The sequence below is a fragment of the Nicotiana sylvestris genome, chromosome 12 (assembly GCF_000393655.2).
Source record: "Nicotiana sylvestris chromosome 12, ASM39365v2, whole genome shotgun sequence".
Classification (NCBI taxonomy): domain Eukaryota; kingdom Viridiplantae; phylum Streptophyta; class Magnoliopsida; order Solanales; family Solanaceae; genus Nicotiana; species Nicotiana sylvestris.
Genome location: NC_091068.1, coordinates 144,666,761 through 144,735,825, shown reverse-complemented (window position 1 = coordinate 144,735,825; position 69,065 = coordinate 144,666,761). Strand labels below are relative to the sequence as shown.

At 41.1% G+C, this 69,065-nt stretch overlaps 2 protein-coding genes across 2 annotated transcripts; both read left to right on the top strand.

Moving 5' to 3' along the window:
• The first annotated feature begins 11,946 nt into the window (after positions 1–11,946).
• On the top strand, positions 11,947–13,033 carry LOC104213182 (uncharacterized). Its single transcript, XM_009762624.2, has 2 exons — positions 11,947–12,275; positions 12,726–13,033. Exons 1-2 carry the CDS (start codon positions 12,010–12,012, stop codon positions 12,862–12,864), a joined length of 405 nt encoding a protein of 134 aa, XP_009760926.1. The 5' UTR covers positions 11,947–12,009; the 3' UTR covers positions 12,865–13,033.
• A 42,268-nt stretch (positions 13,034–55,301) lies between these two features.
• LOC104244326 (protein FAR-RED-ELONGATED HYPOCOTYL 1-LIKE-like) lies at positions 55,302–58,648 on the top strand. The gene is made up of 3 exons (XM_009799732.2): positions 55,302–55,518; positions 57,222–57,889; positions 58,370–58,648. Exons 1-3 carry the CDS (start codon positions 55,481–55,483, stop codon positions 58,441–58,443), a joined length of 780 nt encoding a protein of 259 aa, XP_009798034.1. The 5' UTR covers positions 55,302–55,480; the 3' UTR covers positions 58,444–58,648.
• The last annotated feature ends 10,417 nt before the right edge of the window (positions 58,649–69,065 follow it).

Below are 69,065 nucleotides of genomic sequence, written 5' to 3'. Positions count from 1 at the left end.
GTTTGTCCCTTATATATAGTTGGAAAACAACCTTGTAAGGGTTTTTTTTTTGCTTTTTTTAGCTAAGAACACTGACTGTAATACTTTTCTACATAAATGATTGTCATACTTAACGTTCGATCACTCATCTGGGCAAGATCAAGAAATATTGTCCACTGTGTTCATCTTTTATACCTTTTGTTTTAGCATTTATTATACTTAGCTAACATTTACCCCTTCATTTTCTTTAATTGATTTATTCAAATAGGTTCTAATATCTTTTGAATCAAACAATTTGACGCCATCTGTGGGGATTTCTATAGCTGAGATTTTAGTTTTGTCTAGATCCTTGAAAGGGATAATCACCTCTTCTTAGCCTCGAAAGACCAACAATGACAGGAAAGGGGGAAGCAAGATTAAAGGCAATAGTAGGTGTCACGAACAACCTTCTAGATTCCATCAACTAAGCCGGGAGGGAAGACAATGAAAACACAACGCCAAGCGCTACACCTGAGGGAGATACCTTACCCCCTCCCCCCACACGAAAGCCTGACTGTCTCGCGTGAGAGGGAAACCTCAACATCCGCAGCAGGAGAAGCACCACCGGCTATGAAAAGGATATTAGAAGAGTGGTTGACAAACACCTTGAGCAACATACTCGACAAACCCGTTCAAAGGGATATCGGAGGCACAATACACGCAGAAACCGCAACTGTCGCCGATGAGCCGGAAACTCCATGCACAGGTAACACTCATACTGTCATTGATACAGGTAACGATGCACTTGTATCCATCATAAAGAAAATAGAAGAAATGTAAAACGAGAACAAAACGCTCCGTGATCAGATGAAGGAGCATCAGGAAAGGGTCGATAAAATATCGCGTGCTCCGAAGTTGCTGCCAAAACGTGACGTAGGCCGATTCATCGAGCAACCATACAGTGAAGGGGAAGCTCCCCACTCTATTCCAAAAACCTTCAAAATGCCGCCACACTTGAAATTATATGATGGCACCACGGACTCGGAAGATCACATAATCCACTACGTCATGGCAGTAAAAGGCAATGATCTGTCAAAAGAACAGGTGTCATCGGTGCTACTAAAAAAGTTCGGCGAAACCCTAATAGGGGGAGCGCTGACGTGGTATTCCCAACTGCTGGCACGGTCAATATCAATGTTTGAAGAAATGGCAGATAAATTCTTCACCGCTCGCGCGGGAGCGAAAAAGGCAGAAGTCAGGGTAAATAACATCTTCGCCGTTAGGTAGACGACAGGCGAGGGACTTCGAGATTAACTAGCCCGATTCAACAGGGTAAGAATGAGCCTACCAAACATATCAGAAGGGATAGCGGTAACAGCCTTCCAAAATGGGTTAAATAGAACGGGTCGAAAGCAACCAAAAAGCTACTAAGTAGACTCATGAAGTACCCTTCCACCACGTAGGAAGAAATACATAATGCCTATTGTGCCGAAGTAAGGGCAGACGAGGACGACCTAAATGGTCTGATCCAACGGCTAACATCGTTCTAAATCAAAACAAGGAGAGATCACTGCAATGATGGTCGAAGGGATCAACTATCCCATTTCAATCGAGAAAGGCATCAGCCCTATATCCGGGCATCCATCCTGCCTCCTCTACGACATGCAGACGTCACGCCTCGACACCCCGCACCACACCGAAACGAAAGAGGTATGCCTCAACTGTTATCTGCTCATAACTTTTGCGTCTCCTTCAGAAATAGTGTATGCACTAGAGAAGCTCGGCACAAAGGTGCAGTGGCCACAAAAGATGAAGTCATATCCGAGCACCCGGAGATCGGATGTTCTATGTGAATTCCACCAGGAAAGGGGACACAAGACTGAAGACTACATAGGTCTGCGACAGGAAGTGGTAAGAATGCTAAACCAGGGACACATGAAAGAACTGCTGAGCGATCGAGAACGGGTTAACTTTGCTCGTGGACACGATCAACCTTAAAGACTCCCAAAACCACCTTCACCATCTCGTACCATACAAATGATCATTGGCAGCGGCGATGATACGGTAATCAATCATGTGAAATTCACCAACACACACAAACTTAAGCGGACAGTCGCTCATGAACGGTACGACGACCTCGAAGATAGTATCATCTTCGATAAATCAGATACCAACGGGTTGTATTTCCCTTACTATGATGCTTTGGTTATAACTTTACATATCGAGGATATCGATATAAAAAGAATAATGGTGAATGACGGAAGCGGCATGTGTATTATTCATCCACGAGTTCTCATACAGATGAGACTCGAGGATAAGATAGTATAGCGTTGCATAACACTAATTGGTTTTAATAATGCAGTGGAACGAACCTCTGGAGAGATAGTGCTACCCGTTCTGGCAGGAGGAGTCACTCTGGAAACAACGTTTCACGTCATGAACCAGGAAACAACCTACAACGCTATCATAGGGCGTCCATGGATACACATCATGTGAGCCGTCCCGTCAAGTTTCTATCAAGTAATCAAATTTTCTACCCCATGGGGAATATTCAGCATCTGGGCGAGCCACGCACCGCCCAAGAATGGTACTGAATCGCCCAAAATTGCACACACACCCAACAATTAAAGGGGGCAAGTGCGGAAGCATAGCAATCAGCCATATCGGGAACGAAACCCGACATACAAATAGAGGCCATCAAAGACCCGGATGTCGTAGAATCCTGCAAGGCAACCGTAGAAGACCACGACCCCGTTCAATTGGACAACATTGACAGCACGAAAAAGCTTATATCAGACACAACCTCTCAGAACCAGGTAAGTTCCATGAGTTCTTAACTAACAGTGCCGATTTGTTTGACTTTTCCCATTCAGATATGTCGAGAATCCCAAGGGACATCGCCACACAGGATGAATGTCGACCCTCTTTACCGGCCAGTACGGCAAATGAGAAGAAATTTTAATGCCACAATCAACTAGGCAGTCAACGAAGAAGTTGATAAGTTGCTCGCTAATGGTTTTGTCCGGGAATCAAAGTATCCTCAGTGGGTCGCCAATGTGGTCATGGTAAAAAAGAAGAACGAGAAGTGGCGAATGTGTGTCAACTTCACCGACCTGAACAAAGCATGCCCAAAAGATTCCTTTTCGTTACCACATATCGACCAGCTCATCGATGCAACGGCTGGGTACGAACTATTAAGCTTCTTAGATGCCTATTCTGGTTACAACCGAATTCTAATGGCAGAAGAAGACCAAAAAAAGACCACTTTCATCATTCACCAAGGAATGTACTGCTACAGAGTCATGTCGTTCGGAGTCAAGAACGCAGGGGTGACATATCAAAGGCTAGTCACCAAGATGTTCAAAGAATAACTCAGAAAGACTATGAAGGTCTACATCGACGACAGGCTAGTGAAGTTGAAAAGGAAGGAGGATCACATTGGTCATCTGAAGGAAGCCTTCAAAATATTGAGGCGATACGGAATGAAACTGAATCCTAATAAATGCACCTTTGGTGTAACCTCAGAAAAGTTCCTCGGTTTTTTGGTGTCACAAAGGGGTATCTAGGTCAACCCAGATCAGATCAGGGCCATCAAAGGAATATCGAAGACATTAACAAGCAAAAAGTAGGTACAGAAATTGACAAGATGAATAGCCGCTCTGTCGAGGTTCATCTCACGATCATCAGACAGATGCCATAAATTTTTCAATGTACTAAGGAAGGATCACGGGCTACAGTGGAATTCAGAATGCGTTGACGCCTTAAGAAAACTGAAAGTGTATATGTCCTCACCGCCAATACTCGTCAAAGCAAACCTGGCAAATGCCTCCTGGTGTACCTAGCAGTCTCCAAAGTCGCAGTAAGTGTAGTTTTGGTCCGCAAAAACAAAGGTACACAATCTCCAATTTATTATATCAGCAAAACCTTAATTGATTATGAAACAAGGTACCCACACCTTGAGAAACTAGCTCTGTCATTAGTCGTACCTTCACGAATGCTTAGATCATATTTTCAATGTCACCCCATAAAGGTGGTAACAACCTTTCCCCTCAGGGGCATCCCACACAAACCCGAACTATCGGGTAGGTTAGCCAAATGGGCCATAGAATTAAGCGAGCACGACATAACAAACCAACAGCGAACTGCTATAAAGTCATAAGTGCTCGCCGATTTCCACGCGGAAGTATTGCCTAAAATAGAGCAGGAGGCGCTACGCGCTTCCGCACATTTCGACATCTAGGTCCTCTACACGATGGTGCATCTAATGCATCAGGATCGAGACTGGGACTCGTCCTCGAAGTCCCTACAGGCGAAGTAATTCGCTAGTTCATATAGTGCCCCGAGATGACTAACAACGAGGCCGAGTATGAAGTTGTGATTGCAGGATTGAAATTAGCCCTCTAATATGGCGCTCGACTACTCGTCCTCCATCGCGACTTTCTACTCGTGGTGAACCAAGTCATTGGGACTTTCAAAGAATGAAGACTACAAAAGTACCAGTCAGAAAATCACAAACTGCTACCAGAATTTGACGAATGTCGTCTCGACCAGATACCTAGGGCACAGAACATCGAAGCGGACAGTCTTGCCAAGTTAGTGGCAGCCACCAAAAATATCAACAAGGAAAACGTGGTCACCCTTCTCCATTCCTCAATAGACCAGGTCGAGGTACATTCTATAAACCTAACTTGGGACTGGCGCAACCGTATCGTAACATATTTGTAAGAAGGAACGCTCCCACAAGATAAGAAAGAAGCCAAAAAGCTCTGAATATAGGCGGCCAGATACAGCCTCGTAAACTATGATCTTTACAAAAGGACGTTTGGCGGCCCCCTAGCCAAGTGTCTTAGGCTAAATCAAACAAGGCGGGTACTAGAAGAAGTACACGAGGGGCACTGAGGCGCCCATATAGGAAACCATGCCCTCGTTAGATGCCTCATCCGCGCAGGATACTACTGGCCTACCATGAAAAAAGAAGCCGCAGATTACGTTAGGAAATGTGAACAGTGCCAAAAATACGCCCCTATGATGCACCAAGCAGGAGAACTCCTGCATTCCGTCACTTCGCCATGGGCATTCATAAAGTGGGGGAAGGATATTGTCGGACCACTCCCGGCAGGATGAGGTAAGGTACGCTTCCTTTTGGTTTTAACTGACTATTTTTCTAAATGGGTGGAAGCAGGTGCATACACTCAAATACGTGAACAAGAAGTTATCGCATTCATATGGAAAAATATAATATGCCGCTTCGGCATTCCCAAAGAAATCAGCTACGACAACGGACCTCAGTTCGTCTGAAAGAAAACAACAGAGTTTTTTGAAAAATGGCACATCAAGCGAATATTCTCCACACCGTACCATCCCACCGACAACGGCCAAGCTGAATCCTCCAATAAAATGATATTGAATATATTAAAAAAGAAGCTCGAGGACTCCAAGGGGATATGGCTTGAACTGCTGCCAAAAGTACTATGGTCATACCGCACCACGCCAAAAACTAGCACAAGCGAGATGCCATATTCACTAGTCTACGGGACAGACGCGGTTATACCCGTCAAAGTCGGAGAACCTAGCCTGAGATACTCCAACAAAAGCGGACCAAGTAACGACAAAAGTAGGCTATAAGACCTAGATGAAGTCGAAGAAAGAAGAGATAAGGTTCACGTAAGAATGGTAGCCCAAAAGCAACAAGCAGAAATGTACTATAACAAGAAGGCCAAAGTACGACCACTCAAGGTCGGAGACTACGTCCTCAAAGCTAAAACACAAGTAGCGAAAAACCCTAACGAGGGAAAACTGGGAACAAACTGGGATGGGCCATATAAAATCACGGCGGCAGCAAACAAAGGAGCATTCCAGTTAGAGACAATAGAAGGAAAAGTTCTCCAAAACAATTGGAATGTCACCCATCTCAAATACTTCCACTTCTGAAAAGAGGCACCGCCTAAGTCGTACTCTTTTTCCCTCATCCGGTTTTTGTCCCAATCGGGTTTTCTCGGTGAGGTTTTTAATGAGGTGGCAAGGGAGACGTCTCGAGGTCCGAAGTGTTGTTCATTACCCTGCCCATCGATGTGATCTCCAGGTCGAGTAATAAAGGGAATAGGTATAGATAGCCAAATCTCCATTATATGTATAAAGTCAACATGTATTTCCTACAGGAATATAATCAAATCTCCAACGTATGAATGAAACTCCCAATGGCTAAGGCCATCGACAAAGATACAAGTTCGACTTCATTCGAACTACGACATGATACTATTTCGATGCCAGCTCGAAAGTAACATCCCAATGGCCAAGGCCATCAACAAAAATATGAGTTTGACCTCATTCGAACTACGACGAGATACTATTTCGACACCAGCTCAGTAGTAACATCCCAATGGCCAAGGTCATCGATAAAAATATGAGTTCGACCTCATTCGAACTACGACAAGATACTACTTCGATGCCAGCTCGAAAGTAAAATCCCAGTGGCCAATGTCATCGACAAAAATATGAGTTCGACCTCATTCGAACTACGACGGGATAATATTTCGATGCCATCTCGAAAGTAACATCCCAATGGCGAAGGCCATCGACAAAAATATGAGTTCGACCTCATTCGAACTACGACGGGATACTATTTGATGCCAGCTTGAAAGTAACATCCCAATGGCAAAGGCTATCGACAAAAATATGAGTTTCAACCTCATTCGAACTACAACGGGATACTACTTCGACGCCAACTCGAAAGTAACATCCCAATGGCCAAGGCCATCGACAAAAATATGAGTTTGACCTCATTCAAACTATGGCGGGATATTACTTCGACGCTAGCTCGAAAGTAACATCCCAATGGCCAAGTACATTGATAAAAATATGAGTTCGACCTCATTCGAACCTTGATCGGATATTACTTCGATTCCAGCTCGAAAGTAACATCCCAATGGCCAAGGCCATTGACAAAAATATGAGTTCGACTTCATTCGAACCACGACGGCATATTACTTTGACGCCAGCCCGAAATTAACATCCCAATGTCCAAGGCCATTGACAAAAATATGAGTTCGACCTCATTCGAACTATGACGGGATACAATTTCGACGCCAGCTCGAAAGTAACATCCCAATGGCCAAGACCATCGACAAAAATATGAGTTCGACCTCATTTAAACCATGATGGGATACTATTTCGATGCCATCTCGAAAGTAACATCCCAATGGCCAAGGCTATCGACAAAAATATGACTTCGACCTCATTCGAACTATGACGGGATAGTACTTCGACGCCAACTCAAAAGTAACATCCAAATGGCTAAGGCCATCGACAAAAATATGAGTTCGACCTCATTCGAACCATGACGGGATATTACTTCGGCGCCAACTCGAAAGTAACATCCCAATGGCCAAGGTCGTCGACAAAAATATAAGTTCGACCTCATTCGAACCATGACGGGATATTACTTCGACACCAGCTCAAAAGTATCCTCCCAATGGCCAAGGCCACCGACAAAAATATGAGTTCGACCTCATTCGAACAATGTTGGGATATTATTTCGACGCCAGCTCGAAAGTAACATCCTAATTTCTAAGGCCATCGACAAAGATACAAGTTCGACTTCACTCGAACTACGCCAGGATATTACTTCGATATCGGCTCGAAGGTAACATCCTAAAGGCTAAGGCCGTCACTAAAGAAAAGGGTCTGACATCACTCAAATCGACAAAAATATAGCAAAAAGTGCCATTGAATCAACAAAACAATTTTTTCATTACGATAAAATATTACCGGCACCTATCTTTACATTGGGCTCAAAGATGCCCTTACAAAAATCCTACAGCAAAAGTAAGTACAAACCAAAAATTACACATCATCCATAGTAGCATACACATCCTCGTACCAAGAGTCAGACGCAAGACGGTTCGCATCATCAAAGTTTATATCATCTCCGTCAGGCGTAAGTGGGTCATATCTGCATGCCTCACGAGATGCCCGAGCTTTGGCACGCATATCCTGAAGTTCTACTTCAGATGTCCTCCCGTCGGCATGAAGAGCCTTGTACACATCAAGCTGTGCCTCGGCGTGAACCCACAAATCATACAACTGACGAGGCACGATGGGATCGGCCAAAGCATGGGACGTAGAAGGTTGTGAGTGTCGACGCGTGTCCTTCGTTATCAGTGATGCCACTTGTCCAATCAACGTGGGTAACTCCGCCTCTAACCCCTTAGCACGCCCCTCAAGCCCCGCTACCTTAAGCATGGATGCCTCCTTCTCTTTGGTCAGCTCCGACCTACAGATACAGAGTGTATTTATCAAGACCGCCACTTCAAAAATAGCAGTCGCCAGTTTATCAGCACTTACACTAAACTCACCGATGATCTCGTTAATCTCTGCCCGTCTTCATACCCAATTTTTTAGTAAAACAAGCTATCTTTGCTTGTAGGTCAGCATTCTCGGCCATCACCCCTCTATTTAACTCGAGCTCATCTTCCTTCACCTTAAGGGACGCCTCGAGTTCACTGTTGCGGGCGATGGCCTTCATAAGGTCCTCGTCTCGCTTCCTCAACTCCTCGACCTTGCGCGCTAGCTGATCCTCCCTCTATTTAAGCCTTTCGCGAAACAGTTGGAAATCAAGGTCCTGATGGTAGACGTCGGCTATCGCACGATACTTGTTTCGATATTCTTGGTATTTAGAAGACATCTTCCCATAGATAGCCGCCCTCTTCCTTTCCCAACGCTCGTGCTCGATCTCCATGATAAGGGTCTGGCACAACAAGAAAAAAGTTAAAGCAAAAAGATAGGTCGACAATATCAATGCAAACCTAATGACGAAAAGGAAGACAAAGATATCTACCCGCAAGGCCATGCCGGCGACATTCGAGACAACTCCATGTCGCTCATCACTCTAAGCGCCTTGCTCTCGGGGGCGCCACATAAATGGGCTAAATCAGACGGCACCTGATCATAGTTCGACAACAAGTTGTAGTCCCCAAGGACAACTATATGTCAATCAGAACCCTCCACTCTAACCTTCACATGAGTATGGCATTCTAAAAACTCTCGAACATCCTCCGGGTCGACATTTGAACCCGAGCCTTCGCCCTCGACGTGCATGACCCCTCCAACATTAGATGATGCGCCAGCCTCAGCGGAGCACACGGAGCCGCCTCCTAGGTAAACCCCTTCCATTAGGGGAGACCTCCCCGCCAAGATGGCGTCGGCCATAAACGTGGGCACAGGTGTAGTCTACGATGCACCCATCCTGCTTTTACCGGTGTCCACAACCATATCCTTCCCTAGCTCCACTCTCCTCCTTTTCCTCAGTAACAACTCATCCCCATTAGAGGATTCGTCCACGAGGTGAGGGGTCGGTACGGAAGAGGCATCTTCCTTCACGACCATATCCCGAGAAGGATCTTCCATTTGTATCGGCTGAGCACGACCCCCTCGGACGGATTCATTCAAAGTAAACTGCATTCTTGCAACGATAGCCTGTCAAAATGCAGGGACTGGGGCCCTCCGCCTAGAAGCTCCTCGACCTGTCATCTTGAAGATTCAAATCAATAGACATCGGTATATAACCAACGAAGTGATACAGGGGAAGACATTTACCATATGAAACTCTTGGCCCAAAACGTTTCACAAAAGCGGGCCAATCTCGGGTCTCCGATGCATGAGGCAACAAACGGGTTACCCAATCCCTTATGTCTGCAATAGGGTGGGGTGGTCACCCCATAGTTGCGAACGAGAAGCAAATAAACACTATAATGAATGAAGAAGAAAAGAAAGAGTAAAACAAGTAGCGACACTTACGATTCTCGTTCCAGCGCTCCGGGAACCTAGCGGGGTCAGATACAATATGTTCGGTTTTGACAAAGAAGTACTTATGCCAAAATTTGAGACTTGCTCGGTTGTCGGTCCCAACTACCAGCCCTTTTGTCCCACGGTGCCTCAAATGCACCATAGTGCCCCTATGAAATCTAGGTGCGAACAGGTGCAGAAGGTGGTGAACGGTAACCTCGCACCCCGCCAACTCCGCATACTTTGTCAACAGCAGAAGTATTTTAAGCGTATATGGGGAAAGTTGCACCAGGAAAACCTGATAGAATCGACAGAACTCCTCCGCTAATGGGAGAAGAGGGAAGGAATGACCTATCACGAAAGGGTACTCATACAAAGCACAGTACCCAGGCCTATGGACTTCCACAAAGTCCCTTCCCGCTGGAACCATATCAACATGAGCGGGGATGCTATATTTTGTACGGAGAGCATCGATATGAACTTGTTCAGTTTTAGAGACCACGGGGGTAGGAGGAGGAGGAGGATCTTTGAGAAAGTCACTTCGAGACATGGGGTGTCTCGGCAGCAACTCCTCTATGGTGGGAAAGTTGTCTCCCTCTTCCACTGTCATGTCCCCACCGCCAGAGGGGAGCGCCATGGACAACAGGGTGGCGTCAGAGACCCCCTCATGAGATCGATGTGTTCTAGGCATATTTTCAACGGAAAAGGTGTTAAATTAACAAAGAAAGCTATGAACGAAGAATGGGAGAAGAGGAAGCAGAAAAATCGTTGGAGCAAACACGGGAGGGATGAGAAAGGATAACCAGAAATGAAATGGCCAAGAGTTTTTGAAAAAATAAACCCTCCACATATTTATAGGATTGGGTGGCACCAAAATCAAAGTGAAAGGCTGCAGAGTGGCATCGAAATCGAAGCGACAAGCCCTCAACCCCTATCTCGAAAAAACGCATAATGATGACGCACGTGAAGATGATGTCATTTCCCGATAAGATACACTATCCAGTGTCTTGTTGAGCACGCTAACCTCCCATTGTTGGCCAAGCCACAACGCTTCGTAAAATCAAATTTCTCCACAAGAGTGGGTGGTGTCCGCTTATCAAGGACACATCAAGTTGCAACCTCGACAAGCGGAGGGACTAACTGTATGGGTCAAAATTTGGACGACCACGACCATTGACGAATACGACAAACAACGAGATCCTTGTAACTCGACGTCCTGTGGAGGACGACAGACAAGCGAACAGAGACTGCATGACTTTTACAGTAGTGTAGGCCCAACAGAGGGCCCTAGGAATATTCTTTCGAATATTCCCTATGATATGTCTTTTAGGGTTCAGAAGGGGTTTGTCCCTTATATATAGCGGGAAAACAACCTTGTAAGAGGACTTTTTTGCTTTTTTAGCTAAGAACACTGACTGTAATACTTTTCTACATAAACGATTGGCATACTTAATGTTCGATCACTCATCTGGGCAAGATCAAGAAATATTGTCCACTGTGTTCATCTTTTATACCTTTTATTCTAGCGTTTATTATACTTAGCTAAGATTTACCCTTTTATTTTCTTTAATTGATTTATTCAAAAAGGTTCCAATATCTTTTGAATCAAACAATGTGTACGTTGTAGCTTTCTTTTCTCATTAACTATCAATATGAAACTTTGTCAGCACACCCGTTTCGTTTTCCGTTCACCAAGTCACATTTTCGCACTAATTTGTTACCATGAATTTACATTGTTTTCTAGCCAGTCGGATTCACTTTTTACTTTTTCTAACCAATTTACATAAATTATACACATGTTACACATGAGTTACACATATATTATATATTTGCCAGCTATTTTTAGTTTAAACAATTGGGGAACGCCTATTTAAGTTAATTCTTCTTTAATATAATTTTAAACTGAAGAGGCTTTAGTATAATTGTACAGACTTCTTTGGAAGAATGCTCAAGAAGATGGATAAAGGAGAAAATTATATGATAGTAATAGTTCAAAAGTATACAGGAATAAACTCACACCCAAACAACAGTAAACAGAGAAAAACTGAGTGGACTGAGGAAATTTGGATCATGGGTCCCCACTTATCCATATTAGTCACTCCAAAATCTTGATTCTGATGTGGATTCCTTATCCAATTTACTCACACGTGGCAGCAACTGCAACTGCATCAATAATATCTCTATGGATAATACATGATTTATACTACTCCATATCATATCATTTCACATCCAAGAAAACAAATCAAAACATATAAGACGATTTTCAGAATGGCCTCATCTATAGCTAATTGTATGCAAATTATCTCAGCTAATCCAGCCAAGAAATCCATTGCAATTCCATCAAACTTTTTGGGTACAAAGATTTTACCTTTGAATATTAGTACTGCTCACAAGAACAAGAAACATAGATCTTTGAAAGTGGTAGCTGCAGTTGGAGATGTGTCTTCTGAGGGAACAACTTATTTGATTGCTGGTGCTGCTGCTGTCGCATTGCTTGGAACTGCTTTTCCTATACTCTTTTCCCGCAAAGACACGTATTTTCCCATTCTTCTCTGTTATTTTAATTGTCGATTTAACCATATGGTATTTGAAACGCGCTAGCCTAATTAATTCGAATTCGCACCGAATAGGCCACCAAGTGGAGTGAAAAACTGTGTAAAAAAACTCTCTATTCTCATGAAAAATCGTGACCTGTTAATTGGCCACATTTAGAGCTGTCCCTTTTATTGATTTTTCTCGATGAAGGAGAGCAACGGTCAAGTTGTCTTGCGTGACCTATAAGTCACGGTTCGAACCGTGAAATTAGCCTTGCATCAGAGTAGGTTGCCTACATTACACTCTTTTGGGGAGCCCTTCCCCGAATCCTGCATGAACACGGAATACGTTATGCACTGAATTGTCTTTTTATTAGTATTATTTTTCTTGGTGATGTTTTAGTAATTGGGGAGTAAAACACATTGTTTTGAATTTGGTTGTTTGAATAGGTGTCCAGAATGTGATGGAGCAGGATTTGTGAGGAAAGGAGGGGCAACTTTGAGAGCAAATGCAGCTAGAAAGGATCAAGTTCAGATTGTATGTGCAAACTGCAATGGTCTTGGCAAGCTCAACCAAGTTGACAAGTAAAGAGCAGCAGATTAGACAATAGTATAATACTACTTACTATATAATTACTTCTTACTTTGTACCTGTCGAACTTCTTTTTTATTTTCTTTCGTTGGGTATATTTATAGCTGTAGAACTTGTAATCATGTATACAGGAATTTCTCCTTCAATACATTTGCAAGTTCTAATATTCTTTATATTCTCAAAATGCCCATAATTTCTCTTGTTTAGAAACTCCAATTAGTTCCTAACTGAGTTTATACAAGATCTTAGTCCAATTGAAAGGTTTAATTATTATATGTGGTATGATGAAGCCTTTGAGCAATGGTAAAGTTGTCTACTTGTGATCTATAGATCAGTTCGAGCCGTGAAAGTAGCTATAAATGTTTGCATTAGGGTAGACTGTCTACATCACACCCTTTAAAGTGCAGGGGGTCCCCGACCAATTCTGTGGCCTAAAGCCAAACTTTACGAGGGGGCCTTAACTTTTTAATTTATTTATTTAAAATCTATTTTTTAGCTTTTCTTAGATATAAAGTTATAAATAATTTTCTTACACAATCAATAACTCCAAAAAAGTATTTCTCAATCGACAATATAAATAATCCATTTAACGTTTCTTGTGACATTGTTGTTCTTAGGTAAGATTTTTATCAATTTTAATTTTGAAAACTTCTTTCCGCTGAAGCAACGGTAACGTGAGTTATTAACATTACTCCATAAGCAATTTAGGCATTTGGAAAAAAATTAAATCTTTTTATTTGATTAAGTGTATCAATTAAATTGTTATTTTCTAATTGTACTATTTTTCTTAATACCTTTAATTCAGAAAATAAATCTAAACCATCAATATTGAATTGATTATTATGCTTTAAGGAACATCCAAAATTAAGGAAATGTTTTTTCAAATTTCCAACATTTAGTGATCTTAGTTTTTACTGCCAAATAGAAAACCAAGAATATTTTCATATGCTTCAAATTGTTCAAATCTATTTTGAAGTGAAAAAATAGCCTTGTCTATTATGTATAAAAATAATTAACTCTAAAGGACTCTTCGAAAGATTTTGAGATTTCATTATCAATATTGCATCGAATTGTTACTTCCTATACATCACATATTTTTTATAAATTGGGGTTCGATATTCATTTCAAGTGCAATTTCCTTGGTAGAAATCATTGCAATTGCAAATACTTCTTCTCTATATTTGTTAAAGATTTTCACTTTACAAAACTCTTTTTTAAACTTATACATAATCTATTAGGTGTAACAACAAATGGGGCTCCCACAAATATGGGGCCTAAAGCGATTGCTTTACTTGTTTTATGGAAGGGCCGTCTCAATAAGGTATTGCCCTTCCCCAGACCATGCATGAATGCGAAATACTTTGTGCATCGTATTGCCCTATGTGGTATGATCAGACCGGGGGGCGCAGGAACAAGAAACTCCATGCACATATTGCATGGTCTAGGTTAACTTTCATTCGCCGATTACGTTAAGAAATGCATATCGTGTACCATATTATGATTAACCAATACAAATACTCATAAAAAAAAAATACAAATAATCATCTCAATTTATCACTCAACTGTATAAGTTACTATAATTTGGTTTAATATCTGTTAGTAGACTATATTTGTAAAATAATTCTAGAGAATATAAAATAACGTATAAAGAGAAATGAAAAACAAAAACAGAATTTAATCCGAGCCCACTGAATTCACAGTGTTTTCTTAAGGAATTTAATCCCCTCCTAGTACCCAAGGTTATGAATTATTTCCTCTTAGTATAGAACGAATTACACACTGGTGTAGTGGTACTTCAAACCCCAGTGTTTCAACGAACACAAAGTTCGGTAGCAAATCACACTTATTGTTGCTTTCTTTGAAGTTAAAACAATGCAGAAGGAGGAGAAAGTCAAAAGTTCGTATGGAAATTCTGAGCAGAATAGACTTGTATTTATAGCCAAAGTTGGGCTGAAATTTGAAGAGGTGCAACTCTTCAGAATGGCTGTTTATGCAAAACGGCCATAGCATAAATGCCATAACATAAATGGCTATTTACTTAACAATAAAGAGGGAAAATTAAAGAGGGTAGTTTAATTTTCAGTTACACAACTAAAAAACGGATTGAATTTAATATTAATATTTATTTTAATATTAATATTCTGTTATTAAAACGAATATTTAATAACATTTCTGTTAATATTTTACTATTAACAAATAAATTTGGTCCAAAAAATTAATCAATCAATCGTTTGACCAAATCTGAAGTCGAAGCCAAAGCCGAGCCGAGTGAGCGACGACAGTGCGAGGCTTGCCTTCTTCTCAACTCTTTAAGAACTAGAAGAAGAGCAATTGCTTATATACCCATAAAAACCTCTTCCTCTTCCAATATGGGACAATGTCCCTTTGCCAAGGGGAAAAACTTAAATTTTCATTTAAAAAATTCATTTCCCTCCATTTCCATTCACTCTCTTTTAAGCGTTTAATATACTTAAAACCCCAACAATCCCCCACATGAATGGGAATGGCTATATCACAGAAATATGCATGAAAAACTATGTGATTCGCAAGCAAGGATTAATTGCATCTGGATAAGTAGGTTTCCCTTTGAACTTTCCACAGTAAACTTATGTCGGATATACTCGATCAATCGGTAGATTTGATATCTTTGAACCGTCGAACTTTGGTGTATACCTTGACAACCATAAGTCACACAACCAACCCTTAACCGTCTTTGGTTCTTATTGTTGTGTTCGTTTCAGCCATGAATACCGCCTGGTTTCATAAGTGCGTAGAGAACTGGCCTTACAAAGTTCTCCTTGAAGCGACTAACACTTCACACTTACATAGGTGATTCCTAAACATGTCATCCCGTAGATACACTATTTGATATACCCTGTATCAAATTTAGAAATTATTAAAAAGCCTTAATGCTTTATCCTTAGTACTGAACATTGTCTCATCATGAGAATGGACCAAAAGTTTAGCTGACAATGTTGAACCGTCAATAATGACTTTGTTTGATCTCCTTGAACCTAGATCTTGGGATCTCTGGTTTTCTAGGTATATTACCGCCACTATGACTTGTTCTCGGCCATAGTCTCAATCCCCTTGATGATTTCTCAACTACCTCTCTAGTTAAGACTTTTGTAAGTGGATCCGACACATTATCACTTGACTTTACATAGTCAATCGTGATAATTCCTCTAGAGAGTAATTGCCTAACGATTTTATGTCTTCGTCGTATATGACGAGATTTACCATTATACATAACGCTCTCAGCCCTTCCAATTGCCGCTTGACTATCACAATGTATGCATATTGGTGCCAACGGTTTGGGCCAAAATAGAATGTCATCCAAGAAATTTCGGAGTCATTCAGCTTCTTCACTGGCTTTATCTAAGGTTATGAATTCAGCCTCCATTGTAGAGCGGGCAATACAAGTTTGTTTTGACGACTTCCAAGATACCGCTCCTCCACCAATAGTGAATACATATCCACTTGTGGACTTAGAATCAGTTGAACCGGTGATCCAATTCACATCACAGTATCCCTCAATCACTGCAGGATATTTACTGTTGTGTAAAGCAAAGCCCTAGGTATGTTCTAGATATCCCAAAACGCGTTTCATTGTCATCCAATGAGATTGACCTAGATTGCTCGTATATCGACTCAATTTACTTATAACACAAGCTATATCTGGTTGTGTACAATTTATGATGTACATTAAGCATCCCAACACAAGAGCATAATTCAATTGTGATATGATTTGGCCTTTGTTCTTTGCTAATGCAAGATTTACATCAATTGGAGTCTTTGCAACTTTAAAACCCAAGTGCTTGAATGTTTCAAGTACTTTCTTAATATGATGAGATTGTGACAATGTCAGACCTTGAGAAGTCTTATATGGATCTTAATTCCCAGAATTAAATCAGCAACTCCCAAGGTTTTCATATCAAACTTTCCAATTAGCATACGCTTAGTCGCATTTATGTTGGCAATGTCATTACTCATTATCAGCATATCATCCACATATAAGCAAACAATGACTATGTGATTTGGAACATTTTTAATGTACATACATTTATCACATTCATTTATAAATCATTTGACAACATTGTTTGGTCAAATTTCGCATGCCATTATTTGGGTGCTTGTTTTAGTCCGTAAAGGGACTTAACAAGTCTACATACTTTCTTTTCTTTACCTGGAACCACAAACCCTTTAGGTTGTTCCATGTAGATTTCTTCCTCCAACTCTCCATTTAAGAAGGCCGCCTTAACATACATTTGATGAATTTCAAGACCATAAACTGCAGCTAATGCTACTAACGCTCGTATGGATGTAATTCTTGTAACTGGAGAGTATGTATCAAAATAGTCAAAATCTTCTCGTTGTCTATATCATTTGATCACAAGTCTTGCCTTATATTTGTCAATAGTTCCATCATCTTTTATTTTTCTCTTAAAGATCCATTTAAAGCCCAACGGTTTATTTCCAGGAGGAAGATCAACCAATTCACATGTATGGTTGTTCAATATGGATTCTATTTCACTATTGACTGCCTCTTTCCAAAACAATGATTCTGAAGAAGACATGGCTTCTTTAAATGTTCGAGACTCATTTTCCAATAAGAAAGTCACAAAATCTTGTCCAAATGAAGTAGACGTTCTTTGACGTTTACTACATCTTGGATCCTCCTAATTAAATATACTTTCTTTTATTACTTCCCCAGGTCGTTTAGATCTTTCACCAATCGACTCACATTCCTTTTTATACAGATATATATTTTCAAAGAACTCAGCATTATCTGATTCTATAACTGTATTATTATGAATGTCAGGATTTTCTGATTTATGAACCAAAAATCGATATGCTTTACTATTGGTCACATATCCTATGAAAACAAAATCAACAGTTTTCGGTCCTATTTTTATCCTTTTGGGTTTAGGAACTTGCAATTTTGCCAAACATCCCCACACTTTAAAATAATTCAAGTTGGGCTTCCTTCCTTTCTATTTTTCATATGGAATGGATTGTGTTTTGCTATGGAGTACTCGATTTAGTATTTGGTTAGCCGTAAGAACAACTTCCCCCTTCCCCCCGCCATAAGTTCTGTGGCAAACCAGAACTTATCAATAATGTGTTCATCATCACCTTTAATGAACTTAAGGTTTAAGTCTTCCAAGAAATTCCAGAGCTATTCAGCTTCTTCACCGGCTTTATCTAAGGCTATAAATTCAGCCTCCATTGTAGAGCGGGCAATACAAGTTTGTTTGGACGACTTCCAAGATACCGCTCCTCCACCAATAGTGAATACATATCCACTTGTGGACTTAGAATCAGTTGAACCGGTGATCCAATTCGCATCACAGTATCCCTCAATCACTGTAGGATATTTACTGTAGTGCAAAGCAAAGCCCTGGGTATGTTCTAAATATCCCAAAACTCGTTTCATTGCCATCCAATGAGATTGACTTGGATTGCTCGTATATCGACTCAATTTACTTATAGCACAAGTTATATCTGGTCATGTACAATTCGTGATGTACATTAAGCATCCCAACACACGAGCATAATCCAATTGTGATATGATTTGGCCTTTGCTCTTTGCTAATGCAAGATTCACGTCAATTGGAGTCTTTGCAACTTTAAACCCTAAGTGCTTGAATTTTTCAAGTACTGTCTTAATAGAATGAGATTGTGACAATGTCATACCTTGAGGAGTCTTATGGATTGAAATCAAATTCCTTAAGCTTGTTAGTAGACTATATTTGTAAAATAATTCTGGAGAATATAAAATAATGTATAAACATAAACATAATTTAATTCGAGCCTACTTAATTCACAGTATTTCCTTAAGGAATTTAATCTCCTCCTAGTACCCAAGATTATGGATTATTTCCTCCTAGGATAGAACGAATTATACACTGGTGTAGTGGTACTTCAAACCCCGGTGTTTTAGTGAAGACAAAGTTCGGTAGCAAATCACACTTACTGTTGCTTTCTTTGAAGTTAAAACAATGCAGAAGAAGGAGGAGAAAGGCAAAAATTCGTATGGAAATTCTGAGCAAAATAGACTTGCATTTATAGCCAAAGTTGGGCTGAAATCTGAAGAGGTGCAACTCTTCAAAATGGCTGTTTATGCAAAACAGCCATATCATAAATGCCATATGCTATTTACTCAACAATAAAGAGGGAAAATTGAAGAGTGTAGTTTAATTTTCAGTTACACAACTGAAAAACGGATTGGATTTAAATTAATATTTATATTAATATTAATATTCTGTTATTAAAATGAATATTTAATAACATTTCTGTTAATATTTACTATTAACGAATAAATTTGGTCCAAAAAATTAATCAATCAATCGTTTGACCAAATTCGAAGCCGAAGCCGAGCCGAGCGAGCGACAACGACGCGAGGATTGCCTTCTTTTCAACTCTTTAAGAGCTAGAAGAAGAGCAATTGCTTATATACCCATAAAAACCTCTTCCTCTTCCAATATGGGACAATGTCCCTTTGCCAATGGGGGAAACTTAAAATTTCACTTAAAATTTTTATTTTCCTCCATTTCCCATTCACCCTCTTTTAAGAATTTAATATACTTAAACCCCAACAATATCGTGTGTGGATAGTAAAATGCTCCTTATCCATTAATACTACAATGAAGTTTCCATCACTTTTGGTTATCGTTCATACTCCATCTAGTTAAATAAACTAATACTATTTCATTTATCCTTTATTGAATTGATAAGATACTTGTATTGGTCAAAATCTAACCGTCGCGACCGAGCTGACCAATGTCCCGCCTAAGTAACCGGGAAACAAAAGATAATATAGTCCGCTCCATATCTCCTCCCCGACATCCGACGAGTCGGCAAGAGCAATGATCGCTACCAACTCAATGCTACACTAAGGTAGGAAGAGCGGGTCGCAATAGCTTATACCCGATATGAAGGTCGGGATCGAATTCCTTAGGGAGCTAGTAGTGGAGTTGGATTGTCTGTCTATCCTAGAGATGTGTTTGTACTCCTAATGTCACTTCAAACATTTTTGGGTTTTCAAATTATAACTATTTTTGTAAAACTATTGATTAACACTAAATTATGCTACGAGAATATTGCTAAGTTGTATCTAATGGGAAGAAGGGCACTAGGGTCGTGACACTACCTAGGTGGCTAATTGACGGGTAGATGTTACTAAGGTTCGATTGACATAATTGGGGCTTATGCTATAACCGTTGCACAATTTTACCCACTCTCACACCTCTCGGTAGAGAAAGTGACTTTGCCCAATTGACTCTCTCGAGACCAAATGGGTAGGCAAATTAGACCAAGCAACTAGGGTTCAAGTAGGGTAATTACTCTTTCGAGGTTTAACCCGTTAATTGGGACTATCATTTCTCATGAGTCCATCCCAATTCCTTGTTGGGTAAATTTTAGGGTTGTAGACTCTCTTTCTCAAGAAGAGTTACCCACAAAGCTTGAATCAGTGTTTGCAACCATCAATTCTAGATTAAAATATAAAATCAACCCAAATAGCAAACACCCATAGTCAATCTAACACTAGATGGCAACACCCATCAATTACCCACACTAGGGTTGAGCCACAACCCTAGCTAATGGGTTTAACTACTCATGCTAGATAAAGAAATTGAATAAATAGATGAAGAACTAAGCATATTAATTAATTGCTAAAATTAAATTATAAGAATCTATCATAAATGTAAAGAAAAAGTGCCAAAAATAGCTACAAAATATGTTCTCACGAGCGCAGCTCTCCACTGATGTATCTGATGATCTAAAAAATGGTAAAATGTTCTATTTATACTAGGCTGGAAAAATTGGACAAAAATACCCCTGCGGGGTCAGTGCGGACCGCATTAAATGGACCGCGGCCGCACTGAGCTCACTTCTGCTTCTCTGAACTTGGACTCTGCGGACCGCGTAGAACGGACCGCGGCCGCAGAGGGAGCTGGCGCGGTCCGTGCAACCACGACCGCGGACCGCATGGCACTGGCTTTGCACACTTCATCTCTTTGAACCTCATGACAGTGGACCACACAAAAGAGTAGTGCGCCCGTAAAGCCTTCACCGCTGACCGCGAGATGTGTACCGCGGCCGCGCTTCTTCTAACCCGATTCACTAACTCTCTGAACCACCTAGTGCGGCCGCATTCCACTTTGCGTGGTCCGCACTAGGCCTTCTTTTCTTAAATTTCTTGGTCTTTGATACTTGAGCAGGTTTCACTCCTTTTTGAGCCGATCTTTGACATTTCGTCACTTTGTCGATCAAACTTGTGATCAAGCACAACTTGTGAGCCTTTTAGGACTATTTTGTAACAATATATGATCAATAGGCAAGTAGGGGCATAAAACATGTTAAAATCTTAACTTATCAACTCCCCCAAACTTAAATCTTTGTTTGTCCTCAAGGAAACACAATAAGACCCACCCTTTAAAGGAAAATTCAAGTAATTCCAGTTGTCCTAAAGTATGGGACTAACAATTGCCCTCAATACAAATGGATCATTAACAAAATTTAAACATTGAAAAACTATGGATCAAGTGTGACACAAGAGCATCAAGAATTGAATCATTACATCAAAGAACTTTCTCAATTACTTTGGTCGTTATGGAACTCAAACTCACACATCCTCAACTCTCCCTGAGAAAACCTCACCTTTTAGAGTAGAAGCACGTAAACCAAGGTTAATGGGGATTCACTCGTCTCTCTTAAGGAAATGTCACAAGTCCGGCTCTAAGTACCCTATGCTTGACCCTCATGTAAGTATCCACTAATGCGAGCGTCATCCAACTCAAGATCATATAGGGCTTTCGTGGAATCAATGTGAAGGCTTTTGGCTCAGGGTAGGAAAAGTTGTTTGTCTATATGGGTTTCATCTTCCCTTAAGCACTTCTTTTGATTCATTCTGGCACAATTCCTTTTGACTCTTTGAGTATTTCACTTCTTTTCAAGGGGTTAGAGAGACACATTGTCACTCTTTCTTATGCAATTCAAAGCATTTATTCTTTTTCTACTTTTTCCACACCTTTTTCATTTTTGTTTTTCTTGAATCCCGTTTTATTCTTTGCACATTGGGCTTTCTTTTTGTCTTTTCCTTTTCTTTCTTTTTCATCGCATTCCTTTCCTTTTTCTTTTGTACCTTTTATCACTTTGTTTCCTTTCTTGTCTCCCCCCCCCCAAACTTAGACTTTTGCCATTACTTAAGGGATGATTTGGGTGCCAAGAGAGGGTATAATTTAGAACGGGCATAGGCTTGTAGCATTGGTTCTTAAAAGAAAAAAAGGTTTAAGGCTCAAAAGGGTTAGCTAGGGATTATATCATTTGTAGGCTATGGAATTGTTCGACTATTGTTTGGATCAAGGAGAGCCTATAATCACTTCTCAAGTCAAATTTCACTCAAAATTTCGCCTCAACAAATATTCAGGGCAAGTTCTAGACCATTGGCTCAGGACTTGGACTCACAATTCGATTTCTCACCACACACACTCAAGGATTGCTTAAGACATAGAGTCGAGGGCCCACAACAACCTTAGATATGATTGAGCACACAATAGTCCCGAAAGACCACATAATGTTTGTTTGGTCAAAACAAGAGCCTCAAGGTCACTACTTTCACCATCCTAAACACAACCACTTGTCTTTGACCATGGGATCAAAGGCAAATGTGTTAGGCCCAAATGAAGCTTTGTTTGAGGTACCTTTAACTATAAACTACTAAAAATGAGAGAAAAATAAAAAACAGACTCAAACCCTTAAGAAGGTTGTCACGCCATCCATCATCGGGAAGAGCCACACGGTTCGCACAATACTCCACCCTTGGAAAGAACCGTGGCATTAAGAAAACCAAGGGTTTATTGAAAGCGCCAAAACCGAAACAAAAAGGTTGCGAGCCTATCTACTAAGCTAAGAATGAAAAAATTGTACGAAAATAGAATGAATATTTACACTAGGGGATTAGAATATAAAACGGGGGATGAATATATATACAAAAATGTAACTTTATATACAGACAAAAGAGAAGATAAAAAGTGCGATAAAAGTAACTAAATGTAAAGTTATATACAGACCAAATAAAAAAAATCAACAGAAACATAAACTAAGTCAACTAATATATACAATCATCCGGATAAAAAGTAAGGCGAACCCCCACAAATAAAAGCTGGCATTGTCCCCAATGCCAACTAAACAAATAAGCATCAAGAAATCAAAAGGAAAGGATATAGGAGCTCCCTAAGCCTCGTCTGTCTGCATGGGAACATGAGTGGTCTCCTAATCCTCTGTATGTACGGGAACCTCAGACTGGTTCCTGGTCTCTTACTGCTCAGCTGCTGGGACTGGGGCCTGGACCTGTATGGGCTGAATATTTGGAACATCCTATGGCTGACTGGGGGAAACCTCTGGTGGGTCCGCCAACTGGATGATCGCCTCATCTGCACTGGGGAGCTTCCTCTTCTTCTTTGGAAGCCTCTGTGTCTGCTCCTGCTGTGGCTCTGCTACTGGTGCTGCTTCTAGGACTGGATCCTCAAATAGCAAGTCTAAAGGCAGCTGGTCTGCCTTCAGTTTGTCAACATCCTCCCTCAGCGCCTTCACAGACTCCTTGGAAGCCCGTGTTTTGCGCAGCTTCTTGTGCTCCCCGGCAAGCTCCTTCAGGGCCTTTCCATGTGAATCCACTGCCTTAGCCAAGGCAACTTGAGAATCGAGGATCTTTTTCTGGTTGGCAAGAATCTCCTTAAGTGAATCCTCGATAGACTGGTGCACCTGCATTGGATGTGGTGTCGACTAAGCCGCAATGGTAGAAGTCAAGGTGGACAACTTGGATGAAGCAGTCGCCATCCAGTTGTTCAAGCTATGAAGTGTCTGGCTCAGCTGGTGGGCGTTGATAGGATGGGCCCAGGAAGATGGAATCCCCGGGCCAGCTGAAGTCGAGGGACCAGCAGAAGTGGAAGGTCCGGGAGGCATGTCAGCAACTGTGGAAGTAAGCTCAGTGGAGGGCTCTAGCGCAACTGGCTCTTCAGACTGGCCGATTGGGGCAGAAGCAAGCAGCTTGTAATTTTTGTCCTTGGGGTTGTCTGACCCCTTCAAACTATACCATGGAAACGGAGCCATAGGTTTGACCTTTACGTCAAAAGGTCTCTTCTCCACCTCCAGGTCCCGGAAATACATAGTGAGGGTGCTGGGAAAAGGGTAGTTCCGGTCATGTTCAACCCTCACTGCAGAAATGATGCGGGACATCACATTGCCCACGTTGATAGGATATCCTACCATAATAGAAGCAACAAGAACAGCCCGGGCAAGTGGAATAGTCTGATCATGGGTAGTGGGGTTGAGTCGACTGCACACAAAAGTCAACCACCCTCTAACCTCAAAGTTGAAAGTTCTCCAAAGTATTTTGGCCCTGCTTGCAACCACTCTGGAATCGTACCCGGGATTGCCAGGTATGAAGCTAACCACAGGCGAACCTCCTCGCCCATTGCCAACTTTTCATTGTAAAGGGACTCATCTTCATCATTGAACCCCAGGTATTCATTTATTGCCTTCCCGGTAAATACCACATTTTTGTTTCTCACTTTGGTCACCTTAGTGCCCTTCAAGATGTGGGCCACATTGCTATAGAACTCCTTGACCATATGCTTATTTGCTTTCACACAATTATCTTTAAAGAACTCTCAACCCACTCGAACCTGAAACTGTCTATGTACATTGGGGTGTATGGGTAGAAGGTCTTTGTCAATGAAACTCCTTTCGAGAATCAACTTTCATGTCGGCCACCATTCCCTAAACTTGTGGAACGCCACTTGGCTGACGAATCTATCCTCCCAAACAGCGGGATTCCTAGTCCGATCAACATCCCCAACCTGCGGCGCATCACCCCCGGTAACTCCCTATCTCCCTCATTACCCCTAACACCCTCTCCTAATGGAGACGTTGTGGGAGAGGTAGAGTATTCATCCCCACTACCTGCCGTTGAGCCCTCAGACGACCCAAAAGAAATGTTGATTGAGGCTCGAGCATCGGGGGAAGATGGGCGAGTGTCTCTATGTATGGCGTTCTCCGGATATGGGATGTATAGAGGGACTGAATCTGGAGAGATCTCCCAGGAGGGCTCGTACTCACTCCCCGAGGTGTCAAGGGCTCTATAAGCCGCTTTGATCGCTTTCCTCATGTCCTTTATGTTTTGTCAAGCCTGGGGAGTGAGTTTTACCATCTGTTGCTTCCCTCCCCGGGAGGAATTACCTCGGCCGGGTTGTTTGGCACCTTTACCTCGTTGTTTGACCATTATCTGCAAGCATACACATCTAACATGGTTAGTATCAGCACAGGCACTGAAAAAAGTCTTGAAATTGAATTACAGACAGCAGATTAAATGTTGTAGAACATGGCACCGGGGCCCACACAAACAGGAGTACGGCCACACTGGGGCACCGCGGACCACGCAAAGGCGACCGCGGTCTACATTGGGACAAGGCCCTGGACAACATCTCTCTGACTCTCCCCACCGCGGCCCGCACAAAAAGTATTGCGGCCGCATTGGGGGCACTGCGGACCACATAAAAGTAATCGCGGTCCGCACTAAGGTGAGGTTTGTAACACTACCTCTATGAATCCAACCACCGCGGCCCGCACAAAGAAGCACTGCGGCCGCGGTGGGCCAACGCGAACCGCATAAAGTGAAATGTGGCCGCGCTAGGCATAGGTTCAATTTCAGTCACTTGGGCACCGCAGTCCGCGCATAATGGAAATACGGACCGCGTCAGGGCACCGCAGACCGCACAAAGGCGACCGCGGGCCGTAGAGAGTAATTTGTACAGGCACTAAGTTAGGGTTTTATTTTTTGCACAATTGTTCAAATTTGTTCACCTACTTTGTCCCTACTCACTTGCCAAACCATTATGCATATTTAGCACACAAATCCAGCATTTAAAACTACCCTAAGCTAACAACTAAAATAAAGAAGAAGAAACTAACGAGAAGAAAAAGAAGTTATGAGCTAATGATAATAAAATAAAACAAAATTAATCAAGTAAATGTACAAGGACTGAGTGAAACATTACCAGACGAGAAAATGAAATGTAATTAGTCAATCTTAAGCAAGAATCATGGTCAGGAGAGGTTATGAACAATACTTTTATTTCTCTGAGTGTAAAAAGTTCGAAAAAGGTAAATAGTGACCCATGAGTTCTATTTATAGAAAACAGTGGGACCCAGCCTTACCTACTAGCGCGGCCGCACAAAACCGACCGTGGACCGCGCTAGGTTTGTTCAAAATGAAGCTTGAGTAGGTAACCTCCGCGGTCCGCACAAAATAGACCGCGGCCACGGAGGTCCACCACGGACCGCACTAAATCGAATATGGCTGCGGTGGTAAACTTTAGAGAGCACCACTTTTGACCATCACCAGTGCAGACCGCACAAAAGCAACCACGATCGCACTGGCAATCTTCAGAGACTGTTCAATTCTTTTTTCAAACTATTTTGCACTGCATCAACTCAATCCCTGCAACATCTCACAATCAGTTAGCTCAAAAATCAAACCTACACTACCAAGAAAACACAGAAAACAACAAAAAGGAAGGGAAAAAAACATGGGTTGCCTCCCAAGCAGCGCCTGATTTAACGTCATGGCATGACGCATGTTACCAGCATATCACTTTAGATGGAGAAGTGCCACCACGTGGATATCATCAAATTTTCCAAGATAATGCTTGACCCGATGTCCATTGACTCTGAATACGTTACCATTCTTGTTCCTTAGATCAAGAGCACCAAATGGGGTCACAAACACAACTTCAAACGGCCCACTCCACTTTGACTTGAGCTTACCCGAAAACAGACGTAATCGGGAATTGAACAAGAGAACCATATCTCCAACCTTGAACTCCTTGCCCCGAGCATATTTGTCGTGAAGGTACTTCATTTTGTCCTTGTACAAGGATGAGCTGGAGTAGGCATGGAATCTAAACTCATCAAGCTCATTAAGTTGTTCAACCTGCAGATTTGCCGCAACATCCCATTCTAAGTTCAACTTCCTCAAAGCCTACATTGACTTGTGCTCTAATTCCACCGGAAGATGACAAGCTTTCCTAAACACAAACCGATACGGTGAAATACCAATCGGAGTTTTGTAAGCCGTCCGATAAGCCCAAAGAGCGTCATCCAACTTTTTCGACCAATCGGTCCTATTAGCATTGATAGTTTTAGACAAGATACTCTTAATTTCTCTGTTGGAGACTTCCACTTGGCCACTAGCTTGAGGATGATAGGGGGTCAAAACCTTATGATTGACACCGTACTTAGAAAGCAACATGTCAAAAGCCTTGTTGCAAAAGTGGGACCCCCCATCACTACTGATAGCACGAGGAGTGCCAAACCTTGTGAAGATACTCTTTTTCAAAAATGTCACAACACTCCGGGCTTTATTGTTGGGCAAAGCCACGGCTTCAACCCATTTTGAGACATAGTCCACCGCCACGAGAATGTAAGTGTTCCCATAAGAGCTCACAAAAGGACCCATAAAATCTATGCCCCAAACATCAAAAATATCCACTTCGAGAATTATATTGAGGGGCATCTCATCTTTTTTAGAAATTCCGCCGGCTCTTTGGCACTCATCACATCTCTTCACCAAATCGCCCGCATCTTTAAACAAGGTAGGCCAGTAAAATCTGCAACTAAGCACTTTAGAAGCCATTTTTGCCCCGCCATGATGGCCACCACAGGGAGAGGAATGGCAAGCCTCCAAAATACCCAATTGTTCCTCCTCCGGGACACATCGTCGAATCACACCATCTGTGCAAATCTTGAACAAGTATGACTCATCCCAATAGAAATCCAAACTATCCCGCTTGAGCTTCTTCCTTTGGTTAGAAGAGAGCTCACACGAGATTATTCCGGTTACAAGGTAATTGGCAACATCAGCAAACCATGGCATATCCTTCATTGACACCGTAAGGAGTTGTTCGTCGGGAAATGAATCATTGATCTCAAGGTCGTCACAAGGCCTCCCATCCTCCTCCAAACGGGACAAGTGGTCCGCCACTTGATTCTCACTACCCTTCCGGTCAACAATTTCTAGATCAAACTCTTGAAGAAGTAACACCCATCTCATCAATCTCGCCTTGGAGTCTTTCTTGGTCATCAAATACCTAAGGGCGGCGTGATCGGAGTGCACTATAACTTTGGCCCCCATAAGGTAAGGTCGAAACTTTTCCATAGCAAACACAATAGCCAACAATTCTTTCTCGGTGACTGTATAGTTCTTTGAGCCTCATTTATGGTCTTACTTGCGTAGTACACCGGATGAAACATCTTGTTGATTCTTTGGCCCAAAACATCCCCAACCGCAACGTCACTAGCATCACACATGAGCTCAAAAGAAAAGCTCCAATTTGGTGCGGTAATGATGGGGGTAGAAGTCAACTTGAGCTTAAGAAGCTCGAATGCATGCATACAACTCTCATCGAACAATAACTTTGCATCTTTCTCTATCAACTTGCACAACGGATGTACCACTTTAGAAAAATCCTTTATGAACCTCCGGTAGAAACCTGCGTGCCTAAGGAAACTCCTCACCCCTTTGACAGAAGTAGGGGGAGGGAGCCTCGAAATAACCTCAATCTTGGCCTTATAAACTTCAATTCCTCGCTTTGAGATCTTGTGACCCAACACTATACCTTTTTCTACCATAAAATGACACTTTTCCCAATTGAGAACAAGGTTGGTGTCTTCATATCGGGCCAACACTCTATCCAAGTTTACCAAGCACTCCTCAAAAGAATCCCCAATCATGCTGAAATCATCCATGAAGACCTCCAAGATATCCTCCACCATGTCAGTGAAAATAGCCATCATGCAACGTTGGAAGGTCGCTGGAGCATTACACAATCCAAATGGCATTCTAGAGAAAGCGAATGTGCCATAAGGACATGTAAATATGGTCTTCTCTTGGTCCTCTGGGGTAATTAGAATTTGATTGTACCCCGAGTAACCATCCAGAAAATAATAGAAAGCCCGGCACGCAAGACGATCAAGCATTTGGTCAAGGAATGGCAATGGGAAATGATCTTTTCTAGTCACCTTGTTCAGCTTCCGGTAATCCATACAAACTCTCCACCCAGTGACCGTTCTAGTGGGAATGAGCTCATTGTTGTCATTGGTCACCATGGTCATACCACCCTTCTTCGGCACACATTGCACCGGAGAGGTCCACGAACTGTCAAAAATAGGATAAACCACCCCTGCATCTAACCACTTGATAACCTCTTTCTTCACCACCTTTTGCATCACCTCATTTAGTCTTCTTTGATGCTCCAAGGAAGGCTTTGCATCCTCATCCAAGATGATTTTGTGCATGGAAAATGCGGGGCTTATTCCCCGAATATCAGCTAAAGTCCATCTGATTGCCCTTTTCCGCTTTTGAAGAACCGCTAAGATGGCCTCAACCTGCATGTTAGTAACGCAAGAAGAAAGAATAACAGGTAAAGTAGAATTTGAACCCAAGAATTCATACCTGAGGTGTGGAGGAAGTGGCTTCAACTCCAACACCGGTGGCTCCTCAATCGATGGCTTTATTGGTGGAGTTTTGCGGTTTTCAAGATCCAAGAATAGCCTCCTAGGCTCATATGAATATGAACTCATCCCATGCAATGCATTCACGCACTCCACTCTACTAGCATCATCATTGACATCCATATTAAGAAGCACAGCCTCAGGGGGATCTTCAACATGGATCATGGAACTTGTGTCATCCGCTATCACAGCTGTGGCAATGTCCACAAATGAACACACCTCCGTGCTATTGGGTTGTCTCATTTATTTGCAAACATGGAATACCACCTTCTCATCCCCCACTCAGAAAGTCAACTCACTCGCTTCAACATCAACCAATGCCTTCCCCGTAGCTAGGAAAGGCCTACCAAGAATAATCGGCACTTCAAAGTTCACCTCACAATCCAATATGACAAAGTCGGTCGGTAGTATAAACTTATCCACCCGGACAAGTACATCATCGATTATGCCCAAAGGTCGCTTCATCGATCAATCCGCCATTTGAAGTCTCATTGAGGTGGGTCGAGGTTGTCCAATTCCCAAAGTCTTGAAGACCGAGTACGTCATCAAATTTATGCTAGCCCCCAATTCACAAAGGGCCTTGACAAAATTCGCACTTCCGATAGTACAAGGGATAGTAAAAGCTCCAGGATCCTCAAGCTTGGGTGCCATTGAATGCACTATGGCACTCACTTGATGAGTCATTTTAATTGTTTCACACTCTATTGACCTCTTCTTTGTTACCAAATCTTTCATGAACTTAGCGCACCCCGGCATTAGCTCAAGCGCCTCTACCAAAGGCACATTGATTGTGAGGCTCTTCATCATGTCAATGAACTTTTTGAATTGATTGTCACTCTCTTGCTTTGCTAACCATTGACGATAAGGTGGAGGTGGCCTAGGCAAAGGTGCCTTGGCCTTTTGTACAACCGGCTCGGGCATGTCAATCACGTGTTCCATAGATGGGTTCACGACATCTTGAGTCTCTACCTCCCTTCATCATCAATATCAATCCGCACATCATTGTTCACATTTTGATTAACCACATCATCAACAATCAAAGGTACATCATCATCCCGCAATTCAACATCTTCTTCCATAATTTGCTTTTGCTTTGAGGCATTCACATTACCGCCTCTCCCACTTCTTGTTGTAACCGCCATCACATGATTATTATTCCCACCCTTTGGGTTCACTATCGTATCACTTGGTAGCGCATCCTTGGGATGAGTATTCAACGTTTGAGAGATTTGGCCTAATTGCACCTCCAAGTTCCGAATAGATGTATTATGAGAAGCTAATTGGGCATCGGAGTCTTGGTTCTTTTTCATCGTTTGCTCGAACATGCTTTCAATTCTCCCCATATCACTCCCGGAAGAACTCGGACCTTGAGAAGGAAATGGGGGTGCATTGTTCGGCTGTTGGTACATGGGGGGCCTTAGAAAGCCTTGCCCCTGGTTGCCTTGGTTCCCGCTATTGTTCCACCCTCCTTGATTGTTGTTGTTGCCCCAATTATTGTTATTACCATTCCAATTCCCTTGATTGCTTTGATTACCCCAATTGTTGTTTTGGTTGTTATTATTCCAATTGCCACCACCTTGTTGTTGATTGTTGTTATTCCAATTACCTCTGCCTTATTATTGATTGCCCCAATTTCCTTGAGGACGCCATTGTTGATTCGAAGAGTTGCCTCTATTCCCTTGGTAGTTATTGACATATTGGACCTCTTCGTTTTGGTCATCATAGCACTCATTTGAATAACCACCACCATCATTGTTGTTGTCATATTGTTCACAATTACCTTGAGGATGTTGCCCTATTTGCCTCCTTTTCAACATAGAAACACCTTCCATTGCATTGACTTGGTGCGGGTTTTGGACTTGTTGCAATTGCGCCTTTGCCAATTGATTCATAGTTGTTGTAAGCTCGGCAATAGCTTGGCCATGATCATGCAATTCCTTGTGTAAATGGATGACCGTAGGGTCACCTTGGGGCACATTTGCTCGGCTTTACCATGCCGAAGAGGTGTCGGCCATTTCATCAAGTACATCACATGCCTCTTGGTAAGAAAGTTTCATAAAGTTCCCTCTGGCCAATTGGTTCACAATACATTGATTCGTGGTGTTGATGGTCCGATAAAAGGTTTGTTGAATCATAGCCTCGGCCATGTCGTTATTAGGGCACTCTTTCACCATTGTTCTATATCTTTCCCATATCTCGTGCAAAGGTTCTGTTGGCTCTTGCTTGAAGGCTAAAATTTCATCTCGAAGAGCCGCCATATGACTTGGAGAAAAGAACTTGGCAATAAATTTGTCCGCTAATTCATCCCATGTTGTAATAGAATGATTGGGGAGCCTTTATAACCAATCCAATGCTTTACCCCAAAGAGAGAACAGGAAAAGTCTCAATCTCAATGCATCCTCGGACACGTTTGTCTTCTTACTACCCCAACATGTATCCACAAACCCCTTCAAGTGCTTGTAGGTATTTTGATCGGAGGCGCCTGTGAAATACCTTCTTTGCTCGAGAAAGGTCAACATAACATTTGTGATTTGAAATTTCCCCACCCGGATTCGGGTAGGAACAATAGCACTAGAGTATCCTTGATTTGGTAAAACTCTGGGAGCCACTCTCGGCGGTTGCGGAGGAGGGTCTGGAATATTGTTGTTCTCATTTGCATTTATATTGGCATTTCGGCCCCTCCGTGGAACTTGAGGTAAGACCTCATCTTGTTCTAGATCCTCTACCTCCTCCCCCGCTATCACATTGCCGAGAGGTTCATTTGCATTAAGAGCCATTTGTACCAGATTGATCGACACAAACAGAATTAGTAAACAAGAAGGAAAGAGAAGTCAAACACAAAACTAACTAAACAGATAGTCAACATCGTAAGCTCCCCGGCAACGACGCCAAAAAGTGATTGCTTCCAACTCAACGCTACACTAAGGTAGGAAGAGCGGGTCGCAATAGCTTATACCCGATATGAAGGTTGGGATCAAATTCCTCAGGGAGCTAGTAGTGGAGTTGGATTGTCTGTCTATCCTAGAGATGTGTTTGTACTCCTAATGTCACTTCAAACATTTTTGGGTTTTCAAATTATAACTATTTTTGTAAAACTATTGATTAACACTAAATTATGCTACGAGAATATTGCTAAGTTGTATCTAATGGGAAGAAGGGCACTAGGGTCGTGACACTACCTAGGTGGCTAATTGACGGGTAGATGTTACTAAGGTTCGATTGACATAATTGGGGCTTATGCTATAACCGTTGCACAATTTTACACACTCTCACACCTCTCGGTAGAGAAAGTGACTTTTCCCAATTGACTCTCTCGAGACCAAATGGGTAGGCAAATTAGACCAAGCAACTAGGGTTCAAGTAGGGTAATTACTCTCTCGAGGTTTAACCCGTTAATTGGGACTATCATTTCTCATGAGTCCATCCCAATTCCTTGTTGGGTCAATTTTGGGGTTGTAGACTCTCTTTCTTAAGAAGAGTTAAACCCACAAAGCTTGAATCAGTGTTTACAACCACCAATTCTAGATTAAAACATAAAATCAACACAAATAGCAAACACCCATAGTCAATCTAACACTAGATGGCAATACCCATCAATTACCTACACTAGGGTTGAGCCATAACCTTAGCTAATGGGTTTAGATACTCATGCTAGATAAAGAAATTGAAGAAATAGATGAAGAACTAAGCATATTAATTAATTGCTAAAATTAAATTACAAGAATATATCGTAAATGTAAAGCAAAAGTGCCAAAAATGGCTACAAAATATGTTCTCACGAGCGCAGCTCTCCACTGATGTATCTGATGATCTAAAAATGGTAAAATGTTCTATTTATACTAGGCTGGAAAGACTAGACAAAAATACCCCTTCGGGGTCAGTGCGGGCCGCATTAAATGGACTGCGGCTGCACTGGGCTCACTTCTACTTCTCTAAACTTGGACTCCGCGGACCGCGTAGAACGGACCGCGGCCACGGAGGGAGCTAGCGCGGTTCGCGCAACCATGACCGCGGACCGCATGGCACTGGCTTTGCACAGTCCGCACTAGGCATTCTTTTCTTAAATTTCTTGGTCTTTGATACTTGAGCAGGTTTCACTCCTTTTTGAGCCGATCTTTGACATTTTGTCACATTGTCGATCAAACCTGCGATCAAGCACAATTTGTGAGCCTTTTAGGACTATTTTGTAACAATATATGATCAAAACATTGGCAAGTAGGGGCATAAAACATGTTAAAATACTAACTTATCAAGCGGCACTTAAAAGCACGACTAAGACACATTGGAGGCAAGAGGACGTCGAGCCAAGCAAAGGGCAAGGGTGTCATGAATATATATAGCAAGGGAATGCTTTCAACAGGGGGGTTTCTCCTCCTATCTCTCTCTAAAGCAAAAAAAGCTCTCTTCTAGTCTTCTTGATAGAGAAGAATGAATCTCTAGGAAAATATGTAAAGTGATCTTCTCATCGATTGATGGGAGACACAATACTGAATCTCAATATGATCATTTGCATTTCTTTCATCCTACATGTGATCCTTACTGTTAACTCTTTAATCTAGAATTTATTATGTCTGACTAAGATTTACCCCTTCATCTTTGATTGATTTGTTCAAAAATGTTTCAATATCTTTTGAGTCAAACATTTGGCGTCGCTTGTGGGGATTTCTTAGTGAAATTTCCTAATTTCTCCCAGATCAAAGACAAGAAACACAATCGCTCATCAAAAGGAGCGCGAAGGGAAAATCCAACCCACGCGAGACAAAGGAGCAGCGCAGTAGGAGGAGGAGAGCCGAGCAAAACTATCAAGCTTAGAAACCTTCGCTCCATCAACCATCGATACGCCAAACAAGGCGAACGACATTACCAATACAATTATCGGACCACCGGATGGGGACAAGAAAAGTTTCATTCTAACTCACTTCCTAATCTCTACTCAAGTAGGAATACAACGGTCGTGCAGACGAACGAATAAAAAAACAACACTTCAATTAAAAGACGAAAAACTATTGCAAAACAACTGTGATACCTCCCACCGACAATACCTCTGAGCCGGAAGATAGGAGCCAGACAAGGAAACTACAATTTGTCCGCGGAGTGAACCTAAGCGAAACAACAACGCTTCACATTCTCCGACGTTGTACCCTCCGTTGCGAGCAGTGGCAAACGGACAGGGACTCTCCCATAAGATATCTGGTTCTCCAAAAATTGGGACTAACGACGAGTTACTATTTCAATAAGTTCGAAATAACACCGTTTAAGGCCAAGCGCCTTCGCCAAAAAAAAAAAAAGAGTTCGACCTCGATCGAACAATGACAAGTTTCTATTTCGATAAGTTTGAAATAACACCCTTTAAGGCCAAGGGCCTTCACCAAAAAGAAGAAGAGTTCGACCTCGATCGAACGACGATGGGTTACTATTTTGATAAGTTCGAAATAACACCCTTTAAGGCCAATGGCCTTCACCAAAAAAGAAAGAGAGGTCGACCTCGATCAAATGACGATGGGTTACTATTTCGATAACTTCGAAATAACACCCTTTAAGGCCAAGAGCCTTTGCCAAAAAAGAAGAAGAGTTCGACTTCGATCGAACGACGACGGGCTACTATTTCTGTAAGTTCGAAATAACACCCTTTAAGGCCAAGGGCCTTCGCCAAAAAGAAGAAAAGTTCGACCTTAATCGAACGACGATGGGTTACTATTTCAATAAGTTCGAAATAACACCCTTTAAGGCCAAGGGCCTTCGCCAAAAAAGAAGAAGAGGTCGACCTCGATCAAACGACAATGGGTTATTATTTCGATAAGTTTGAAATAACACCCTTTAAGGACAAAGGCCTTCGCCCAAAAAGAAGAAGAGTTCTACCTTGATCGAATGATGACGGGTTACTATTTTGGTAAGTTCGAAATAACACCCTTTAAGGCCAAGGGCCTTCTCCAAAAATAAGAAGAGTTCGACCTCGATCGAACGACGACAGGTTCCTATTTCGATAAGTTCGAAATAACACCCTTTAAGGCCAAGGGCCTTTGCCAAAAAGAAGAAGAGTTCGACCTCGATTGAACGACGATGGGCTACTATTTCGATAAGTTTGAAATAACACCCTTTAAGGCCAAGGGCCTTCGCCAAAAAGAAGAAGATTTAACCCTCGATCAAACAACGACGGGTTACTATAAGTTCGAAATAACACGCTTTACGGCCAAGGGACTTCACTAAAAAAGAAGAAGAGTTCGACCTCGATCGAACGACGTCGGGTTACTATTTTGATAAGTTCGAAATAACACCCTTTAAGGCCAAGGGCCTTCGCCAAAAAGGGAAGATGTCGACTTCGATCGAATAATGAAGAGACACTATTTCGATTAGGTCAAAATACTTCTAAGACCAAAAGCCATCAGAAGGAAAGAAAAACTGGGACTCGCCATACAGGCCTTCTAAGACCAAAAGCCATCAGAAGGAAAGAAAAATCGAGACTCGCCATACAGGCGTCTATCTCGCACCAAAAGCTATAAACAGTTGAAATAAAGGTGAAGTACAAGGCAAATAAAGAAGAAAAGACTCTCCTTTATACAAAGTCATTGTGCGGACATCACCGCTTACATATGGCCCAAGCCAACAAAGAAGAATGAAAAGAAAAGGGGGAAGAATCAACGACAATAGACGACGAACAACTATAAAAAAACGACAAACAACAAACAACTGAAAGTAAGAACAGGAAAGGACAACATTCTTTATTCGGCATCATCACCGCCATCACCATCACCATCACCATCTCCAAGCCCTCCATTACCATCATCCACACCCCCATTACCTTCAGGCATTGCCGCATCATACCCACAATTGATGCGAGCCTCCCGCGCTTTCACTCGCGCTTCTCATAGGCAGCCTCAATCGCAGTACCCACCTCCCACAAAATCTTATATATATCCAATTGGGCCTCAGCGTAAACCCAAAGCTCGTGCATACGGCGGGAAACAGTGGTGGATGAAGACTCAATCTTAGCCAACAGTCGCCCATTTTTGCCTCCAGTGCTACGACCCAATCTCCCAGAACCGATGCCTTTTGATCGATCTAACTGATGCGCTCCCTGAGCCTGGCCTCCATAAGGGTAGTTGTCGCTCTCTCTGACTCATGTTCGGATTGGAGGACGCAGATGGTGTTCTCTAGGGCCGCCGCCCTCACCGAAGCCTCGGACCAAGCACTCTCGATGCTCTCCAACCCACGACCTTGTTCTCTAGCGAGGTCAATTTCCCCATCCATTCCACGCTCATCGCCTCGACCTTGACCAAGTTCTGATCTATCTTCGACTGTATCGACCTCAATCTCTCCTACAGATGCTCACATTCTGCGGAGACTCCCTTGCTCAACTCGAGATCCTCGTCCTTAATTAGAAGTTGCTCCTCGAGCGCACTCTTGCTGTGGATAGCTTGCATCAACTCCTGGTCCCTTTTCTCCAACTCCTCACCAAGAGCCCGATTGTCCTCAGCCGCTCATACATCTCGCGACACCTGTTGCTGTAGTGACAATACTTCTCCAACATCTTCAAGAAAATCTTGGCCCGAATGTTGGCCCAGCGAATGCTTTCCACTTCCACCATATACGTCTGAAAAGCGCAAAGACTGGGTTAGACTAGTATTGTCAAAGATGGCGAAGAAAAATAAAAGTAAAACGCAACGTACGCTTAAGCCCATAGTGGCCACCTCATCCATCAAATCAACATCATGAACAGACCGAAGGGCCGCATTTTTGGCTTTGGAGCATAGCAAGCTGAACTGCGGCACCAGATCCTCCCTGTCCCCCAAGAGATTGACACCGTAAGGGATCTGAAGAATACGGGTCGAGCCCCCCGCATGAACCACTAAGTGAGTAAGGCCCTCTTCAAACATCCTAACATCATCAGCGTCCAGGTCCGACTCAGATTCGTAGTCGTCGACTACCATGGCTTTTCCTCTTTCAGCAGCTGAAGAGGAAGCATGACCGATCGCAGAAGATGAGGGTACGCCCGAAGTCATAACGGCGGTCCCAGAAGTCTTATCCTCCACCACGACAAGTTGTTGGTCACCGACAACGGCAAGAATTTTTGATTGAGCTAAAACAATGGTTGGTTCTGTCTCTACGGGGGGTGCCACGACAACACCCTCTCCAGAGCCCATCGTAGGAGAGTCGTCTAGATGAATTATTGTTGGGGGCATAGTATCAAACTCCACTCTCCGTGTCTTCGACGGCCCCTCCTCTTCCCTAGTAGATGGTGATTCACCCATGGGGTGAACATCGGTCGGGACCTCGTCCTGAGAAGTGGCCCTCGCAGGAGTAACCAAGGCCGCAAACTCAACTGAAGCAGCTCTCGATGAAGGTTGGGCGATGGGTACCACAATAGGGTGAGAAGATAAGGCCGGCTGACGAAAGGCTAACGGAGGGGCCCTTACTCTCCACACTCTCCCTGACATCGACAAACGACACATAAGAAGCTAAGAAAAAAAAGAGAAAGAGCAACAGACAGAAACATCATCTCACCTGTAAGGGGCCTGCATCCAAACCTTTCATGAAAGGTCGACCATGTGTGAATCCATACTGTATGGGGAAGGATGGCACCCACCCATTCATGAATACCTTCGACAAGCGGAGTGGGCAATCTCTCAATTGCAAAGACATGATAAAGTTTAATACCATAACAGAAAATAGTCGGGCGTCTCACCGACTAAAGATACAAAAACTTACGCGCAAAGTTCCACTTCTCAGGGGATCCCGTTGGGTTCGCCACAATGTGCTCAGTCCACACGTAAAAATAATTCTCGTAGAAATGACGGTTGGCCCTGTCGTCCATATTCACCACCAGACTCCTCGACCCCCAAGGACGCATGTGAATCATCGTACTGCGAATAAGTTGATGAGCGGAGATGCTGAGCATATGGTCCAAAGTGACCTCACGGCCGGTGAGTTCCGTATACTTAAACAGCATAAGGAAAGGAGTCCTACGAGAGAGGAGCTCACCTGGTATACCCGGCAGGACCCACAGAATGGGATAACTTGGAAAGATATGGTGGAGGAATTCATGAACCATTTTCGATTCAATACAGAAATCTTGGTCGGTTCGCGCTGGTGACCCTATAGAAAAAACCACCTGAGTTGTTTCAAGAATATGTATGATGGTGGAGGACGGAATCTACAAGGACATAACCGCCCCTAGACGATAGTGAACTAACCAAGTACTTCATCTGAGCCCAGGAGGGAATATACTTTCAAAAGATGATGGGAGTGATGGGTCAAAAGTTCCCCGAGTTGGTTAAAATTGGAGATTTCCAATAGGAGGGCATAAAATTTGGTAAGGTGCAATCTATGGCAGCACTGCAAGTGGCTAGCATTTAATTTTTTATCACTTCTTCTATGTAAATATTTTAGGGGTTTTAACCTACAATAAAGTAAGAGAAAGTGTATACCCAATAAGAAAGGGGTAGGTGTAGAGCAAGCAGTACACGGGGTAGTCAAAATGAACTATGTCATTCCCCACTGTCGGTCGCATATCAATGTAATTAGGGATTCCCCGCCTTTCTTTCAACTATGCAATGTCCCTTTCTCTCACAATGGAGGGGATAGGTTCCGGTTCTGCCCCGACGTGAGTACTGAAGTCAGTCGACTCTCTCCTAGGGCGAGGCAGGATATCAATCACTGATGGGACCTCCTCATCTTCCACCACATCTACCCCTCCGGCGGCTGAGCAACACTTTTTGGTACAGGATTAGTGACAGGGAGATTGTCGCGAGAAGAATCACCAGCCATTTTTATCAGAAAACACGCCAAAGAAATAACAAAAAGAAGGGATGAAAGTTTTTAGTGATCAAGGGGGCAAGCCGAACTTTGAGGTATCATAAAGAAAGTATATCTGCAGGATTCTCTCAAATTAAAAGATAAAGAAGTGTGTCAATCGAATGATAAGCTCCCTCTATTTATAAGAGACATAAATCCCCCCAAAAACGAAACCCAAGAGTCGCCAATCGCATCTGATAGGGCACGCCACATTTCAGTTCCCTAGGAACGTATGTAATAATGGCAGTAGCCACGAAACGTTGCTTTGATACCAAACGACGTTTCGGTTCCGAAACCATCGCAACGATCCATGGGAATCGACAGAACGCCGCCACTCCGCCAAAAACCCAAGAAATGTAACTATGGAACAAATAGTCATAAGTCAGGTTTCTCTCGAATTTGTAACAACCATGATCCGTCTACCGAGCCCGACAAAGGACGACCCCGACAGACGGAGGGACTAACTGTATTGGTTAAAATTTGATCGTCATGACCGAGCTGACCAACGTCCTGCCTAAGTAACCGGGCAGCGAAAGATAATATAGTCCGCTCCATATCTCCCCCCCCTCCGAAATCCGACGAGTCGGCAAGAGCGGCGCCTAAAAGCACGACTAAGATACATTGGAGGCAAGATGACGTCGAGCCAAGCAAAGGGAAAGAGTGTCACGACTATATATAGCAAAGGAAAGCTTTCAACAGGGGGAGTTGCTCCTCCTATCTCTCTCCATAGCTAAAAAAGCTCTCTTCTAGTCTTCTTGATAGAGAACAATGAATCTCTAGGAAAATATGTAAAGCGGTCTCCTCATCGATTGATGAGAGACACAATACTGAATCTCAATAAGATCATTTACATTTCTTTCATCCTACATGTGATCCTTATTGTTAGCTCTTTAATCTGGAATTTATTATGTCTAACTAAGATTTACCCTTCATCTTTGATTGATTTGTTCAAAAAGGTTTCAATATCTTTTGAGTCAAACAATACTGATAGTAATCAATGAAATATAAAAGTTTACTAAATAAGAGATCATCACCCATTTCAATCCTCTAATGAATAGCAATTATAAGTAATCTAATCCTTTCAGTTCATGTTACTGATGTTAGTATAAAGGTTTCGCCGGAGGAAAATGAGTCGTCGGTCAAGAAAGCAGAACTGGGTGATTGTAATATCGGGAAGGGGAGAAGGAAATGAATTGAGAGATTTTTTATCAAATGACGAAAAATTCCCTTGTTTTAATGTGTTGAACTTAAAAAGGGAGGACATTTGAGGAAATTAAAAATAACATATGTATGAAATATGGGTTGGGTCGAATAATTTATCTGTTTTTTCATTACCTACTTTCGACTCATCTTATATCCGGTTTTTGTGTACCCGTTTTTTGTGTCACGTTTTAACTTGTGCCCGTTTTGCAAAAAAATTATAAGCGTACCCGCTTTTCGCATAACTTCAGCATACGGGGCTGAAGTAGCTAAGACAATCACGCAAAACTTCAGCATTCTAGTAGTTGGGACTGAAAATCAACTCTAGAGCTGAAGTTTTTGTTTTGTAACTGTTACAACCCATATCCACATGTGTTAGTTCATGCCATATATTAGTTAACATAAATCCAAGAAGGAATTATCTTTGAGATGATAATAAGTCAATCCTATTGGTCTTAAGTGATACAAGAGTGTATAAGGGTGATTAACCAGTATTAGAAGTTAAACGAATCAAGGATGTTGTAACTCGTATTTTCAGGTAATCTAGCGGTGCTTAATACACTCAAGAGGTCATTTATTAAGGTATTTTAATCATATAATATCCGTATCATAAGTCTTGAAGTCAAACGAGTTATGAAACAAAAGTCGACAAAAGTTGTCGCAACTTAGGTTCATAATTTTACTTAAACATTAGGTCAAATGTTTCTAATCTTTTCTCATAATTTACAAGGAATTACGGGGTGATATACCAACCAAATTAAATATCTATGAGTCTAGTTTCCAACGCATTAAACCGTTCATCTATACGATCTCGGAGTAGAGAGATATTCGCGTTTTCGCGAGACTGCGCCAAGCACCTCTCTATGGGGCCCACTAAGGCGGTTTAAGATATTTGGACCTATATAGGATGCCTCCAACCCATTTTAAGTCATTTATTCTCACTATTTTCAGACCTTAGAACCCTAGGAACATCCTCTCAAGGTTCTCTCAAGATTCAAGACCCAAAAAAGGGCAAACAACACAAATCAAGTGTCGGGAATTCCGTGGCGCTAGTAAGTCTCTTGTTCTTCTTGTTGTTGCTCATTTTTGTGTCGTTCCAGCTCGTGTGGGAGGTTGTTTTAAAGGGTTTATGTTCTGTAAATACTCCCTAATGTTCTTAATATCAATCCTAGGTGATTTCAAGCCTTCTAAAGTGATTCTAGTGCCGAAAAACACTAATTGATCGCTAGTTTCGCTTTTTTGTTGTTGTGGCAGCATTGGAGGGATATTTCATGGAAATTTAAGGTCAAATTGGAGTTTTTCTTTCTGTATAAAGGTAAGGAACCTCTTACTCTATATGTATTTAAGATTATCCAAGTTGCAGCTAAGCCATTGAAGCTAGAACTTGTGAAATATATATCGAAAGGCTTGGAAGTAATGTTATTGTTTTGTGGACTGTTTTGCGTTGTTGTTGGGCTGCGTATTTTACTACTATCTTGTGGAGTTTTGGAGGAGGAAGGGTGTGGAGAAACACCATATATATGTAGGGTTATGGGCTGATAGTTATTCGTAATATTTCCAGGTTGTTTGACACGACTACGGTGGTCGTCGTATGTATGGAGTGATTAGGCTGTGTGTGGACTATTTTGGGAGGCTCAATATGTTTATTATTGATGTTGTTTGGGCTGTTTGGTGACTGTTTTGAATGGTGTGAGGTCATATATATAGGGGAGGTGCTGTCCGTTTCATCGTAAAATAGGTTGTGGTCGATACATAATAGTTATGACGCTTAAATGATAACGATAGTATCGTTTCTCTTATTGTAGACTAAGGAGTTTTGACAATTGCATAGCTTGAGATTGGGGCAGTATATACAAGGTATGTGAGGCTATCCCTTTCCTTCTTTTGCACGACTCCGATTGTACATAATGTAATGAACGATCTTCCAAGATACTCTACTCTTAGAAGCTAGCAGTACTTACATTGTTTTCCCTCTTATGGAACGATTGATGTTAATGTTGCTTCTCTTAGTCTTATGTTATCAATGTTGTTGGTACTTCCTGATTCTTATAAGGTTCATAGTGAAGAGTTAGTCCTAATAACGTGTACAGAGGATACCGACCTTACGTCACTCCGAAAGGTTTAGAATGTGATTCCATGAGTCGAGCATGCATTATATATATGTATCTATTTTACTCTACCGAGCCACACTATAGTTGGCCGGGTACGGCACCTATTGTGCAACCACTGATCAGTTGGGTTTTACCGAGCTCCACGTGGCCGGGTACGATTTTACCGAGCTCCACGTGGCCGGGTACGATTCTACCGAGCCTATTATGGCCGGGTACGATATGATGATGATGATGCCCACAGAGGCGAATGCTTTAAAGGTTTATGTATTTATACATATGTATCATGCATTTCATGTAAGTAGCCCTCAGAGGTACTAAGATGTTACAGGTTGTATATTCTCTATCCTTGCTTACATTACTAATCGTATTTATGGTTCCTTGCCTTACATACTCAGTACTTTATTCGTACTGACGTCCTTTTATTTGTGGATGCTGCATGTCGTGCTGCAGGTCCTGATAGACAAGCAGGTGCAGCTCCCCCACCACAGTAGACTGTCCAGTTCAGCGGTGATTGGCGAGATCCCTTCTCCGGACTTGCCTTGGTCTTGGTATGCAATTTTTGTTATAGACATTATGGGTATGTCGGGGCCCTATTCCGGCTATGTTGCAACACTTATGTTCTTTTAGAGGCTCATAGACAGGTGTCGGCTCATGTATAGTTTGGTATGCCTTGTCGGCTAGTTTTTGTTGTATAGTCTTTCATAGTAGCGTGGTAGCTCATACCTTATATGTAGTTTCTTGATTGTCTGGTCATCCCCTGCTATGTATGTTCATGCCGTCATATTTTATTGCTGGTTGTCCATGATCTAGGTCTACCATTTATATTGATCTCGTCAGCCCTAAAAGATAATAATGAAGGTTAGATGAAATGTGCGTTGGTGCTCGGCAAGTGTGGTCGGGTGCTAGTCATGGCCCTTCAGTTTGGGTCGTGACAAACTTGGTATCAGAGCAAGTCTGTCCTAGGGGTTGTCTATGAGCCGTGTCTAGTAGAGTCTTGATTATGGATGTGTAGCGCGCCACATTTATAATCAGGAGGCTACATGACATCTAGGGTTGTTACCTTCTTCCTGAATCTAGATCGTGCGTAGAGTTGAGTCGTAAGTGTTCGTCTCTAATATTCACCTTGTTTTTTTCCAGTGATGCCTTCGACTAGGAAGCAAACGATTAGTAGACGGCTTGATACAGCAGCGGGAGAGGGTACCAGTCAGGTGCCCCAAGTCAGAGCAGGACAAAGTGAGGCTCAAAGTGAGATGCCCTCTCATACCTCATCTACTCCATCTCCTCCAGAGGATATTAGAAGGCACCCAGCGCCTCCAGTTCCTCCGTCTGGCACTCCAGACCAGGATATGCGGAGTGCTTTGCAGTTATTGACTAGCTTGGTAGCTGCTCAGGCTCAGAGGCAGAATACAGGTGCTGCTGAGAAACCAGTTAGTACAAGAGTTCGTGATTTTATTAATTTAGACCCTCCAGTGTTTACCGGATCAGACCCCAAGGAGGACCCACAGACTTTTATTGACCAGGTTCATCGTACACTTCGGGTTATGCATGTTAGTGATACAGAGGCAGTAGAGTTGGCTTCTTATCGGCTATGGGATTTAGCGGTTCTCTGGTATGATAGTTGGGAGAGATCCAGGGGTCCGAACCCTCCTCCAGCTGTGTGGAAGGAATTTTCTGAGGCCTTTCTTCGTCACTACTTGCCAGTTGAGATACGACGAGCTAGAGCTGATAAGTTCTTGAACCTTAGACAAGGTAATATGAGTGTGCGAGAGTACAGTATGCAGTTTGATTCTTTGGCAAGGTATGCTCCCCATATGGTGGCCGAGATAAGTGATAGGGTGCATATGTTCGTGAATGGGTTGGGACCACATCTGATAAATGAGTGTACGACAGCCTCCTTGGTGGAGGGCATGGATATTTCCCGTATTCAAGCTTATGCCCAGACCCTAGAGGATCGTAAGCGCCAGCAGAGGGCAGTTAGGGAGCAGGATAGGGGCCAGCATAAGAGGGCGAGATTTGCAGGGTATTCTGATGACTTCAGAGGCCGCATCAGGCCACAGTTTTCGAGGAGTTCGGCGCCACCTGTAGCTAGTGCTCCTCCACAGTTTCAGAGGCCTCGATATGATCGATCCTATTCTGGTCCAGGTCAGAGTTCGCGGGCATCTGGCTCGCAACATCACAGGGATACTAGTCAGATGAGACCCCCAACACCACATTGTGATCAGTGCGGCAAGGCCCACTTTGGACTGTGTCGTCGAGGTTCTGATGCATGCTATTCGTGCGGGCAGCCTGGCCATATGATGCGGGATTGTCCTAATAGAGGAGGTGATGGTATGGCTCAGCCGACTGGATCTGTGTCTGGTTCTTCCTCATCAGTTCGACCTCCAGCACGGGGTTTTCAGCAGTCGACAGGTCGTGGTAGGGGTAGAGGTGCAGTGCCGAGTTCGAGTGGTGCTCAAAATCGAACCTATGCTCTAGTAGGTCGACAGGATCTCGAGTCGTCTCCAGATGTTGTTACAGGTATTATATCTGTGTTTTCTTATGATGTATATGCGCTGATTGATCCGGGATCTACATTATCATATGTTACACCCTTTGTGGCTAATAAGTTTGGCATTGAACCTGAATTGATAAGTAAACCCCTCGCGGTATCTACTCCGATAGGAGATTCTGTGATTGCTAGAAGGGTATATAGAGGTTGCACTGTGATGATTTGTAGTCGTCAAACCTCGGCAAATTTATTTGAGTTAGAAATGGTTGATTTTGATGTGATAATGGGAATGGACTGGTTGGCCTCATGCTATGCAAATGTTGACTGTCGTACGAAGATGGTTAGGTTCCAATTTCCGGGTGAACCCGTCATTGAATGGAAAGGGAACATTGCTACACCGAAAGGTAGGTTTATTTCCTATCTTAAGGCAAGGAAAATGATCTCAAAAGGTTACATTTATCATCTCGTTCGTGTTAGGGATGCGGAGGCGAAACCGCCTACTTTACAATCAATCCCTGTGGTCAACGAATTCCCAGATGTTTTCCCAGATGAACTCCCAGGCCTTCCTCCTGAAAGGGAGATTGAGTTTAGCATTGATGTGTTGCCTGACACTCAACCGATCTCTATTCCTCCATACAGAATGGCCCCGGCAGAGTTGCGAGAGTTGAAGGTGCAGTTGAAGGACTTGCTGGATAAGGGCTTTATTAGGCCTAGCACTTCACCTTGGGGTGCACCAGTCCTATTCGTGCGGAAGAAAGACGGGTCGTTACGGATGTGTATCGACTATCGACAGTTGAATAAGTCTACTATAAAGAACAAGTATCCACTTCCAAGAATTGATGACCTGTTTGACCAACTCCAGGGTGCCAAGTATTTCTCTAAGATTGATTTACGTTCAGGGTATCATCAGGTGAGGGTTAGGGAGAAAGATATTCCAAAGACGGCCTTCCGGACAAGATATGGGCACTTTGAGTTCTTGGTGATGTCGTTCGGGCTAACAAATGCCCCAGCAGCTTTTATGGATCTCATGAATACTATATTCAGGCCCTATCTTGATGTGTTCGTGATTGTATTCATTGATGACATTCTAGTGTATTCTCGTTCGGAGGCGGAACATGCGGGCCACTTGCGGATAGTATTACAGACGCTTCAGGATCGTAAGTTATATGCTAAGCTCTCCAAATGTGAATTCTGGCTGAACTCAGTAGCATTCCTTGGCCATGTGATATCTGATGAGGGTATTAGTGTCGACACTCAGAAGATCGATGCAGTAAAGAATTGGCCGAGACCTACAACACCATCAGAAGTCCGCAGCTTCCTAGGGCTAGCAGGATATTATAGGCGGTTTGTAGAAGGATTTTCCTCTATATCATCACCATTGACTAAGTTAACACAAAAAGCTACCAAATTCCAGTGGTCTGACACTTGTGAACGTAGTTTTCAGGAGCTGAAGAATCGATTGACATCTGCACCAGTGCTCACTCTTCCTGAAGGAACAGAAGGTTATGTGGTATATTGTGATGCCTCAGGTATAGGTTTGGGGTGCGTATTGATGCAGCGTGGGAATGTGATTGCTTATGCATCAAGACAATTGAAGAAGCATGAAAAGAATTATCCAACCCATGATTTGGAATTGGCTGCAGTAATATATGCTTTGAAGATATGGCGGCACTACTTATACGGCGTCCATGTTGACATCTACACAGATCACAAGAGTTTACAATACATCTTCAAGCAGAAAGAGTTGAATTTGAGGCAGCGTAGGTGGCTTGAATTATTGAAAGACTACGACGTCGAGATATTGTATCATCCCGGTAAAGCCAATGTTGTGGCAGACGCTCTCAGCCGTAAATCAATGGGAAGCTTAGTACATATTGAGGCAGGTAGATGGGGGTTGATTAAAGAGCTTCATCAGCTAGCCAATATGAGAATCAGATTGTTAGACTCTGATGATGGAGGTGTTACTGTACAGAATACATCAGAATCATCTTTGGTAGCCGAGGTAAAAGCACGACAATATGAAGATCCTATCTTAGTACGATTAAGAGAAAGCATTCAACAGTGTAAAAGTATGGCTTTTGGGATCGGAAAAGACGGGGCACTGAGATACCAGAGCCGATTGTGTGTGCCTAATGTGGCAGGGTTGCGAGAGAAGATTATGAATGAGATTCATCAATCCCGATATTCCATCCATCCCGGCTCGACAAAGATGTATCATGATGTCAAGGAGCAGTATTGGTGGGATAATATGAAGAAGTCTATTGCAGAATTTGTAGCCCAGTGTCCCAATTGTCAACAAGTAAAGATAGAACATCAGAAACCCGGTGGATTGCTTCAAAATATAGAGATTCCGACCTGGAAGTGGGAGGTGATTAATATGGACTTCATTATTGGATTACCTCGCTCTTATCATAAGTTTGACTCCATCTGGGTGATAATTGATCGACTTACAAAATGTGCCCATTTTCTGCCAGTGAAGACAACTTACACGGCTGAAGATTATGCAAAGTTGTATATCAAGGAGATTGTTAGGCTTCATGGTGTGCCCATATCTATTATATCAGACCGAGGAGCTCAATTTACGGCTAACTTTTGGAGGTCTTTCCAGAAGGGTTTAGGCACACAGGTAAATCTCAGCACTGCATTTCATCCGCAGACTGACGGACAGGCTGAACGTACCATTCAGACACTGGAAGATATGCTACGAGCATGTGTTCTAGATTTTAAGGGGAATTGGGATGATCATCTTCCACTCATAGAATTCGCCTATAACAATAGCTACCATTCCAGTATTAAAATGGCCCCATACGAGGCACTATACGGGAGGAGATGTAGATCACCAGTTGGATGGTTCGAAGTCGGTGAAACAGAATTATATGGGCCAGATTTGATTCACCAAGCTATTGAGAAGGTGAAAGTGATACAGGAGCGATTGAGGACGGCACAAAGCAGGCAAAAATCTTATTCTGATGTCCGACGTCGTGATCTAGAGTTTGAGGTTGGTGATTGGGTTTTCCTGAGGATCTCACCAATGAAGGGTATTATGCGTTTTGGGAAGAAAGGTAAGCTGAGTCCAAGGTATATCGGGCCGTATAAAATTCTTCGACGGATTGGACAGGTTGCTTATGAGTTAGAATTGCCATCCGAATTGGAATTTGTCCACCCGGTATTCCATGTATCTATGTTGAGAAAATGTATTGGAGACCCTTCTCGAGTCGTCCCTATCAAAGATGTACAAGTTACAGAGGACCTATCATATGAAGAAGTGCCAGTGGCGATATTAGATCGGCAAGTCCGCAAGCTGAGAACAAAAGATGTAGCTTCCGTCAAAGTATTGTGGAGGAACAAAAATATGGAAGAAATGACATGGGAAGCAGAAGAGGAGATGAAGTCTAAATACCCTTACTTATTCCAGAATGAAGATAACAAGGATGCTGGTGGAAGACAGGATACATTGGAAGGTGAAACGACTCTATGAGGTAAGCAATAATTTGAGAATACTCCTCCTTAATACAAAATGGTGATATGTAGATAATGTAAATACGCATAATGCTTTGTGTAGCCTTGTGAAGCCATATGTTGGGATTAATTACTTGCAAGTTTTGCTAGTGACCATTTTATAGGGGAAAATTGATCGGAAATTTCCATTGGAATCCACGATGATTTAAACTCCCCATAAACCCTTACATTCGAGGACGAATGTTCCTAAGGGGGGAGGGTGTTACAACCCATATCCACATGTGTTAGTTCATGCCATATATTAGTTAACATAAATCCAAGAAGGAATTATCTTTGAGATGATAAGAAGTCAATCCTATTGGTCTTAAGTGATACAAGAGTGTATAAGGGTGATTAACCAGTATTAGAAGTTAAACGAATCAAGGATGTTGTAACTCGTATTTTCAGGTAATCTAGCGGTGCTTAATACACTCAAGAGGTCATTTATTAAGGTATTTTAATCATATAATATCCATATCATAAGTCTTGAAGTCAAACGAGTTATGAAACAAAAGTCGACAAAAGTTGTCGCAACTTAGGTTCATAATTTTACTTAAACATTAGGTCAAATGTTTCTAATCTTTCTCATAATTTACAAGGAATTATGGGGTGATCTACCAACCAAATTAAATATCTATGAGTCTAGTTTCCAACTCATTAAACCGTTCATCGATACGATCTCGGAATAGAGAGATATTCGCGTTTTTGCGAGACTGCGCCAAGCACCTCTCTATGGGGCCCACTAAGGCGGTTTAAGATATTTGGACCTATATAGGATGCCTCCAACCCGTTTTAAGTCATTTATTCTCACTATTTTCAGACCTTAGAACCCTAGGAACATCCTCTCAAGGTTCTCTCAAGATTCAAGACCCAAAAAAGGGCAAACAACACAAATCAAGTGTCGGGAATTCCGTGGCGCTAGTAAGTCTCTTGTTCTTCTTGTTGTTGCTCATTTTTGTGTCGTTCCAGCTCGTGTGGGAGGTTGTTTTAAAGGGTTTATGTTCTATAAATACTCCCTCATGTTCTTAATATCAATCCTAGGTGATTTCAAGCCTTCTAAAGTGATTCTAGTGCCGAAAAACACTAATTGATCGCTAGTTTCGCTTTTTTGTTGTTGTGGCAGCATTGGAGGGATATTTCATGGAAATTTAAGGTCAAATTGGAGTTGTTCTTTCTGTATAAAGGTAAGGAACCTCTTACTCTATATGTATTTAAGATTATCCAAGTTGCAGCTAAGCCATTGAAGCTAGAACTTGTGAAATATATATCGAAAGGCTTGGAAGTAATGTTATTGTTTTGTGGACTGTTTTGTGTTGTTGTTGGGCTGCGTATTTTACTACTATCTTGTGGAGTTTTGGAGGAGGAAGGGTGTGGAGAAACACCATATATATGTAGGGTTATGGGCTGATAGTTATTCGTAACATTTCCAGGTTGTTTGACACGACTACGGTGGTCGTCGTATGTATGGAGTGATTAGGCTGTGTGTGGACTATTTTGGGAGGCTCAATATGTTTATTATTGATGTTGTTTGGGCTGTTTGGTGACTGTTTTGAATGGTGTGAGGTCATATATATAGGGGAGGTGCTGTCCGTTTCATCGTAAAATAGGTTGTGGTCGATACATAATAGTTATGACGCTTAAATGATAACGATAGTATCGTTTCTCTTATTGTAGACTAAGGAGTTTTGACAATTGCATAGCTTGAGATTGGGGCAGTATATACAAGGTATGTGAGGCTATCCCTTTCCTTCTTTTGCACGACTCCGATTGTACATAATGTAATGAACGATCTTCCAAGATACTCTACTCTTAGAAGCTAGCAGTACTTACATTGTTTTCCCTCTTATGGAACGATTGATGTTAATGTTGCTTCTCTTAGTCTTATGTTATCAATGTTGTTGGTACTTCCTGATTCTTATAAGGTTCATAGTGAAGAGTTAGTCCTAATAACGTGTACAGAGGATACCGACCTTACATCACTCCGAAAGGTTTAGAATGTGATTCCATGAGTCGAGCATGCATTATATATATGTATCTATTTTACTCTACCGAGCCACGCTATAGTTGGCCGGGTACGGCACCTATTGTGCAACCACTGATCAGTTGGGTTTTACCGAGCTCCACGTGGCCGGGTACGATTCTACCGAGCCTATTATGGCCGGGTACGATATGATGATGATGATGCCCACAGAGGCGAATGCTTTAAAGGTTTATGTATTTATACATATGTATCATGCATTTCATGTAAGTATCCCTCAGAGGTACTAAGATGTTACAGGTTGTATATTCTCTATCCTTGCTTACATTACTGATCGTATTTATGGTTCCTTGCCTTACATACTCAGTACTTTATTCGTACTGACGTCCTTTTATTTGTGGACGCTGCATGTCGTGCTGCAGGTCCTGATAGACAGGCAGGTGCAGCTCCCCCACCACAGTAGACTGTCCAGTTCAGCGGTGATTGGCGAGATCCCTTCTCCGGACTTGCCTTGGTCTTGGTATGCAATTTTTGTTATAGACATTATGGGTATGTCGGGGCCCTGTTCCGGCTATGTTGCAACACTTATGTTCTTTTAGAGGCTCATAGATAGGTGTCGGCTCATGTATAGTTTGGTATGCCTTGTCGGCTAGTTTTTGTTGTATAGTCTTTCATAGTAGCGTGGTAGCTCATACCTTATATGTAGTTTCTTGATTGTCTGGTCATCCCCTGCTATGTATGTTCATGTCGTCATATTTTATTGCTGGTTGTCCATGATCTAGGTCTACCATTTATATTGATCTCGTCAGCCCTAAAAGATAATAATGAAGGTTAGATGAAATGTGCATTGGTGCTCGGCAAGTGTGGTCGGGTGCTAGTCATGGCCCTTCAGTTTGGGTCGTGACAGTAACTGTCGAACTTCAGTTCTAGAGCTGAAGTTTTTATTTGTAATTGGCGAACTTCAGCTCTAGAGCTGAAGTTTTTGTTTGTAAGCTTCAGCTCTAGAGCTGAAGTTTTTGTTTTGTAACTGTCGTACTTCAGCTCTAGAGTTGAAGTTTTTGTTTGTAAGCTTCAGCTCTAGAGCTGAAGTTTTTGTTTTGTAACTGTTGAACTTCAGCTCTAGAGCTGAAGTTTTTGTTTGTACTAATATTTTACTTGGCTAATAATGCAGACAAAGCGTCACAGACACCATCATTTGCTATTACAAGTATTCTTCCAGCTGATGATAACTGTATGAACAAAAAAAATATTAAAAGAAAGCTTGTGTAGCATTAAAACATTAAATGATTCAGACACATTTAGAGGCTTTCATTCAAAGAAAAGAATTTCTTCACAATATTAGGAGATTTCAGAGGCTCTCGGAAGCAAGAAAGTGAATTGTTTCAATTAATATAACTTTCTGTTTACAAATATTACCTAAAAATTTACTTTGATTCAGCAATCATGTACTATATGAACAATTCCAGCTCCCTCTTCTCTCACTATGAGTAATTGAAAATGAAAAGTATGACTAGACTATCATAATTTGCTATAACTTTTTTCAATACAGAGGTTCAAAAAGATATTAGGTTATGCTGGGACGCTTTGTAATAGCAAACAGTTAATTTTTTTTTGCATTATTAGGTCAGTTGAAAGAATATTAATTGAGACAAAACGAAGAAGAAATAATCTGCACCAACAGCAGCAGAAGAAAGAAGAAGAAAACGAAGGAGGAGAAAGGGGGCTGAAATTATTTAAAAAGTGGATACAAGTTAAAAAAAATTAAAAAATGGGTATAGGTTAAATGAGGACGATCAAATAGGGCGCCCCGTGCAATTTTTACGTTATATTATTAGAGTGGATGGACCTTAATTCCCTCAAACATTTTATGGTGGTGTGTTCAAATTATGTCATCTCTGTTTGGTTCGTTGGTGGGTGCAAAACATTGGTGGGTGGAATCACATGCACATGCTTACCAAATTATAATTTGTTTGGCCAAGCTTCTCCAAGGTCAAAAGCAATTATTATTTTTTTATTATTTTAGAGAAGCAGAAAAAAATAATTTCTCCCCAAAAATATTTTTTGAAAAACGCTTTTAAGAACAATACATTTAAAAGCACTTTTAAAAATCTTGATCAAACACTAATTATTGCTCAAAAGTATTTTTTTTAATTAATTAATCAAACACATATTGCTTTTCATCAAAGGAACTTTTGAAAAAATCACTTTTTCTTAAAATTTTTTTTATCAAAATAAGCTTATTTAACTTGCCAAACGAGCTATAAGTTAGCGGTTGGTCACACGAATCATGAAATTGTGACAAACTCCGGGGAAATTTAACGCTCGTTTGGTACGAGAGATAAGGAATAATTAGTTCTGAGATTAAATTTGAAATAAGTTTATCTTACGTTTAGTTTGAATAAAATTTTGATTTAATTAATTCTCGAGACTTTTAGTATATTTTTAATCTCCATAGGAAGATACAATAACTAAGAATAGTTAAAGGTGAAAGATTTCCAATAAAAAAAAAAGGTGAAAGATGCTATTACTTAGGAATAAGAAAGGATAAGGGTCCCACGTGCCATACGCCCTCGTGGACTCCATGCTCCTTTTCGAGTCAGCAAGGAAGCAAGTTGCCTGACATTCCTTAGAACTCCGTGCTAACACGCCCACAGTTTTTTTCTTTCTTCATTCATTGATTTCTTCTCCATTTTTAATGCCAAAAGATTATGACAAAATTTATGTTTTCAATCAAGAAAATTACAAAAGTAGAAATCAGCAAGAGCAATAAGTAAATTCGAATGAGTGATCGGTCACCAGATTTTATAGCAATTAATAATTTTAAATTTAAGAAAAAACCAAACTTTGATACTTGTATCAATTTTGTGATTTTATTAAAATTTAACTAGTCAGTTATAAATTTCATGATACGTCTATTTTATCTGATTTTAAGATAGAGTTAACATTTTCCTATGTGAACTTATAAGTCATTTAAATGTATAATATTTTATTTTTATCAAAACACCATCAATCTATGAGAAAGGTGAGTATCAAATTACCAAAAAAAAAAAAAAGAGAAGAAGAAGGAGGAGAAGGAGGTGAGTATCAGTTCAGCACATTTCCTGGTAAGTTTTCTTTCAAAGATTTATTAATATTTTTTTAAAAAATATTTTTTTATAACACTATCTTTTCATTAATATATTTAAAAAATATTTTTTATATTTTAAAGTAATTTATTTGAAACTTTTTATTTTATTTTTAAGAATAATTTTATAATCATAAAAATTCCATGATATAGTTAATATTAGAAAATCTCATTCTTTTTTTATTTTGTGTTTACTAAACTTTTTATTATAAATTGAAACAAATAGAAAATCACTAAAATTTCTTTTAAGGGTGAGAAGAAATAAATTAAAAACCTAGAAAGTAGTGATGAGATGCACGTGCCTCAAACTCGAGTGGTGGTATTCCATAAATTTGGTACGAGAGAGATAACTATTGTACTGCCGGGCCATTCGGATAAGATAAAAGAACCATAATTATAATTTAAGAAACTATACAGATTTGTTTATATTCCACATGGATATGCTAGTTTTATGGAAACCAAGGTAGTCCGGTATTCATTTATTTACATAGTATTTGAGAAATTATTGCATTTTAAGGGATAGACAATCTACACTAATATAAGCATTAATAGTATAGACGAATTTAGGGACGGTTAAGAGGATTCACTTGAACTGTAACAATTAGAATTACTCAACACAACGCTAAGGTATTTTATATGGATAAGGATCTCAATAACTGAAAGATTACAACTCTAAAATGTAATTAGAAAGGGGATGAGGAATTAGATAGAATCAGAAGAGGAGGTGAGGAGCACGGACTTTGCCTAAGCATAATCACAATTCGCATAAATCTTGAAACTGTAGGCCACTCTCCGTTTAAACCTTTGTCATGTATTTCCCTACTCAATCTAGATCCCAAACTGATCTCTTGTTGGGTTGTCTTGTCCTTGGGCTTCTTTGCGGTCTATACCCTGGCCCAACAGCTTGGCCAACAACAACAACCCAGTATAATCCTACAAGTGGGGCCTGAGGAGAGTAATATGTACACAGACCTTACCCCTACCCCGAGAGGCAAAGAGGCTGTTTCCAAGAGACCCTCGGCTCAACACAGCGACAAGAGACGATATATTAGTACTATCAATAAACTCATAATAAAATAACATAAAATAAAATAAAAATAACGATAATATAAGAAATATAGGAAGTACGAAAAAGATGGAAGATATAATAATATCCAACAGATAAAGCCTTGCATCAGTAGCTGACCAGTAGCATCCTAAGACTAACTCCTAACTGGCTAGTCTCACTCTAGTGCGCTGTAGAAATACTCACAACTTCCCCTAGCCTACAACCTTAATGCTCGACCTCCACAATTCCCTGTCAAGGGTCATGTCCTCAATAATCCTAAGTCGCGCAATGATAACTGGCCCACAGGTATTGTCTAAATTATTCCTGTACACAACATGAACCCAGACATATAAGACAAAATTACATATTATATTTTGAATTTTCTTAACACAATCGAAAAATATAGCTCAATAATTAAGGAGATAAAAAATAATTATTTTTACTATTCAAACTCGTAACTTATAAATCACAACTGTAACTTTACAGTCGCAAGGCTCCCCTTCCATCGCAGCCAAGGGAGTAATAAAATAATGTGAAATCATATACTATAAATTACCTGTATTAAAAAATAAATTGTTTATTAAAAAAGTTACTCAATATCATCCAGTTACTAATTCGGTGCATGTATCCTATACAGGCAATTATATTCGTATATCATAATTATAGTCGTCGGTAGTGTCACCCTCACCCCCATCTACTTCTCCATTCCTCCTTCAGAACTTCACAATGGTCACTCCGTACATCTAAATTCCTTTTACTTCTCGTCTCGTCCTCGTCTTCTTAATTTCAAGCTGGAAATATGGAGGAAGATATGATTATTTCTGCCCATATCAACAGGTTTTGGTTTATCCTATCTGGGTCTACTCTATCTTGTTCCTATTTGTTGTAAACTGTAATTACTACTTTGTTAGTTCACTGCTAGTTGGGTTGTAGAAAAGTTATTTAATTTGTTCCATCAAGTTATTTTTTGATGGATCTCTTTTAAAGTGATCTTTCTTGGTTGCGACTTTCTGTGAATAAATTAAAGGAAAAAAAAACTTTACTGTTATCTACTAATAGTTTGATATTTATGTGTTCTTATGCTTCATCTTGTTGGTTTGATCTGTATTTTAGCTAAGGTGCAAGACTTTGTCTTACTCTTCTGATTTATTATCTCAATGATCTATGAGTAAAAGTTGCTCAATTGAAAATCCTTATGTTCAATTCATAACATAATTTTCTGGCTAAGCATTTAGAACTGAGTATTGTCCTGCAATGGCAGATCCAGGATTTGAACTTTAGGATTCAGGAAGTCACTAAACCTACTGACTATTTGAGTTATTTGTTTCGAAATTTAATATTTGTACATATTTAGTAGATTCCTTAACACATTCTGAACCAAAATTACTAGGTTCGGCTGAACACGTAGTAAATATTGTACATCTGCCCCTGTTGTCCTGATTGTCGAATCGGACAAATTCAGTTCCACTGTGTCACGTATCTTGTATTGTCAAATGTTATAGCGATATACTTTGGCAGGTCATATTGTTTAATTCCATCATATGCACATATCACACAGAGAACAATGAGGTCTCGGGTTCAAATCCCAGTGGAAAGATACTAGGTGATTTTTTCCTATCTGTCCAAGTTTTGGTGGACAGATTTACCCGGTACCTGTGCTGGTGGGAGGTAGCAGGTACCCCGTTGAATTAGTCGAGGTGCGTGCAAGCTGGTCTATACAGCACGATCATAAAAAAAAAAAAGAGCGGAACTTTCAGCAAGAGACATACCAAGATAGCTCAGTTCCAATGAAGAAACAAAACGAAATGTTTTTTAAATGCATCTGAACAGTCTTCTAGAATCAGCTTACCATGCTTTAGTGCCTCAAATGCCGAATATATTGGAAACACAGAAATTAAAGCAAACTTGAACGATTAAAGAAAAGGACAAAGTGAGGAACAAAAGTGTATAAATATTGAGTCTTCGTTTTTCCCTTCTCTTCCAAGTCCTAATGTGTGAAATAGTCCACCAATAGTAGTCGCTAGACAGTTTTGGATCATTAGTTTTTGAACTCTTTGAGTTCGAAACGAGTATTCTTAGTAACAACAAGAAAGTGCAGTTATGAAGGCTGCAATGGAAATGTAGCTCTTCCAACATTTAGTTTCGGGCAGTGTCAGTAAACTTGTCCTTAGTTTCAGCCAGGGTCAGTAAAATTTCCCTTTTCCTCATCAAATGCGAAGATAACTGTTATGATTTGAGGGGTAATTTCTGATGTTAGATTTTTCTACCTCTTCCAAAAACCACTCATTTGCATGTGATTAAATGCAATCCACGCTTCCATACACTTACACTTAGTTGTCAAATTTTGATTTCATTCCATCAAATCTGCTTTTGAAACTTCAATTAATTAAAAGAAGGTATTCTGCACGTTTGTGATTACAATCTTCCTCTGACCCTTCAGAACGGATCATTTGTTTCACTATGACTTCATTTTTCAAATTATTTCATACTGGACTGAACGTATTTGTCATACTCTAATGCTGGTTGACTTCTTGTACCAGTGTTGATATGAACAAGGTACTGCCTACTAGCCTTGCTTACTTTAACAAGAAAAGAAAGTTTCAAGCTGAACAATTGGGAATACCTCTACCCAAGCATCTGTGCTCGTATCAGAGCTATGCTGGATGTAGTTCTTCACCTACTGGTAAAGAGGCTAAAGAGTCCTTGGCATTCATGATTAAGGCAGAAAACAATAGAAGGGGCCAAGACGATGACTCAGAACCGGAATCTGGCAAAGACAGCAATAGCTTTATTGGAGATGCTGACTCTGTCACGTCTGGTGAGGCTAAAATTAATCCTGGATGTCTGAAATCGTGTTCGTCCGATCAGGCTTCAACTTCATCTTTTAATTGGGGCGGCAACTGGCCCAAGAATGCTCTTTATTCTTTGGAGAGCCGATCAGTAACAAAATTAACACCTGATAGGCCGGAGCAACCACCTACTGGCGGAGAATGGGATACTCTACATCGTGGTTCTGGGTGCCACCCGTCACTAGATTATGAAGAGCACTTGTTGGAATTTGGAAATCATGGGGATTGCACTTGTGCAGAATGCAGGACTGAGGGCATTGAGATGTCAACAGAAAAGGAACTTGAAGATTTGCTATACTCAAATGGGGTGAATCCAAATAATTATGTTCTTTCATCTGGAAGATGGCCTGTTAACCAAGGTAACTTAGTTTCCACTTTCTGTTTTCCTCTTCTTTCATATGGGAGTTGTGAGGCAAATAGAAGGTTCTTAAATATTTGGCATTCGAACTGTCCAAAGTTCTAGTTATCTCATCATTTTCCCCTTTCATGATCGCTGATAGCATGTTCAGTCAAATAGGGAAAATATGTGGCACAGTTGCATGCCTCTTGTCGGTCCTTGTATGTTTGTATAGAGGCAGAGTCGGACCCAGGATTTTTATGCGACGAGGGCACCGTATTCTGCTCGACCAGTGCCCCCTAAAGGATTTTACTGTTTAGGGTGCCAAGTACTTTAAATTAACCATTTTCAAGGTATATATATACATATACAGGATTTCTGATGAAACTTTCGGGATCCCTCACTATAACACATAGGTCCGCCTCTGTTAGAGGATGTGGTTATTTGGCTTAGAAATGTGGTAAGGTTTACTTAGATGATATATATTTTTCTTTTGATGCAGATCCAGAGCCAGGTCCCAAGAAGCTAACCATTGATAAAGAGTTTGAGCAGTACTTTTCCATGCTTATGCTATAACAGAACCATTCAGTTTGAACGGCTGGTTTATATGGTTAATAATTGGTTTCACTGGCTGGTTTATATGGTTAATATTGTTATGTTGTATGTAGCCCTTGTAGCAACAGAAACAAATATGAGAATTTTGTATTCAACTACCTTGAACAATTATTGTAAATATGTTTTTGCTTGCATAATTCATCAGTTGCAGAATAGTGTTTTCACAGCTCAAGAACTCTTGAACTTTCTGTTTAATTGGTTTGAGTCTATTCAATACTTGAAGAACACTGTTGATGTTACCCCCGACTGTTTCTCCTCTTATCCACCAGTCTGTTTTAATTTGACGACAACAACATACCCGGAGTATGGGGAGAGTAGCATATACCTACCTTACCCAGGGGCAGAGGCACAAGCCGCCCTACGGGTTCGGCTGAACCCAGTAGTTTTTACTCAAACAGTGTATTTGGCATTTTGAATTCATGAAATATGTATAAATATTAAATTTAGAACCCAGTCATTAACATTTAAAGTCGTGATCCAAAATCCAGAACCCATAAGGTTAAAATCCTGGCTCTGTTTCTGACCTTACCCCTACCTTGTGAAGATAGAGGGGTTGTTTCCGAAAGAATGAAGATCCTCGGCTCAATAAAGCAAAATCACAAAAGTTATAATAAAAAACTATGGTAAGCGAAATAGTAACAACCGCCAGATAAGCTGTTTGATAAAATGAAATCCTTTGCTGGATAAGCTGTTTGATTAACATCTTTGAAATCTTTTAAACACGTTTAATCATTTCAAACAGGTTTTGTTGGAGACAATTAATTATGTGTAAAATTCTTTCGGGTAAATCTTTTAATAATATCAAACAGGTTTTGTTGGAGAACAGTATCTCAAGAAGAAGTATTCCTTTCTATATAAATAATTAACTAACCTTTCCAATAGAAGTGAGTTCAGACAATATATTTTACATCATCATGGCTATATTAGGTAAAAATAGCACGGTATAGCCAATTTTTGGATTAGTCATTCAAAAATAGCCAGCGTTTACGAAGTCAATGAAAAATATTTTGCTGCAACAGAGACCGGTCCAGTATAATATACTGGAGTTTCGTGCACCTGTGTATGAACTCCAGCATATTATGCTGGACCGGTATACTTTGCTGACTCCAGTATAATATACTGGAGACTGGAGCACCGGTGCTCCAAACTGCAGTATATTATACTGGACAATTATACTTGCTGGAACTCCAGTATATTATGCTGGAGTTCTAGTGTACTTATGTTGGAACTCCATCATATGATGCTGGAGTTCCGGCATACTTATCCTGGAACTCCGGTATAATATGCTGGAGTTCAAGCATACCTATGCTGGAACTCTAGTATAATATACTGGCGTATTTTCCGGGTTTTGAACAGTGTTTTCGCTCAGATTTATCTTTACATGAAAAGTGGCTAAATTTCGATTACTTTTAAAATTTGGCTATTTTTGAACGACCAGCTGTAAATTTGGCTATTTTTAAATTTCACCCCTATATTGGAGTGGCTGGAGTCGAGATTTTCTTACATTTTGTTGAAAAGATATACAATTTTTTTGCCACCAAGTAAAAATAACAAGCAGTTATATGTAACTCTTTATAACAAATTTAACATAGTAACTTAAAATTTTAAGAATGAGCTGGTATAATCAATTACATTGCGTTGAAAATTACCCGTGTATGTGACTTAAATCTCATTGAAAATATTACCTAAAAGGGAGTCATTGCAGTTCCTCTAAGTTACTGGATTTTTGTTTTACTTTTTTCTATTTGGCTGTTACAATGGTTTCTCATCGTGGGATCTGAGGAGGGTAACATATACATCTTCACCTATCTTGAGGAGATAGAGAGGTTATTCCGATAGATTCTCGACTAAAAAAAGCATTTCTCAGCAAGTTTGATATAGAAAATAACAATGAAAAATTATGTTGAAAATAATAAAAACAACGTCACGACCCAAATACCTAACCGGTCGTGATGGCGCCTATCGTGGTACTAGGCAAGCCGACATTTCCAAAACACTTCGATATTTCATAAAAAGATAAATCAAAGCTTTTTCATAACAGAGTTTTCATAAAAACAAGAGTTAAACTCAAAATACAATGCGGAAAGATAGCCCGACATCGGGTGTTACTAAGTCATGAGCATCTACAACCAGTTTAAAATCAGAGTTTACAATAGTCTGCCAAATGCCAAAAACAGAAAAAGAAAAGATAACAAGAAGGAGAGACAAGGACTGCGGACGCCGATAGCTACCTCGTAAGTCTCTGATAGTCGACCGCGCACAAACTTAACTACCTCCACGATCGGTCTCATCTGAATCTGCATACAAGGTGCAGGGAGTAACGTGAGTACTTCCAACTCAGTAAGTAACATAAACAAATAAGGAACTGAGAAGCAGTGACGAGCTATACAAATACAAGTCATCTCAAAAATTTCAATAAAGAATAAACATGCTTTCAAATCTGGCAGTTTAAGTCGAGACAATTTTATACAGTTCAAGTTCAAATAGACTGGATATAAAATCTTCCAGGAATTTCACAACAACGACAGATATCAACTAAGTTCAACAACAATTTAAAAGCAAGTACAGCCTCTCAGGCAACAGTCACTCAACTCATCTCAACAGCTCAATCACTCGGCTCTCAGCCCTCAGTACTCACACTCAATAGGTACCTGCGCTTGCTGGGTTGTGCAGACTTTGGATGGGCTCCTTCAGCCCAAGCGCTATATCGTTGTGGCGTACAACTCGATCCAATATATAAACAACCATAAGGCTCGTCCCGGCGTGCAACTCGATCCAATATAGATAAATAGCCCGAAGGCTCGCTGAGACGTACAACCCGATCCAATATATACATACATAGCCCTGAGGCTCGTTGCGGCGTGCAACCTGATCCATATACACTCACATAGCTCACAGCTCGGCACTCAGGCCCTATCTCAGTCACCAACCTCTCCAATCCCTCGGGCTCTTAGAAATCATATAAACCAGCCCAAACAGAGATAATAACATGTATCAATAATAAACAAGAAGGGACGGAGGTATGATACGTAAGTAATATCATGACTGAGAACAAAACAGCAAATAGCAGTTAATTCATCAAGTACACAACCCAACGGGTCCCAACAGTGATATCATAAGCCCTAAACATGATTTCTAACATGATTTGCAGTCAATTTCCATAAAAACAGAGGGAACATGTAGTTAACAGTAAGCTATTCGATTTTACAGTCTAATGGGACGGACCAAGGCACAATCCCTTTGGTGCACGCCCACACGCCCATCGCCTAGCATGTGTGTCACCTCCAAAATAGTCATATGACACAAAATTCGGGGTTTCATAACCCCAGGACCAGATTTATAACTGTTACTTACCTCGGTCCGAGCAAAACTCTACTCCAAAATACCCTTGCCTCGCGAGTCGGGTTCTGAATGTCCTGAATCTAGCCACAAGCAGTACAATACAATTAATATAGGCTAAAATGATCAATTCCACAAGAAAAAAACTAATTTAGACCCAAAAATCCGAAATCGGCTCAACCCGGCCCCCGAGCCCACGTATCGAAATCTGACAAAAGTCATAAAACCGGAAAACCCATTTACTCACGAGTCTAACCATACCAAATTTACTCCAATCCGATAACAAAATCCCATTCAAAACCCAAAAATCTAACTCAAGAACACTTGATCTTCTTCCCCAACTTTTCACTCCAAATCACAAATTAGATGATAAAATTAAAGACATAATCATGGGATTTAACCAAAACCAATTAAGAAACATTTACCCCAATCAACTCCGCGAAACTCCCTTCAAGAATCGCCCAAATCCGTGATCTCTAGCTCAAAATATGAAAAATAGGCTCAAACCCTCGATTTTAAATTTAATATTGTCTGCCCAGATTATCTTGCTTCGCGAACGCGATGCATTGCAATCTTAGACCTTCACGAACGCGTCCCTTACCTTACGAACGCGTAGAACAAAAGGTCGGGGGTCCCCAGCTACCTCACTCCTCTTCGCGAATGCGACCCTGCTCCTGTGTTTGTCGATGCACACGCAGACCACACCTTCGCGTTTACATCTTTTTCTTCACGAATACAAAGAACAAATCCTCCTCAGCTCACAAACACTCTTCGCGAATGCGAGTGTCAAACCTCCTTTTTCTACCCCGAAAGGGGTATAGGGAAGTTTTTCCAATTAAAGTGACAATGCCGAAATGGGATTATTTATTCAAATTCAGATTCATCACTTGGGATAATTTAGCGTGTCTCAAGTCACCGGTTTAAAATTCCGAATCGAGGAAGTTTGACTCTGTTTTACAGTCCACAAAATATAGAAATTCGGGTAAGGAATTTTGTTAACCCAGGAGAAGGTGTTAGGCATTTCCGGGTTCCGTGTTTTTAGCACAGTCGCTCAACTATTATTATTGGCATAATTATCTTATTAGTTACATATTTTATACATGTTGTGCATTTTTAACCTTAGACCGCTTTTAATTATGTATGAAATTATTCTGGAACAAGTTACGATTGTCGTACACTTGTTTGTTTGGTACATATTGCGAATCGTGTCACGGGAACCTTACCCACGATCTACAACATGTTTAATTTATTAATTACTGTCGCACCTCCTTTTTACCACCCGGAAATGTGTATAAGGGAGTTTTTTCCAATTTAAGTGACAATCGAAACAGGATTATTTATATTAAATTCATAGTCGCTACTTGAGATAATTTATGGTGTCCTAAGTCACCAGTTTAAAATCCCGAATCGAGGAAGTTGACTCTTATTTATGGTCTGCGAACACAAAAATTCGGGTAAGGGATTCTGTTAACCCGGGAGAAGGTGTTAGGCATTCCCGAGTTCCGTAATTTTAGCACGGTTACTTTGATCATATTTGGCTTTAATCAAATTGTCTAATTACTCATTTTAGAACTTATGTGCATTTTTCTCTTTTAATTAAGTGCACGTGTACCCATTTGTTTGGGCGCGTCAAAAATTATGTCACGCGAACGTGTCCACAATTAATAACGCTTTGTTATTATTAAGAAAGTTTAGTCAAAGTTGCGTGAACGCATACTCCGATTTTATTTTAAAATCGTAATTATGTCACGCGAACATGTCCACAATCACGACGATATATTACACGTGCCTGAAGCACTCTAACGGTGTTCATTATTCTTCTTAAATTTTGAGATTATTGATGCCAAATTTACGAATAAGATATTATCGGGGAGCAGATAGGCTAGCTAACACGATCTATTACTTGGCCAAATTCCTTATGGTCCAAGGCCTAGCTTATGGCTCATTCTCATTCCTTGCCAAGAAAGAAACAACTCCAATTTTTCCATTTACCCGATTATAAGCATTTATTCAAGAACCCCAAGACTACATGCATCACAATCGAAATAAAAACTAATTAAAACAATTCAAAGAAAAACTACGACATGTTACTCAAACAACGTAGAATCACAAATCAATCAACACGCGCACCAAGCTATCATAACACAATGAAATGAGAATTAAAATTGAGAAATGGACCTTTTATTGACGAACAAAGCTGAAAATTGCAGATCAATCGGGCTAAACAAAGCAACAATCCTTGGACTGAAACACCGAAATTACAAATCGAAAACTCGAATTGACACCGAAAAGCTCGAAACCCAAATCGACCTCGGTCAAACGATAAACTAAAATCTCCGAATATCTGACAATTGTGCCCTGTTGAACACCAATAAACCAATGGACCAGCTTATCAGTGATTGGTAGTCTCCCAACTCCAGTTTTGCCAATTATAAGGCGGACAAATTTGAGAGGAAATGAGTGGCCATTTGGATAACTCGTTAAACCCCCATTGAAGTAGTAGAAATTTGACAAGTTTTGGCAAATCATGTATGTATGGAATGGATTATCACAATGTTGAATTGGAAAAAAGGAAATAAGAGAGACATGCTAAAATACAAATGGTGAAAGTTCAATAAACAAAACATGTTATGACTATGGATTCAAGTCATAAACTGCTCAATTGTCGAATATTTGGTCGAAGAGGACCGAGATCTATCTTTGTACAGAGTATCACTATGATAAGGAAGGTGTTTTGACTTTATATCTCCGGTAAGGTCACGAAATTGGGAACACGACACTGACACCAAAATCTTACTGGATTGATTATGGAGTACACATTTGATGCATATGGACAACACATTTTTCACCCAAAAAAGAGCTGAGAATGTTAGCAAGAAAGTTAGGATCCTACTGCTTTATAGGATAAGAAGCTGTCGTTTTTAGTCTCTTAGCTAGGACTAAAAATGTAAAAATCACTCTAAATTAAAATAAACTAATATAAAACTAAATACTCTGCGTGAAATTATTTTTTTTTTGTATTTTCAAATATTATAATACTATAAATATACTAATTGACTTTAACTAAAGATGAAAAAATATTTTTTTTAAATTTTTTTTTTTTGATAAAAATAAAGTAAAGAGAGTGATATTAAACCTAAACTAAATATTTACGCTAAAATGTATAAAATCTTGGGGAGGGTCAAAAATTACATATCTACAGCTGCCCTTCTTTGACTGGAAACGCGAAGAGTTTTTAGACAAAGAACGACGAGACAGGTTTTTTGACCCGACCCTTATTTAGAGAAACCAAAAACTAAGAGAAAGGAGAATGTGACCGAGCGCTGGTATCTAAGCTACCTACATATCCTTGGCTATAAAAGAATCAGGCCACGTGTAGTTCAGAATTAAGAAGAGTGATGGAGTACCGAGGTGGAGAGCCGATTGAGGTGCCGTCGAGGTTCCGGTACGCGGTCCTATTATTACATAAAAATCAAAAATGAAAAAGAATAACTAAGTCTATCAGCTACGAGTTACAAGATTCCTATCTATGAGTCTTCTGAAGTTTGATCTTGAGTCTTGGTTGGTTCTTCATGCGGATTCTGATTTGAATCTTGATGCTTGTTAGCTGCAGGTGCTTGTTCTTTACTTTTTAAACTTCTCGGATCAAGGCGGGATATGCAAAGCTTATGACTTCAATCACGTCTTGAGCAGTCCATATTTTTGTGACGACCCAGCCGATCGTCTTAAGAATTAATGCCCCGATTCACTATTAACTGCTTTCCCCAAGTTTATTTCTGTTAATGTGATTTGCCGGGATGTTCGATTTTGAGTTTTGAGGAGTTTTGGGACACTTAGTCCCTAAATGAGAGCTTAAGTGTTGAAAAGTTGATCGTAGTCGGAACAGTGTGAAGACGGCCTCGGAATGGAAATCTGATGGTTCTATTATCTCCATTGGGTGATTTTGGGGTTAGGACCGTGTTCAGATTGTGTTTTGGAGGTCCGTAGCTAATTAAGGGTTGAAATGTCGAAAGTTGATTTTTTGGAAGTTTCCGGTTCGATAGTGAGATTTTGGTCCGAGGGTCAGAATGGAATTCCGAGAGTTGCACTAGTTTCGTTATGTCATTTGCGATGTGTGTGCGAAATTCCAGGTCATTCAGACGTGTTTTGGTTGGGTTTTTGATCGAAAACGGAATTCGAAAATTTTTTAAAACTTAGGCCTGAATCCAATGTGTTTTGGTTGCTTTGATGTTGTTTGAAGTGTTTTGAAGATTTGTACAAGTTTTAATAAGGTTTTAGGATATGTTGATGTCTTTGGTTGAGGTCTCGGGAGCCTCGGGATGAATTCGGATGGTTAACGGAGAAAATTTTAGAGTTGAAGTTGTGCAGCAGCTAGCCTTCTAGTATTTTCGCATCTGCAGTTTGGGAACAGCAGATGCGGAGCCGCAGAAGCGAAAATTGGCCATCTCTCCAGGAACCGCAGATGCGGTATATTTTCCGCAGAAGTGATAGCGCACCTGGGGGTAAAGGGTCGCAGATGTGGAATCTGGCCTTAAGTGGAAAGTCGCAGATACGACATTTGTTCCACAGAAGTAGGACCGCAGATGCGGAAACTGCTGGGCATTATTTTAAAAGGGGTTCCGCGACTTGGGAGTTTATTTCCACCATTTCTAATCGTTTTTGAAGCTTTTGAGAGTGATTTTTGAGGAAAACAAAGGGGAATCTCTTGGAGGTAACATCCTTTACTTCATAACTCATTTTTATGTGATTAAAGACCTAATAAGTGGTGAGAAATTTGGGAAAAATGGGTAATTAGGGCTTGAGTTTAAGAGGCCTTTAAATGAGGATTTGAGGGGTCATTTGGACTCCGATTTCAGTGTTCTTATTATGTATAGACTTGTGAGAGTACGAGGTTTCTGAAAATATAAATTTTACCCGATTCCGAGATGTGGGCCCGAGGGGCGTTTTGGTTATTTTACATAATTTCGCGTATTAACTTAGAATTTAATTGTAGAATTAGTTACTTGAAGTGTTATTTACATTATGCAATTGAATTGAATAGATTTGGGTCATTTGGAGTCGAGTAATCGTGGCAAAGACATGGTGTTGGGTTGATTTTGAGCCGGTTCGAGGTAAGTGGCTTGTCTAACCTTGTGTGGGGGACCTTCCCCTTAGGATATGATATATTTGATAATTGAAATGCCTTATACGTGAGGTGACGAGTGCGTTCTTGAGCTAACTGTTGAAAATCCGATTTTTCCTTAAGTATTTTAATTGAGTTCTTTTTCCTGTTTTATTCTACTTGTGAATTTAGCATGTTGCTAGTTTAGAAAAGCATGTTTAGTTGACCTAATTGCCTATTTACTTAAACTGCCTTAATTGCATTATGTGGAGCATGTTAGGCTAGAATTAACTGTTTACTTGGTACGAAATTTAGCTTAATTGAGTATTCTTGTGTTGCTGCTGTGTGCTTTACTTTGGGACTGCGGGACGGCATCCCGGGAAATTCCCTGTACGTATTTATGATCTGGTTATTGCTGTGTGCTTTACTTTGGGACTACGGGACGACATCCCGGAAGATTCCCTGTACATATTTACGATCTGATTGTTGCTGTGTGTTCTACTTTGAGACTACGGGACGACATCCCAGGAGATCCCATGTACGTATTTACGATCTGATTGCTGCTGTGTCTCAGTAGGGCCCTGACCTTCCTCTTTACTACCCAACTGAGGTTAGGCTTGGCACTTACTGAGTACCGTTGTGGTGTACTCATGCCTCTTCTGTGTATATTTTTCATGTGCAGATCCAGGTACCGCAACTCAGGCCTATCATCATTGAGGAGGCGACTGCTCTAGAGACTTCGAGGTACATTTGTCGCATCCGCAAACCGAGAAGTCCCTTTATATTCCTGCTTTTAGTATTTAGCCCTTCTGTATTTTTCTGTTCTTATTAGATATTCCGTAGTTAGAGCTATGTAGTATTGATCTTAGCTTGTGATTCATGGGTTTCCGAGTCTTGGATTTATGTTTGGTATTGAGAGTTAAACATGGTGTATGCTGAGCGGCACATTTAAACACTGTTACTGCTTTATTTCTGTTTTAAATTGTTTACTTCCGCAAGTTTTAGTTTTTCTTCCACAAATTAGGCTTACCTAGTCGTAGAGTCTAGGTGCCATCACGATGGTTCACGGAGGGGGAACCGAGGTTATGACAAGTTGGTATCAGAGCTCTAGGTTCATAGGAGTCATGGATCACAAGCCAGTTTATTAGAGCATCACTGATCGGTACGGAGACGTCTGTACTTATCTACGAGAGGCTATGTAACCGTTAGGAAAATTCCACTTCATTTGATTTCCCTGTTGTGCGAGATTTTTGACATCACAAATTCTGAACTTCTATCTTCTATTCTCTCACCGTTGGTGAGGACATGCGCTACCTAAAATGATCAGGCATCTGCGCCCCTACGAGAGTTGCCAGAAGTCAGGGCCGGGGTAGAGGCCAAGGGCGTGCACGCGCACGTGATGAAGCAAGAGCACCCGCGCGAGCTGCCATCGAGGAGCCACCAGCAGTTCCAGCCAGAGCCTAGGCACCGGATGCGCCTATTGCTACTACTGCTCCAGCCTTTCAAGAGATATTTGCACAGTTCCGAGCATGTTTGGTACGTTAGTTCAAGTGGGGTTAATTCAGGTTGTACCAATTACTTCACAGATCGGGGAAGGGACCCAGACTTCCACCACCCCCACTCCAGAGCAGCGAGTTCCCAGTGTTCAAGGTCTAGGTGTCATGGCGACACAACTTGTGGTCCCAGTTCAGCGGGTGGTGAGGACCTCTCGCCGAGTAGAGGACAGGTGGGTCTAGGAGAGAAAGAACAAACGAGGTTAGGAGAAAGAGTATAGGGAAGTAAGGAGACCTTGGAGACTGGAGAGACCCACTAATCCTTATTTTGGAGGAATAATATGGCATGGTAGAGGTTTTGTGGGTCAGCCAGCTTAGTTTGGATCTCAAATTTTACACAGTATTTCAGGTGTTCAGGGGTCTTGGGGTACTCGTACCGCTCAATTCCCACTGTTACATCCTCCAAGAACTTGTTTTGAGTGTAGTGACGCACGCCATGTGGTGAAGGATTGCCCTAGACTTGGGAAGAGTCCACCTTCACAGACTTCTCAGCCACAGCGTGCCCCGCAGAGTTCTCAGGCTATGATTACAGCTCCAGTTGCTACCCTACCTGCTCAGCCAGTTAGAGGTGGAGGTCGGGAAGGTAGAGG

Coding starts and splice junctions, on each gene's coding strand:
- LOC104213182 (XM_009762624.2), top strand. CDS start 12,010: ATGGCCTCATCTATAGCTAATTGTATGCAAATTATCTCAGCTAATCCA. Junction 12,276..12,725: donor CTCTTTTCCCGCAAAGACAC/GTATTTTCCCAT, acceptor TTGTTTGAATAG/GTGTCCAGAATGTGATGGAG.
- LOC104244326 (XM_009799732.2), top strand. CDS start 55,481: ATGGAGGAAGATATGATTATTTCTGCCCATATCAACAG. Junction 55,519..57,221: donor ATTTCTGCCCATATCAACAG/GTTTTGGTTTAT, acceptor TTCTTGTACCAG/TGTTGATATGAACAAGGTAC. Junction 57,890..58,369: donor AAGATGGCCTGTTAACCAAG/GTAACTTAGTTT, acceptor CTTTTGATGCAG/ATCCAGAGCCAGGTCCCAAG.